Raw genomic sequence first — 72,089 nt, 5'->3', positions numbered from 1 at the left:
GGATGTATGTTCATAGAGATTAAATCCATTAACAAAAAGTGCCTGATACGTGTCCTCTCCAAACCTTCTAAAGCAGGTGGGTTTGCCTGCTTCGAAACGGCTCTGGAACCGAAATATGAACTTACTCTGAGGTAACAGAAGTCGTGAGTTACCTCCAAATTTCGTGTCGGACCTTACTTTGCTCGGCATAGTGTAGAAGTATATCACATCTAGAAACGGCTGTTTCTACAGCCGTCCATAACTGACAAGGTGTTGGTGGTGCAGGAGTTTGTGCAAGAAACGAGCTCTCGATTATGTCACATGTTGGGCGATCTGAGTGGCCAAATAATTCGCACGAACTGGCCAGAATGTTCGTCAAACCTTTCGCTAACAGTTGTGGCACTGTTATACATAAAAATTTAATTGCTTTTTGGGAACATGAAGTTAATGAAAGGCTGCAGCTGGTCTCCAAGTAGCCAGGCATAACGATTTACAGTCAACGATCCCTTCAATTTGACCAGAGGGTCCAGTACATTCCTTGCAGAGCGCAACATTAGGGAGACACTACCAGGTTGCACAGTGCCTTGTTGACAACCTGGATATGTGACTTTTTGGGGTCCTGCACCACGCTCGAACTTTACCATTAGCTCTTAACGATATAAATCGGGACTGATCCGATCAGCCCACATTTTTCCTCTCGTGAAGGGCCCAACCAGTATTGTCACGATAGTAGGAGACGCGCTGCAGGCGATACTGTGCTGGCAGCAAGGGCAGTAACTTCGGTCGTCTGGTGCCATAGCCCTTTAACGCCAAATTTCGCCACTCTGTCCTATCAGATAAAATTCGTCGTACATCTCACATTAATGTCTGCGATTATTTCACGATGTGTAGCTTGTCTGCTAGAACTGACGACTCTACCCGAACGACACTGCCCTCAGTCCTTAGATGAAAGCCATCGGCCTCTCCGTTGCACTCGATCAGAGGAATGGTTGAAATCTGGTATTGTCAGCACATTCTTGACACTGTGGATCTTGGAATATTGAATCCCTGACCGATTTTTGAAATGGAATGTCCCACGCGTCAAGATTTATCTACCAATCCGCCTTTAAAGCCTGTTAATTTTTGCCGTGCGGCCATAATAACATCGGAAACGTGTTCACCTGAGTATTAATGTCAACTCCCCAATGCACTGACCTTTTAAACCTTATGTACGCGATAACACCGCACCAGTATATGAGCATATTGATATCCCAAGACTTTTGTCACCTGACTCTATAACTACAGCTGTCGCCAAAAATATAAATTTTCTATACCATAGCCCAACCGGCTACTATTATTAACGACCTTAAATGATGAATACGCTAGCAGAAGTACCTTCAAGAATGGCGGTTATTACTGCAAAACACTTATTGGTGTCGGTGGTCCAGCATTTAAATAAAATATAAGTTGAATAACAGGGAAACAATAGATTCCTACTTCACGTAATTAGTTATGAACAACAACATAGCTCGTGAGATATGCGCTTCTAAATGCATACTACATTTTCATAGCAGAAGCCACGGAAATCTCACAAGTGCACAAATCGGCACTATGAAATATTTTTATTTCCCACGACCACGCGCAAACTGCTCAACACTTGAGAGGTGGCATGAGCCCCCTCTCATATTTCTGTCTTACGATTCTCCTCTCTAATTGCATGCGGTGGGAAGTTGCTATTCCTTCACACGCGGACTTCCCACGCAGCGTCTCTCGTCACCCAGGTGGTCCAGTGACAGGCGGGCTCTGTTTGACTTTGAAAGGGTAAGCCGACAGGTGTGAGGGAGTCGAGTGAATGCTTTCCAGACGCCGACATTGTCAAGAGGCATGCCCACAGGGCCTGAAGTAGCGGCTGGGCTAGAGGTTCCATTACTTCGCAGAAACTTAGCGAAAACACTTTCTGGCGGGCTACCAGCGAGGCGTGGGAATGACTTGTGTACCCAGGCAGCTGTGGCGGGAAAATTCCCGCGCTTTCTGCAAAATAGTAACTGTGATTGGCTTGCTCAGGGCATAGCTCCGTGACGTAGCAAGATCGGCGCAGAAAGTGGCGCCAAGAATCTCCATTGGTGGAATGGTAGCGTTCCGGCAATGGAGTGGAATTTTCCGCCGGTTTTCGAGTTGCTGATTGGAACGTTTAACCACGGCCACTGTCGTGGGGGCGGGATTGTTCTGTGTTCGGTTTTGTGTGGGTGCTCAAGTAGGTAGTCGGCTCTCGCCTTTCGGTCGAGGACGTCGAAGCATCCAGCCAACGGCTCCGGTACGCCAGATCATGTCCTGGCAGTCAAGAAGACAGTTTGGTAATCTATGTCCGCAGCACCGGCAGATAGGGATTTTCCTAGGTGATAATCAGAGCTCAGCAGAGCGCACCTGTTCGTCTTTTCTCTAACTTTGTTCTGTCTTGGGTAGCAGCAATTAATGTTGGGTTGGCTATGTGTTTTCTCTAAGATTTTAGTTGCAAGGAATTGGCTGCACATACCACTTCGTCATAATCCTCACAATCTAGTTTAGGGACAACTTCACATTCACAGCGTTTGTTTGAGTATCCAATTTGAGCCAGTTTGATGTATTGTAAATATTTCATGTGTTTTTGTTTATTATTTTGTGTTTAGTCTTAATAAATCATATTGTTATTTTGGACAGAACTTTCATTCTGTTAATCGGTAGAGCAACCCTATCATTCCTCACTATGTTAATGAGACCTTCATTTATTTAACTTATTTATCAAATTAAATTATTGCAGGTGCCAAACTCTCTTCTACTCCACTGGCAGGATTGATTAGAGTCAGTTCGCATATTTTTTTAATCCTTGTGCAACAGCAAAAGTCGGAGTTAGAATAGGGGGGCTTAGCGCATCATGTACATATGTAGCTTCTAGAAGAATTTAGTGTTAAATACACTGCTTGCCCCGGCACCTCGCACACTCTCCAAGTATTTCCTGCGACCGTCCATCACACCCTCCTGTCTAATATTGCCACGTGTCCTCTGCCACCAAATGCTCCTCCTCCACCTCCATACAGTCTCACCATTTACTTCGGTAGTCGCCTACCGTAGTAACAAGGGCTGTGATTGGCTAAAGCACTCCCGCCATGTCTCCAAACAAACACACATACTAACAAACATATTGAAACACATACGAAATACTTGATTTACATTTAAATAACTAGAAACTAAACAAATATTCCAACAGCTGGATCTTAAACACGCTCTAACACACATTATTAAATACATAAACAAATTAAATAAACATATATCAATAGAATGGAAACGAAAGTAGGCCAGTAGCCTAAGGTCTCTGTGCTTTCTAAAACACTGTAAATATTTGACCAATCTCTTCATGAATAGTATATATCGGTTATAAACAAAGACACAGACGCATAAAAATATTTATAAACATGCTGTTACAGTTTTTCGTGTAACTGTGGAGTACTTATGGCCTGATGCTATCAATAGTAATCTGCCACTTTGACCCCCAGTAACTCATGTACTATTCAAGTTACATGCCTGTAATTCATACCAATTTAGGATTACAGTAATAGCTTTATAAAGACACATTGATCTACGAAATCGGATGAACCGTTTAGATTTTGGAAACTCATTGCTAGGTGTTACTTGTATAATTTACGGTCAGAGACTAAACCTTACACTAATAAAGATATTGAAAAGGTGATTACACCATCAGAATCTTCGTGCAAATAATGGTAATGTACATGTTTCTTTTTAAGGTATCATGATCCACTGGCTGTTATTATTTTCTGCATGAACTGTGAAATGTCTGCCATTGTGGTTTCACAAAGTCCGCCATCTTTGGCACTCCCGGCATACAAATCTCCTTCATCGACACAAAGCACTGTCCTTCACACAGCGTCAACATGGAATTCCCAGCCACGCGGTCGGCCTGCACCACACGCTGGGGCTACCCCTCTTGCTCCGGCTAATGTTCGGCATCACGCACTTACTGACGAGCCCCGGCTTGCCGAGCAGCCTTTGCGGCCACGCCAACTCCGCACGTAGAATATTTTCACGGCGCCAGAACTCTCCCGTTATCTCACAAACTCATGCACAACTAATAGCTTGGGGGACGTCCTTATTCGTTTCTCGGACATAAACGAAAATCTCCAAATTTACTCTACTATAAGACAAATATGCCCCCTTAGAGACCATAAAAATAAGAAGGAAACCTGCATGTTGCCTAACTGAAGAACTGAAACAGCTGATGAACCTCAGAGACATCACGGACCGGGCGTACAAACTGCACCGTGTAACTGAAAATCATGTTGCTTACAAGCGGAAGAAAAACAGAGTAAATCAAGCAGTGAGAAATTCAAAACTCCGCACTCCCATACATTAACCGACTACAGAAATGGACAGGATGTCTTATGTAAACACCAGTGTGGTCTATATCCCATTGTCCAAACAGATAAACCGAACCGGTGCTTTACCAGAACTAAACCGCAAACAACCCAGAGACTCATCGATTACTTCATTGGTGTGAACTACAGTAACATATAAAAATTCTATATGAATTGCAACACCGTTAAAATAGCCACCATGCGCATGGTATCAGCATCTACTAAACACGATGGCGTCATAGTCGAAATGATATCGTCAACCACTCCTTAACTACAAGTGTATTCTCTGAGACCTGGAAACAGGGAATAGTTAAGCCATTAACTAAAATGCTTGCTGCCACAGTGCCCTTTGATTACTGATCTGTCCAGGGCCTTAGACTATACAGTCCACGACCAGCTGATAAACAACCTGACTACAAACAACTTTCTAGACGAATACCGATCAGACTTCGTAAACATCGCCGGCACAATATCTGATTTAATAAAGGTAACAGATGACCTGAAGCTTGCCACGGATGTACAAGTGGCAGCTATCACGTGTTTGTTAGACATCCGCAAAGCTTTTGAAACCGTCACCTACGACATTTTACTTTCCAAACTTTCACTCTCTCTCTTTCTTTTGAGTCATCTATCTTATCACTGACTTGATGAGGCCTGCTACGAGTTCCTCTCCTCCGCCAACCTCTTTATCTCACAGAAGCACTTTCCACCTTCGTCCTCAGTTATGTGCTGGATGTATTCCAGTCTTTGTCTTCCTCTACAGTTTTACGCTCTACAGGACCTTCTAGCACCACGGACGTTCACTCTTTCTTCTACTTCCTCTTCTACAACGGCATTCCAGTTCCCCATGACGTTTATAGCTTTGATTGGCTTTGTTTACTGACTTCCCCATTCAGTATCGTCAGTAATGCTTCTATCTCTTCATCTTCTTCGTTCGACGTGGCACGTATACCTTAACTATCGCTGTCGTGGTTCGTTTGCTGTCTAAACTGATGGCAACAACCGCATCACTGAACTGCTCACAGTGTCTAATTTTGTGACCTACTTGTATTCAAACGAATCCTACACCCGTTATATTATTTCCTACTGCTGTAGGTATTACGCTATATTCCTCTGGCCATAGATGAATATATTATTTTCATTTAAATGACCCACATTATATCCAGACTGAGCCTTAGCATTTGCCTATTCGGATTTCTTAGTTTCCTTTTTTTTGGGGGGGGGGGGGCATCAATATTCTGACTGGTTTGATGTGACCCGCCAGCTGTACCAATCTCTTCATCTAGAGTAGTACTTGCTACCTAGGTCTTCAGTTATTTTCTCGATGTATTCCAATCTCTGTCTTTCTCTACAGATTTTTCCCTCTACAGTTCCGTCTGGTACCGTGAAAGTTATTCCCAGATGTCTTAACAGGTGTCCTAGCACCCTTTCTCCTTGTCAGTGTTTTCATATATTCCTTTCTTTCCCAATTCTGCGCAGAACCTCCTCATTCCTTGTGTTAGCAGTCCACCTAACTTTCAACGTTCATCTGTAGCACCACACCTCAAATGCTTCGAGTCTCTTCTGTTCCGGTTTTCTCACAGCCCATATACACTACCATACAATGCTGTGCTCCAAACGTACATTCTCAGAAGTTTCTCTCTCAAGTTAAGGCCCGTGTTTGGTAGTAGCAGACTTCTCTTCGGCAGGATTTCCCTTTTTGCCAATGTTAGTCAGCTTTTGATGTCCTCCTTGCTCTGTCAGACGGGGTTATTTTGCTGCCTAGGTATCAGAATTTCTTCAACCGCTTTGTGACCATCAATCCTGATGTTAAGTTTCTCGCTGGTATCATTACCGTTACTCTCATTACTTTCTTCGATTTGCTCTCAATCCATATTTTGCACTCATTAGACTATTCATTCCATTCAGTAGATCCTGTAATTCTTCTTTACTTTCACCGGGACACCAATGTCATGAATTATTATGATCATTAATATCCTTTCACTTTCAATTTTAATTCTATCCTTGAACTTTCTTTTATTACTATCATTTTTCTTCGATATGTAGACTGAACAGTAGGAGCGAAAGTCTATATCTCTTTCTCAATTCGAGTACTTCGTTCTTGGTGTTGCACTCTTATTATTCCCTGTTCTTGCCTCTGGTACATGCTGCATATTATACATCTCTCCCTAGACGGTACCCCTAGATGCCTTAGAATTTCGAACATCTTGTGCCGTTTGACATTGTTGAACGCATTTTACGGTCAACAAATCCTATGAACGTCTCTCGATTTTTTTAGCGTTGCTTCCATTATCAATAGCAGCGTCAGAACGGCCTCTCTCCTGCCTTTACCTGGGCTAAAGCCAAACTGATCGTGAAGTAACACAACATTAATTTATTTTTCCATTCTTCTGTTTATTATTCTTGTCAGCATCTTGGATGCGTGAGTTGTTAATCTGAATCTGCGATAATTCTGACACTTACCAGCTCTTGCCGTCTTCGAAATTGTATGGCTGATATTTTTCTGAAAGTTACATGGTGTATCGCCAGAGTCATATATTCTTCACACCAGTGTGAGTAGTGGTTTGCTGCCACTTCCCACAATGATTTCAGAAATTCTGAAGGAATTTTGTCAATTCCTCCTGACTTATTTTGTCCTACGTCTTCCAAAGCTCTTTTAAAGTCTCATGGAGTGATCATCGCGACACAATTTTTCTATTGCAGGTCACATGCCCTGTGGATACGTACTATGTGTCTTTAATGCTGTGATTTCTACTGCCTTCTGGATTCTCATGCCCTAAATCATTGCCGGTTTTTCCACCTTTAGGGGAAGTTTCTCACCACAAGGACAAGAGAGTGCGGGGAACGTCTGTCCGCTCCTTCGCCCTTTTGACAAAGCCTTTGGCAGAATGAGGGTGACTTCTTATGCCGAAAGTCTTCCTCCACCAATGCTGATGATTTTTATTCAAAATTTAAGTGCTGTCGAGGTTCGAATTCGGGACCGAGGACGTTTTGATTAGTAATATGAGACGTTACCCCAACTTAGAACACTGTATTTCTCGCCAAATGCACTGCAACGGTTTCACTCATACCTGCCGTATCATCACCAATGCGTCGTGTCCAAAATAATGCAGTCAAATTTGAGACAGCTGTTTATCAATGCACGGTTTTAGGTCCTATGCTCTTCTTAATGAACATAAATGGTGGTTGTTAGTCTCGTCCTATTGGAAAGACCACATGTATGCTGATGACCTCCAGTTGTATCTAAGTGAAAAACCTGCTTCAGACAGCTATCGAGGATTTCAGCCTTTGTACATTATAAAAATTTGTGCAGGATATAAGGTTAAAGCTCAACCTATCCTGAACCCAAGCGGTACTGTGTGGCGTTCGCTGTGTTATTCAGTGGTTTGGTATTTAACTAATTTGTAAAGTAAAAGATAATCTTATTTTATTACATTGAGTAATTACTAAATAATTTTTCTCCCGGCTAAAGATTTGGTCAAGTTGCTAAAGAACTCCAAGTTAACGTCGTGTTAAAGTGTTGTCTGTAAGTTGTGTAAGTGTCACTAAATCACAGTTCATACAACAGATACTATACAACTATTGATTATGTTGGAAGCAGTTATCTTCAGCAAAATGATCATTAAAACCACCGAATATCAGCCGCGCACAACACTGACGTATGTTACCTGGAACAATATTCTTCGCAACTCGTGCTTAATTAATTTTGTTTCCATACATCACCTAGAAAAGTTTGTTATAAGGATCGTGCTATGCCTGTTTTAAAGGACCAATGTGATTCGAATTATTTTCATTAAAATGAGTTCAGGACCACCGGTGCACATTTATTTTTGCACATTTGTATTACGTTCGGCATTTATGTCTGCAGAGTTGCGTAATACATATCGATATGTCGAATTGCATCATAAAATATTATATAAATAATTAATATATATCATCGTTTTCACTGTTTTTTTCATATGTCGGATAGATAACGTTTATAACTATTAGAAGCATAATTTCCTCTCGTAACACTGTAGCTAAAATTTATCTCGTGGATGTTACAACTGGTTGGTCGTTCTATGCTCGAAATATCGGAATCCCAACCATCTTTAATTCTCCGTGGGACAAATATCAAGTTCCCTCCTTCAGCAAAGAGCCTAGGTGTCATAATAGATGAAAATCTAAATTAGACAAAGCGCGTCACTGTAATGCGCTAGAAGTCATCAGCATCTCTCAATGCCCTACAAAAGAAATATGAAAAGCTCTCCTCTCTTGAGCTGAAGAAGGAAATTATCCTGCAAGGCCTTTCTAAGGAAAGCTCATGGCCCCTGGAACTGAGTATGAATGCCTGTGTTCGTTATATCTCTGATGTCGGACGTCTTGGTCACATTTCACCGTCACGTACACAGCTACCTTGGCTGCGTGCAAACAAGTGCAGAGATTTCCGCAACCTCTGTTCTCTCTCCTGCCTTATTAATGAACACTACCCCTCATACTTCTCCTTAACCTTATCGCTCTTGTCTGAACAAAAAGGCCAGAAACGTCCGTTCGTAACAGAGCAAAATCCTTTCTGTTCGACTCCATCGTTCAGCAACCTTCTCGAAGTCCTTCTCAGTAGCATGAACCCGACTGTGGAACGACCTCCCGCGTCATGTTAGAGAACTAAATAACGTCTCCAGCGTCAGAAGACAGGTAGCGACATATCTCATTTAATAAAATATTCCGGGCTATTATGCCATGGTCGAAAGGATTTCTCATTAAGACCCGGCGTTTCGTCCCCATGTGTGTAGAACATTTATAAAGGGGATCGAAGCTTTGATGGATGTCCGATTCAGCAGTTGGCAGTTGTCGACCGTTGGCGTCCGCTGTTACTATCATCCCATGGTGGAAGACTGGTACACACCTTCTTCCAAATTTTATTTAATTTCACGCCCTCCCTCTCCATATTGAAATTTCTAGGGTGTTTCACAGTATCTATGGCTTCTCTGTATAGCGTATCGTCGTATCCCCTTGTGGCTGCCACTACTTGAATCCCATCAAAATAAATGCGATGGTCTCCTGGCTGTAAAGTATGTTCCGCAACAGCTGATATGTCAATCCCTCCTCTTCTGCTATTGCCCCTGTGCTCTTCGAGCGGTTTTTTGATAGTTATCTTTTTTGTAGTACCCACGTACACTTCCCCACCACAACTGCACGGAATCCTATACATTCCAGCTTATTCCAGATGTTGGCGAACATCCTTAGCCGATTTTAGGTGGTCTGTGTGGGAGTGCAAATTACCACGATGTTCCGCTTTTTCAATATTTTTCCTATGCGGTCATTCATCCTTATTGAATGGCAGGAAGATTTCCGATTTTATCGGCGTTTGAGCATCACTATGATTCCCAAGCGGTGGTCTTATCGCTCACTTCACCTCAGCGGACGAATAACCATTTTCGAGCAGTGCATTGGTGAAATTGTTTAATTCCGCATCAAGCAGACCTGATTCGCAGATTTTCCTTGTTCTGTCCTCGAACGTTTTTATGAAGCATCGATTTTGTTGTGGGTGGTGGTTCCAATTCCGGTGTAGGTAAAAGTCTGTGTGCGTGGATTTTCGGTAAACTGTGTGGCCCAGTCTACCACCTTCTTTCTTGAAAACTAACACATCAAAAGAAAATTTAATCTTTTGCCTGCCTTCTCCTTGGCAAACATAATCTTCGGGCTGATCCCATTCAGATGTTTGTGAAAAGGATCCAGTTCCTCCCTGTCATGCTGCCACAAAACAAACGTATCACCCACGTAATGGAACCAAATATTCTGTTTCTTGTTCGCAGTTTCAAATTCCTGTTACACGAATTTTTCCATTAAGAAGTTCGCTGTTGCCTGACTTAAGGGCCTCCCCATAGCGACATTATCCGCCTGTTTGTAGAACTATTCGTTCCATTTGAAATACGTGGTTGTGAGGCAATATTTAAAGTTCTACAACATGGGGAAGAAAAATCTGATTAAGCTTTTGCAATACTGACATGTTTACTAACGCAACAATTAGGCTTACCATTGCCGTTGTACGCACTCGTTACCCTTCTACAGCCTTCTTCCCTAGTATATTTTCTTTCTTTCCCCTTAATATTAGATGGTCCTGACTGCCTAAATTTCCTCTCCCGAGAACACACTGTATCAGAAAACATGTATCTTAAACACCTACAAATTCTTTTTATACCTCCCACTATCGTTATCGTTATTAATGTCACGACTGTTATCATTATTATTATTATGCTGTAGTAGTACAAAAGTAGTGTCAGTGTTAACTTTGTTAGTTTATTGTCAGTATAATTTACTCATATTGCCACTTCAGACACTCAAATCATTTTAATACTTAGGAACATTTTGGTAAGGTGGCTATTAACGGCCATCAAGCAATGTACAAAATTCGCGTTTGAGCAGCAGGTGCTTTCATCTATTTAAAACCCAAATATCGACCGGTTTCAGGCACAGATCATCTTCAAGGATTAGGGTTAAAACAGTTTGAGCCACAACGTCACATCTTTGACTATATAAACAATCGCCACATCTTATATGTGAATCATGCAATGAATTCAAGTATAGCACACAGGACTTTGGAAGGCATGCATACTAATGACATGCGTATGCACAGAAATACTGAAGAGAAGATGGTTGTCTTCCAAAGTCTTTGGAAGGCAAGTTTGCTAATGACACGCATAAACTGAGCAATACTGAAAAGAAGATGGTTGCCCCCCGAAGTCTTGTGTGTTCTACTTGATTTCATGAAATGCTCTACATACGAGACAGATATGATGTAACTTAAACTGTTTCAATCCTAATCCATGAAGATGATCTGTGACTAACGATACTTGGGTTTTAAATGAAAAAGTAGCTGATGGTCAAACATGCATTTTATACATTTCAATGATAATTTTTATATTAAAAATGTAATTTTTTATGTAACTGTGATATAGATACTGTGTGTGTGAGACCCTAATGGCTCTGAGCACTATGGGACTCAACTGCTGAGGTCATTAGTCCCCTAGAACTTAGAACTAGTTAAACCTAACTAACCTAAGGACAACACGAGCATCCATGCCCGAGGCAGGATTCGAACCTGCGACCGTAGCGGTCTTGCGGTTCCAGACTGCAGCGCCTTTAACCGCACGGCCACTTCGGCCGGCGATGTGTGAGACCCTGGCCCCATGGAAGAGAGTACCTGATAGCCGTGAAGAGATCAGGTAAAATAAATAAATATTGTGAGGTTATTCAATCACTGTAGTGTTATCTATATGTAGCATAAACATCATGCAACAATATGAAGCAACAACAATAATTTTCCAAGTATACAATTTTATCTAGTGGTATTCAGAGATATTAATGGAAAATGGCGCCTGCCTCGGTGTTGGCAGTTAACCATAGCAGGGAACCGTTTGGAGGCAGTGGAGTCGGACAGAGACAGCGAGCACAGTGGCGAATCGGGCCAAGTTTCTTTCTGTCTCCGTCTGTGCTGCACGCATCACGCCGCCGCCTTCTTGCTAGCACGTAGTGGACAGCTGATGATAAAAATTCTAAGAATTTCCTTCGCAGGATAAGCAAAGCACCACCAGTTTACAGTAGGACCATGCAGAAATTACGTTAAATGGACCACGTGTGTTTGGCAACAACGCACTCGCGTGTCTAAAATGTTGAACGATTCCCAACAGCAAATCGAGTACGGAAGAAATGCATTCGCATAGCGAATAAGGACTTCAGCTGCACAATTTATTGACGACATACAAAATTTCGTGCTGGACTTGAACCAATTTTCCCACATTACGTGAGCGGTCGCCTTAACAATTTTGGCTATCCGAGCAAGCTTTCTAGACCACCCCAAAACCGGTATGTTGTCGCGTGTATATATCCAGCACTAGCACAGGGAGAGATATTTTACTGTCGCGGCCCGTCTAGACACGTAATACAGAGCAATACTGAAGACAAAATGGTTGTCTTCCGAAGTCTTGTGTGTTATACTTGATTCCATGGTATGCTCTATATACGAGACAAATGTGATGTTGTAACTTAAACTCTTTTAATCCTAACCCGTGAAGATGGTCTGTGACTAACGATACTTGGGTTTTAAATAAAACAGTAGCTGATGGTCAAACATGCATTTTATACGTTTTAATGCTAATTGTTATATTAAAAATGCAATTTCCTTATGTAACTGTGATGTCGTAGATAATGTATGTGTGAGACCCTGGTCCGATGGAAAAGAGCACCTTATAGCCTTGAAGAGGTCAGCTGAAATAAATAAATAAATAAATATTGTGAGGTTACTCAATCACTGTAGTGTTTTCTATATAAAATGGTTCAAATGGCTCTGAGCACTGTAGGACTTAACTTCTGAGGTCACCTGTACCCTAGGACTTAGAACAACCTAAACCTAACTAACCTAGGGACATCACACACATCCATGCCCGAAGCAGGATTCGAACCTGGGACCGCAGCGGTTGCGCGCTTCCAAAATTGTAGCGCCTACAACCGCTCGGCCACCCTGCCGGCTTCTACAGGGTGTTTCAAAATTGACCGGTATATTTGAAACGGCAATATAAACTAAACGAGCAGCGATAGAAATACACCGTTTGTTGCAATATGCTTGGGACAACAGTACATTTTCAGGCGGACAAACTTTCGAAATTACAGTAGTTACAATTTTCAACAACAGATGGCGCTGCAAGTGATGTGAAAGATATAGAAGACAACGCAGTCTGTGGGTGCGCCATTCTGTACGTCGTCTTTCTGCTGTAAGCGTGTGCTGTTCACAACGTGCAAGTGTGCTGTAGACAACATGGTTTATTCCTTAGAACAGAGGATTTTTCTGGTGCTGGAATTCCACCACCTAGAACACAGTGTTGTTGCAACAAGACGAAGTTTTCAACGGAGGTTTAATGTAGCCAAAGGACCGAAAAGCGATACAATAAAGGATCTGTTTGAAAAATTTCAACCGACTGGGAACGTGACGGATGAACGTGCTGGATAGGTAGGGCGACTGCGTACGGCAACCACAGAGGGCAACGCGCAGCTAGTGCAGCAGGTGATCCAACAGCGGCCTCAGGTTTCCGTTCGCCGTGTTGCAGCTGCGGTCGAAATGACGCCAACGTCCACGTATCGTCTCATGCGCCAGAGTTTACACCTCTAACCATACAAAATTCAAATGCGGCAACCCCTCAGTGCCGCTACCATTGCTGCACGAAAGACATTCGCTAACGATATAGTGCACAGGATTGATGACGGCGATATGCATGTGGGCAGCATTTGGTTTACTGACGAAGCTTATTTTTACCTGGACGGCTTCGTCAATAAACAGAACTGGCGCATATGGTTAACCGAAAAGCCCCATGTTGCAGTCCCATCGTCCCTGCATCCTCTAAAAGTACTGGTCTAGGGCGCCATTTCTTCCAAAGGAATCATTGGCCCATTTTTCAGATCCGAAACGATTACTGCATCACGCTATCTGGACATTCTTCGTGAATTTGTGGCGGTACAAACTGCCTTAGACGACACTGCGAACATCTCGTGGTTTATGCAAGATGGTGCCCGGCCATATCGCACGGCCGACGTCTTTAATTTCCTGAATGAATAATTCGATGATCGTGTGATTGCTTTGGGCTATCCGAAACATACAGGAGGCGGCGTGGATTGGCCTCCCTATTCGCCAGACATGAACCCCTGTGACTTCTTTCTGTGGGGACACTTGAAAGACCAGGTGTACCGCCAGAATCCAGAAACAATTGAACAGCTGCAGCAGTACATCTCATCTGCATGTGAAGCCATTCCGCCAGACACGTTGTCAAAGGTTTCGGGTAATTTCATTCAGAGACTACGCCATATTATTGCTACGCATGGTGGATATGTGGAAAATATCGTACTATAGAGTTTCCCAGACCGTAGCGCCATCTGTTGTTGAAAATTGTAACTACTGTAATTTCGAAAGTTTGTCTGCCCGAAAATGTACTGTTGTCCCAAGCATATTGCAACAAACGGTGTATTTCTATCACTGCTCGTTTAGTTTTTATTGCCTTTTCAAATATACCGGTCATTTTTGAAACACCCTGTATATGTAACATAAACATCATGCTGCAGTAAGAAGCGAGAGTAATAATTTTCCGAGCATACTATTTTATCAGGGATATTAATGTAAAATGGCGCCTGCCTCAGTGTTGGCAGTTAACTATAGCAGGGAACGGTTTGGAGGCAGTGGAGTCGGGCAGTGGTGGTGCGGCAAGGTTTCTTTCTGCCGCTGTCTGTGCTGCACGCATCACGCCGCCGCTTCTTGCTAGCACATAGCAGACAGATGACCATCAAAATTCTGTGAATTATTTCGCAAGATAAGCAAAGCACCACCAGTGTACAGTTGGACCATGCAGATATTAGGTTAAATGGACTAAGTGTCTTTATCAACAACGTACTCGCTTGTCTAAAATTTTGAACGATTCCCATACAGCAAATCGAGTACGGAAGAAATTCATTCGTGTAGCGAATAAGATTAGCCTTCAGCTGCACAATTTATTGATGACATTGGCTATCCGAGGACGCCTTCTAGACCACCCCAAAAACCGGTATGTTGTCGTGTGCATACGTCCAGCACTAACACAGGGATATTTTACTGTTTATATAAGAATATACAGCCTATAGGTGCAGGTTAACTTTATCGTTTACCTAGGTTTCAACGTTAGTAATAACGTCTTCTTCAGAACCTGCAAAAAGTTAATGTTATAATGTGCTAGTAAATTATATTAGATATGGTCATCCTACAGGATGTAACGTGTAGTACTTACAAAAATACACTCCTGGAAATTGAAATAAGAACACCGTGAATTCATTGTCCCAGGAAGGGGAAACTTTATTGACGCATTCCTGGGGTCAGATACATCACATGATCACACTGACAGAACCACAGGCACATAGACACAGGCAACAGAGCATGCACAATGTCGGCACTAGTACAGTGTATATCCACCTTTCGCAACAATGCAGGCTGCTATTCTCCCATGGAGACGATCGTAGAGATGCTGGATGTAGTCCTGTGGAACGGCTTGCCATGCCATTTCCACCTGGCGCCTCAGTTGGACCAGCGTTCGTGCTGGACGTGCAGACCGCGTGAGACGACGCTTCATCCAGTCCCAAACATGCTCAATGGGGGACAGATCCGGAGATCTTGCTGGCCAGGGTAGTTGACTTACACCTTATAGAGCACGTTGGGTGGCACGGGATACATGCGGACATGCATTGTCCTGTTGGAACAGCAAGTTCCCTTGCCGGTCTAGGAATGGTAGAACGATGGGTTTGATGACGGTTTGGATGTACCGTGCACTATTCAGTGTCCCCTCGACGATCACCAGTGGTGTACGGCCAGTGTAGGAGATCGCTCCCCACACCATGATGCCGGGTGTTGGCCCTGTGTGCCTCGGTCGTATGCAGTCCGTATTGTGGCGCTCACCTGCACGGCGCCAAACACGCATACGACCATCATTGGCACCAAGGCAGAAGCGACTCTCATCGCTGAAGACGACACGTCTCCATTCGTCCCTCCATTCACGCCTGTCGCGACACCACTGGAGGCGGGCTGCACGATGTTGGGGCGTGAGCGGAAGACGGCCTGACGGTGTGCGGGACCGTAGCCCAGCTTCATGGAGACGGTTGCGAATGGTCCTCGCCGATACCCCAGGAGCAACCGTGTCCCTAATTTGCTGGGAAGTGGCGGTGCGGTCCCCTACGGCACTGCGTAGGATCCTACGGTCTTGGCGTGCATCCGTGCGTCGCTGCGGTCCGGTCCCAGGTCGACGGGCACGTGCACCTTCCGCCGACCACTGGCGACAACATCGATGTACTGTGGAGACCTCACGCCCCCACGTGTTGAGCAATTCGGTGGTACGTCCACCCGGCCTCCCGCATGCCCACTATACGCCCTCGCTCGAAGTCCGTCAACTGCACATACGGTTCACGTCCACGCTGTCGCGGCATGCTACCAGTGTTAAAGACTGCGATAGAGCTCCGTATGCCACGGCAAACTGGCTGACACTGACGGCGGCGGTGCACAAATGCTGCGCAGCTAGCGCCATTCGACGGCCAACGCCGCGGTTCCTGGTGTGTCCGCTGTGCCGTGCGTGTGATCATTGCTTTTACAGTCCTCTCGCAGTGTCCGGAGCAAGTATGGTGGGTCTGATACACCGGTGTCAATGTGTTCTTTTTTCCATTTCCAGGAGTGTATTATTTAAATGTTTGCCTAAAACAAGCCATGTCCTAAGTCAACTTTATAAAACTTGATGCATAACCATAAGGTTTTGTCACTTGTATTAAACAAGCTGTAGCAAATTCACATTAAGCCCGTCGTATGGGCCTCGTCGTGTGACTGGAGACTGCGGACCGCGAGAGCTTCACGGTCTGCCTCACAGTGGGCATATAGAATCAAACTCCCACTACGCAAGCGTCAGATAACATTTTTGCTATGAATTAATTTTATATTTTACTATTGTATGTTAATTACAGTATCCAGTATGACTACGTTTTACATTCTAATACAGAGCCTTATAAACTGACCAACAAATCTCGTCTGAAGATCAGTAGGAAAGGTTCTATTATTACAGAAACTGTATTGGTCACATGCATTATGAATTATTGTAAACCTAATATAGGCTAGAAGCCTTCGAAGTATGCCCTATTCTTTAGATACAGTTGATCGTTCAGTAAATTGCCTCTGTCTGTAATTAGGTGTGAATAAATTTTTAGTTCCTCAAGCCTGTTGAGTCTATAGCCCTTAACTTCATGACGTAGTAGCTCTGTGTCACGTAAAGATTTAGGTGTATGAGCCATTTGCACCAGATGTTCCGCAAAGGCTGACCCCCGTGTTCCTACGCTCTTTATTGGAATATGTTCTTTAAACCTTACTGCTATAATGAGATTTTCACTCTGCATCGGATTGTGCGCTGATATGAAACTTCCTGGCAGATTAAAACTGTGTGCCCGACCGAGACTCGAACTCGGGACCTTTGCCTTTCGCGGGCAAGTGCTTTACCATCTGAGCTACCGAAGCACGACTCACGCACGCTACTCACAGCTTTAATTCTGCTAGTATCTCATCTCCTACCTTCCAAACTTTACAGAAGCTCTCCTGCGAACCTTGCAGAACTAGCACTCCTGAAAGAAAGGATACCCCTCATGGTAATGTACATGTGCGTCAGTGAAAAAGACCAATAAAAGGCGTTGGCATGTGGACGTAATGTGCTGTTCCAGTCTCTTCTGTACCTAAGGTCCATCACCGTTCCCTTTGGATCCCTACGTAATTCGGTGCTCTCCTATACACACGATCGAACAGCGGAGGAGTGGTACTCAAGCGTCAACTTTAGGTTACAATATCTCCGGATGTAATTAACATTTTACAATGCAACAAACGGCACTGATTACGTATTTGTTTATATGTTCAGATGTCCTAACAAAACTAACGGGGTTCCATTTAAAAAACGTAGGTTTGTGTTAAAAAACATACTTCCATGCATTTTTTTATGGTTTGTATTAACCAATTACACTAGCCCCTCTCCTCACGTTCGGTCTGTGGAATCGATTCGTCAGTATTTGATGTGGTATACGAAATATATCCAGCGCTAATGTTAGGTGACTCACCCTGTATAAGGAACCGACCAACATATCTTGGTCTGATCTTGGGTTTGAGTATTTGTGTTAAAAATTATGCTTTACTGTCGTGGCCCGTCTAGACGTGTAATACCATCTTTCAGTGCTTGTGTTCTACAGTTCTTCAGAAATACATGCAAGCACGTTGCATAGTCCGCAGTAAAACAGAGTCATTGCCAAATTTTAAATCTTCTACAGTTACCAGAGGATCAGTGTTTTCATACACTGCATTTGCTGTGTTCTACCAACGCCTCCTGTGGATACTGTGCTTTCGCGCTTGATGTTAGGAGGTGTAATATGTTTCATTTCCCGCTTGTCTGGTACAGACACGACTGCTTTTCGCTGGCCGTGTTACAGCAGCGACAGGTGCCTCGCGGGACGGGAGGTGGCGGCTCTCGGCTAGCGACATCGGTACACGCGACAGGCTGCACGGTGTTGGCTACACGGCGCACGGCAGAGGGGTGAGCGCGGCAGTCGCAGCGGCGGCGCTGTTACAGAGGGCGCCACAACTGTCGCTAATTGCAGGCGTGGGCGGCGGGTCGGCGCGCTTTCAAGTCGGCCGCAGCGCCGCCTTAATTACCTCGCGACCCGGCTGGCGAAATTAAATGAGAAATTCTGGCGCTGCAGCGGACACGCCGCCCTCCGGCAGAGGAAGGCACCCAAGCGAGCGTCACATTGGAGTCTCCTACATAGCGGCACGGCACCCCGCGCTGCAGGAATGTGCTGCCTGGTTCAGATGCTACGAAATGCTGTCGCCTGTCTCTCAATAATTCGGAGTTCAAAGGGTCTGGGAAGTAGTTCTAATAGCTGAGAAGTCGGTGTAATATTTGACGGAGCAAGGTGGAATCAAGAGAGAGTCGAAATGAAACTCACTCCTACAATAGATGAACTTCAATTACAGCACAGCTGTTTTAGTAAATAATACAATGACTGGAGGAAAACCTCAACACCAAAAAAAATGTTTAATGTCGAACAATGAAATTTCATCAACACATTTCTCTACCTAACATATGTAAGTGATTTACACTGAAAGATGACAGCCGGTCGCGTTGGTCTAGCGGTTCTAGGCGCGCAGTCTGGAACCGCGCGACTGCTACGGTCGCAGGTTCGAATCCTGCCTCGGGCATGGATGTGTGTGATGTCCTTAGGTTAGTTAGGTTTAAGTAGTTCTAAGTTCTAGGGGACTGCTGACCACAGATGTTAAGTCCCATTGTGCTCAGAGCCATTTGAACCATTTGAAAGATTGCAGGTTAATATTAGGGCGAGATAAGCTAGGATAAATGTGAAACGCTGGGACATTAGTAACCGCCTCAATGTTGTCTGTAAGCATGCCAACGAGCATGTATTCTATGTTACAGACGCCGGACGTAAGAATGTGCGCTGGAGTTCCCCGCCTGTTGAACTTGGTCTGTCAGTACAAGTGTAAGACGTGTGTATTTCTATTGTCTATTGTCAAACCAGAATTTGTGAAAGATGTTTATATTTTATTAATAGGATTAAGTAGGAATAGTTAATATTTGTCATGTTGGAAATAATTGTGGTAGCAGGGAATGTCTGCACCAAAGTATTGTTGGCAGGAGAGACCACACCTTGATATAATTTGAAAGAGGGCGGGAGAGACCGCCTATGGATACATTTTAAGAAAAGAGCGGAAAAGACCGCTCATTCACACATTTTGTAAGGGTAGCAGGGATTGTCTGCACCAGAAAGCATTGTTGGCGGGAGAGACCGCACTTTAGCGTTCGTAGGAAGTCAGTAGCAAGTGAGATGTGAAGCGAGTCGGTAGCAGGTCTGAAGCGAGAGGTTGAGATGAGCGGTGTGCCTCCAGCCACCAGCTATGATTTACAAAAGATTATAAACGGATGTACAGAGACATCAGCTAACTATTATCATGAGAGGAATTAATATTATTGAATTATTTTTTTGAGAGACTCAAGACTACTGAAGGTATGTTTGCGCAATGTTAGTTGTAAGATTACTGTAAAAAGTAAGTCCCACTTGAACGTTTGTAAAATCATTCCATTCATAATATAATTAATTTTTGCCAACAATACATATGTTACATATGTTAGGTAGAGAAATGTGTTGATGAAATTTCATTGTTCGACATTAATTGTTTTACTGATTATAATCCATCCCAAAAACTATCAATGTTAAACTTTGCAAAATTTTATTGTTGTCAAGAAAAAATTTAACTATGAATTACGCAACGTTAGTCAAATTAATTAAAGAATAACGCCAGCTTTGCTATTAAAGAATAACGTCAGCTTTGGTAATAAATACAGCCACTTATTATGACAGCCCACCAGCAGCTAATAAAGTACAGTAGAACAGAGTAAGTATCTTCATGTCACACTTCGATGTAGCAGTCAGATGGCGATCCAGTAACAGTAAAAAAAAGGTAAGGAACAGTTTTGGGTTATTGCAAGTAACGACTGAGGGCCACGACGACGACACATCCTATGTTTCGTCGAAATAATCAGAAAATAACTTTTAATAAGCAGCATTTAAATTTGTATGCGAAGATTGAGAAAGAGAATTAATTTCAAAGGGAAGATTTCATTCGTTATAATTAAGCAACAGGTAGAAATCCTAAGGGAAGGTTTCATAGGATATTGTAGAAGGGAAGGTTGTGTAACAAAAGAGATATAGAGGGGACGGGAAGGTTTCATAGGTAACATATGTAAGTCCTTTACATTGAAAGATGAGAGTTTAACATAAGGGTGAGATAAGCTACGATGAATTTGAAACGCTGGGACATTAATAACCGGTGTAAACCACCTGAATGTTGACTGTAAGCATGCAAACGTGCATGTATTGTATCTTAGGGATGCCCGACATAAGTATGTGTGATGGAGTTCCCTGCCTGTTGCACTTGGTCTGTCAATACAAGGACGGTTAATGCTGTTTGCAGATGACACTGCAGTTGTCTGATGATGTTCTACGTATGCTCGATTGGAGGCAGATCTGGCGATCGAGCAAGCCAAGGCAACATGTTGACACACTGTTGAGCATTCTATGTTCCAACGGCGGAATCTGGGCGAGCGTTATCCTCTTGGAAAATACCCCCTGGAATGTTCTTCATGACTGGCAGCACAAGACAAATCACCAGACTGATGTAAAATTTTACATTCAGCGTGCTTAGGGTAACCACGAGAGAGGTGATGTCTTACGAAATGGCATCCAAGACCGCAACTCCACCTGTAGGTCTAGTGTACCTAGCACGCAGATGGCCTTATTCTAATCAACGCTGGTCCATCACTGGCACCGAGGCAGGATCAGCTTTCATCAGAAAAGGCAACAGACCTCCACCCTGCCCGCCAATGAGTTCTCGCTTGAAACCACTATAGTCGCAAATGGCTCTGTTTCTGGGACAGTGGAATGCTCGCTACAGGGCTGCTGACCGTAAGCTCTCCGTGAAGTAATCGATTAGTAACAGTTCGTAGCGTCATTGTGGTGCCAGCTCCTGCTGTTGCGGATACAGTACGATGCGTCAGCGCCTTACGACGAAAACGATTGTCTTTCCTCTTGGTAGTGCCACGTGGCCATCCGGAGACCGCTCTTCTTGCGGCCGCACATTCCCGTGACCGCCGCTACCAGCAATCATGAACAGCGGTTATATTCCTGCCAAGTCTTTCTACACTACTGCAGAAGTAACATGCCGCTTCTCCTAGCCCTATTAACGACTTCGTTCAAACTCAGTGAGGTTTTGGTAACGACATTTTTGTCTCCTTAAAGGCACTCTTGACTAACTCACGACGTTCAGTCAGAAAGGTAACTAACGCTCACGACCGTTAAAGAGGGTATTTGAAGCAAACCTGATTTCCAACCTCATACTGGGACTACTAGCGCCTTTCTTATGCGACTGGCATGAAACTGAATAGCCATCATCTTTCAGGTGTAGAAAGACGCCTACCAACTTCCGTGTATGTCGCCCAACTCTGTCTTGGTGTTGTGACTTTTTTCTGTCAGTATAGTAATTCTTTACCAAGGGAAGGAAAACGCTAGTTACATCTCTCAAATTAAAACAAAGTAGAATCTTTAGCTTCCTTTCCGTAATTTTGGTTTATTTTAAAATTTCGAACATAGGTCACTTAATAGTTTCCCAAAAAAAACGTAGGAAAATTTAATTTTCTTTTACAAAGGAATCACGATATTCTGTGGACTCAATCGTCCTTTGTCGAGAACCTGTTATATTGTGACAAATACCTAAAATATAGCGTACTTCAGTTCCGAGTCTGTACCCAAATGCCACTTTGCCTCTTTTGGACTCGCAGATGGAATCGGCTATGCATTTATTGTCTTCCGATTCGTCATTGTCTTCGTTCTTGTCATCCGGAACACCAACAATGTAAACTCCGGTTGCTTCTGAGGCTTCTTGATGAATCCTCAGCACGCGAAACAGATCGTTATCATTATTCCATGATTTACCAGCCATGGTCGTCACTATCAAAACTTATGTTGAGGCTCTGACCATCTTCAGTGATATGACGTCCATTTTTTGCCGTCGCAGATCATTTGGCGTACATTGTGTTAAATTAAGTGTATAACAGTCGACAGCCATTTCTTCCGCTACGCTGATTAAGTTATTTCAACAAATGAGACTATCATTCCCCTATTTCTTCGACGTCATTTTTGTCACTGATTTAAGTTCTGTATTATACAACTCATCGGTCAGTAAGAGTGCAGCAAATAACCAAAGACCTAAAACGTAAACGAAACAGTTAACAAAACAGTTCAAATTATCGGGTCTTAGCTAGCCGCTGACTTATAAGTGTAGTGTTTGCGGAAAGTCTCCATGACAACGACTCATCTTGTAATGAAATTTGATTACTTCTGGTTTCAATTAGCAAGAGTCGACAGTAATTCATAGTTAAGAAAGAGTATGTGACACACACACACACACACACACACACACACATACACACACACACACACACACGCACACGCACACGCACACACACACGCATGCACAAACACATTCACACACACAAATCTTTAGATATTGCAGTATAGAAACACAATGAATCGTATAGTACACTGGTAATACTGCAACCCTGAGGCTCATCTGAGATGAATAATCCACATGTAGATGCGTCTCCACTTTCCAGTTTAGTCCATAAAGAAGAGTCTACTTAAACGAAAATCATGTTTCCAATCAGATTTTCAAATTACGATATCAAAGATAGTAGCGAAGGAATTACTGCTTAATTCCGGAATTAAACAGTCAATAAAATTAGTCACTTTATGCACTAACTTCAATTTTACTCCACCGTCGGAACCCACTGGTGGTTTACCTAGGTTGAGGGCCATTTAATGTGGGGTATGGATCATTATCATATTCATCGATCAATTAATCTAGAAAAAAACACAAGAGGCAGAAAGCCATTAGAAGTTCGAGACTATTACATTCAGATTCACGCTGAAGCTACGCCATTGCATAGAAAGACTAGTTTCGTCTAAGCTCTGTAGGCACCCCGGTGGTCCTGGTCGCCTACGGTGGACTGGAGGCTGAGGGGTGACCTCTCCAGTTGTCAGGATGCTAGGAAATGGCTGTAGAAGCGTCAGAAACGCCAAAGAAACATTATTAATTCATAACACCTTTATTCCTGCCGAGTACAATGTGGCTTGGTGATATCAACGACCTTCCCCGAGTCCTCGCTGACTCGTAGCGATGACACCAGCTCCGGGCCGCACGTCTTGCTAGCGCAGCGCCGCGTGCTGTGACTTAGCGGAGGAATGTCCTTACTTCGGCTGCGCGTGGCTGGCAGTGTCCGGCCGGCTTGGCTGCGGACAGCAAGCAGCTGCGCTTGGAGGGTCTGGGTTGGAGTCCCGACGCTGTCAGCACGAGAGGCTTTCTCGTAGTGCGGACTGTACTCTATCCCACCCTGTCTTCTTCCCTGCTCCTCCTGGTGGCTCGTGCGCGGTGGACGGGCGGAATGGGCTGCAGTCCCCCATAGTCGTTGGCTCACCCGGTTGTGACGGCGGATGCACAGGGCCTAGGCACCGCACGATCTCGACGTTGGCTCACTGATGTGGTCAGCATTGGCGGCGAGCGAGTCTGCCGCGATCTCTGCTAATCCTGGGATGGTGATTGACAGTGGCAGTAGAGAGGACCAGAGCTGGTACTGTTCCCTCACGTCTGTTGCTGGACGGGCTGTCCTTACTGCAACATCTCCTTAATAAAGATTAACATGTCGATCACCGAGCTGAGCGCTACGCAGCGACCCAGTACACATCTAACTACAAGTCTAACTGCGAGTCGAGTGTCTTGTTGCTATCAAAGCTGGCGTATTTAAAGGAAGCACGAGCGATGTCCTGACGTCATGCCCGTTTGTAATGACCGCATTCGTTCCACTTATACTGCTGATTAATCTGTCGTACTCGCCCCTTAGGTGTTCTTGCGACAAAGTTATGTGTTGTTGCGGCAGACTTACGCGAAGTTGTGAAATGCAGTTCAGCTGACGCTATACCTCTGTCTCGCACTCTGCGAAAGTCCCCGTCTAACACAAACCCATGCCTGTTGTGTGTAACCAGGCTATTGCCCCTGCGTGACGACACAATCCGATACATGTGCAATCCTCTCACATCTTGGCTAACCTACTGCCTCTGGCTCTCGGTATGTGCAACGAAACTTTGACAATATTCCACGTTTCCAACTCTACTATTCTGCGATACTACAGATCTTTGAAGTGGCTCCACAACGGGTTAGCGAACTTCAATTCTTGGGGAGTGAGCCAACCCTCTGGTTGGAAGCAGCATGAACCATCGTCATTGCCACCACCAATAAAGTTGATTACAGGAACCATTTTCACTCGGAGGAGGTACACGACTGAGCTGTGAACAAGTTTACAAACTCATACACAGACACACACCGACCCCCCATTCGAATGCAGTTCTAATCACTGTTACATCATTATTGGTAGTATAGTACATGAGTCAGTCCGTTTTACTTACTTGTTGATACGCTTTACGATAGAATGCGAGTGGCTGCTTTGGTCGATTCTTTTACGTGACTTGCAGAGTTCCTTGCATTGCTCGGGTATGTTATAATGACTATTGTGTTAGTCTCCTTCTTCCTCCCAAATCTCTAACTCCTTCTCTCCCCCCCCCCCTCTCCTCTGCAGTCTGTCCATATCTTCCAGCCTTCTCACTGTCTATATGCTACTTCCCACCACCTCTCTGCTCTTCCCCCACTCTTGGGCCCTCTGCTCCTCCCCCCCCCCCCAACACTCTGACCTTCTGCCGATTCCTCTCCTGGACAAGTCCTCCTCTCTATATTTTCTTATCACGTCCCCTCTACCTTCTCCTCAACATCTCACAGCCAAACTATTCTTCCGCCTTCTTTCTGTCCACCTCGTCTCCCTCCCTATCTGACCATCATCACCTCCACCTCTTGTTGTCCACCTGCTCAGATATCTATTTTTGCACCTTCTTTCTGTCCATGTCGTCTCCCTTCCTATCTGGCCATCGTCACGTCCCCCTCCTCAGCCTATCTCTTTCTACACCTTATTTCTGTTTCCCTAGCCTCCCTCCTTCGGGACCATTGTCAGCTCCTCCTCTCATTACCCCCCTCCTCCTCTTCCCTTTCTCCTTCCATATCCCCACCCCCTCTACATCAGTGTCCTCCTCCCCCATACCTGCATCCTACTCTTCATTCCCCCTATTCATCTCTTCCTCCTACTTCTCTCTCTATTGTCACCCTCACCCCAACATGAGTTTTCTGGTTCTTAGCTCCACAGTACTCCTTAAGGAATTTGGTTGAAATCGATCCAAGGATTTAGAAAGGCATTTCATCCATGGGTTTACATGCAAACGCACATGTCACATATATTTCAAATATGTTTAACAAATTTTACAAATATTTGTACACGCATTTCATCTGTATCTCTAACAAATTTCGTCCTGCAATTTTGGTTTTAGTTGGATCAATGTTCATGATATCATATGTCCTGAACTATGAATTGTACAATGATATAATTTTGTAGGTACATCCAGTGGCACTGTCTGCAGAAGGTGTTGCAAAGAGAGTTACTAATAAAGAAGTAATAAGTCAAAACGCCATCGACCATGCGGCAGTTTTTCACGCATATCAAAGTTTATGATTTTGTATCACCTGAACTATGTTGTACAATGATATAATTTTACAGGTGCATTCACTGGTACATCTGAATACGGTCTGCAAACTGTGCTACGAATAAAGTGTTATAAAAGAAGCAATAAATTAAAAGGTCGTGCCTAATGTGGCAGTTCATTGCATGACTAGCGAATATGTAGTAAGCAATAACTTTTTTCTCCGTCATCAATTTTCGTAGTCAGTGAGCGAGAAAAAGAATCTTAAAAATTTCTGATTACATGTATAGTTGTCTGAAAGACAGTAAGTGCTCTCATTCTTAAATACTGGATGAATATAGTGTGGTAACGTGCGTGTTGTTAGCTATGCTGCTTTGCCACCCCCACGCCACCCTTTTAAGAGGTTTGTTGTCCTTAACCTCAGACTGGTTCTTTCCAAACTATGAGTAAAATGTGTAACAAGTTCGATTGTAATCAATCTAGTGGTTCAGGAGGCGATGTGGAATATAAATACGCACATACATCCACTTCTATAACATGTATGGATTACATCGTGTGCCCCGTCAAGAGCCAGCACCGCGATTTCATTTATGCTGTCGCGGTGAACTTGATCGCCCCACCACTGTCTTTGCGATCGTATCCGTAACTCCAAGACATGCACCTCCTTGTCTCAGCCATGATAAGTCAGGTTCGACTGCTCTGGTGCCCAACGCTCCCTGCAGGAAATCTTAACACAATTCCCTGTTCCAGAATCGCAACCCATCATCAGCCCTCCTACAGTTATCACCCACCCACCGCCTCTTCTGGCTAATGCACATCGGCATGTCGTTGGGTGTCAGGCGTCACATAACGACATTCCCATGGAAGTAGCTATGTAAGGCTCCACCCGCTGCCCTCTGGGACTCTGATATCCGCCTGCGAAGGAATGGCGTGGTACGATAAACATTAGGCGCCAGCTGCACCACGCATACTGTTTCAGTAGTTTCGGTTGCCGCGAGTTTAGCTCCTAAAAGCGGAAGTTGCGAAAAATATGAGATTCTGAATTCTGCAGCCAGACCAGCTCATGGTGAAAACAGCAGTTCATCAGGACCATCAGCAGTGTGTACAGCGACAGTAGAGGTCACTGACCCACTGCACTTCTTCCTGCGTCTGTAATGTCACGTGCCGAAAGCAGAACGACATCTTACCGCAGGCATCTACACTCCTGGAAATTGAAATAAGAACACCGTGAATTCATTGTCCCAGGAAGGGGAAACTTTATTGACACATTCCTGGGGTCAGATACATCACATGATCACACTGACAGAACCACAGGCACATAGACACAGGCAACAGAGCATGCACAATGTCGGCACTAGTACATTGTATATCCACCTTTCGCAGCAATGCAGGCTGCTATTCTCCCAGGGAGACGATCGTAGAGATGCTGGATGTAGTCCTGTGGAACGGCTTGCCATGCCATTTCCACCTGGCGCCTCAGTTGGACCAGCGTTCGTGCTGGACGTGCAGACCGCGTGAGACGACGCTTCATCCAGTCTCAAACATGCTCAATGGGGGACAGATCCGGAGATCTTGCTGGCCAGGGTAGTTGACTTACACCTTCTAGAGCACGTTGGGTGGCACGGGATACATGCGGACGTGCATTGTCCTGTTGGAACAGCAAGTTCCCTTGCCGGTCTAGGAATGGTAGAACGATGGGTTCGATGACGGTTTGGATGTACCGTGCACTATTCAGTGTCCCCTCGACGATCACCAGTGGTGTACGGCCAGTGTAGAAGATAGCTCCCCACACCATGATGCCGGGTGTTGGCCCTGTGTGCCTCGGTCGTATACAGTCCTGATTGTGGCGCTCACCTGCACGGCGCCAAACACGCATACGACCATCATTGGCACCAAGGCAGAAGCGACTCTCATCGCTGAAGACGACACGTCTCCATTCGTCCCTCCATTCACGCCTGTCGCGACACCACTGGAGGCGGGCTGCACGATGTTGGGGCGTGAGCGGAAGACGGCCTAACGGTGTGCGGGACCGTAGCCCAGCTTCATGGAGACGGTTGCGAATGGTCCTCGCCGATACCCCAGGAGCAACAGTGTCCCTAATTTGCTGGGAAGTGGCGGTGCGGTCCCCTACGGCACTGCGTAGGATCCTACGGTCTTGGCGTGCATCCGTGCGTCGCTGCGGTCCGGTCCCAGGTCGACGGGCACGTGCACCTTCCGCCGACCACTGGCGACAACATCGATGTACTGTGGAGACCTCACGCTCCACGTGTTGAGCAATTCGGCGGTGCGTCCACCCGGCCTCCCGCATGCCCACTATACGCCCTCGCTCAAAGTCCGTCAACTGCACATACGGTTCACGTCCACGCTGTCGCGGCATGCTACCAGTGTTAAAGACTGCGATGGAGCTCCGTATGCCACGGCAAACTGGCTGACACTGACGGCGGCGGTGCACAAATGCTGCGCAGCTAGCGCCATTCGACGGCCAACACCGCGGTTCCTGGTGTGTCCGCTGTGCCGTGCGTGTGATCATTGCTTGTACAGCCCTCTCGCAGTGTCCGGAGCAAGTATGGTGGGTCTGACACACCGGTGTCAATGTGTTCTTTTTTCCATTTCCAGGAGTGTATTTGGACTGGCGGGCAAACTTAGCAAACTGGTTCCATCGCAGTGAGCAACTGATAATATTTCAGCTACGCCTCACTTAGGGACTCCGACACAATCTTCCAGGACAGCATGCCACTTCCTCCATCTGGACTCTTCAGTGTGACTGGCGACTTGCCAGCTGGAACTTGGTACAATCTGTACTGATTTTACTTCACCAACAAGAAAATACCATTACTTTATTTTATGCTTCTATCCTAAGTCAGTTTTTATACTGTCTGATCGTCTGGACATCCCCTGTCCAGTCCAACTGCAAGATGTTTTGAACGTGTTTGCTTCTGAGACTTGTAAAGTGTGGAATTTCAAACCCAAGGACTAAGTAACTTGTTTTATGTTGAATTTGATTCAGGCTCCATGAATTTGCTCACCATTAAGGAGTGTTGTGTTCCCCCTCATCAAGTGATTTTTAGGTATTGCGAAACGTAGTTTTCCTTTATTAAGGACTTTAATTTTGCTTACGATTGGAGAGCAGCTTTTTCTCATTGGTGTAATAACTTTGTTTAATTTCGGACTTGAAGGAAATTTACTTCCATGATACATTGAAGACTTTGTTACAGTTGTGTTCGAGAAATAAATTTGTCATCTATTATCTCTCTCGGTAGTGCATATTTCCGTGGAACCAGACATATCAAAATGGAGCTAAGAAATCATAAAGAAGACTATTGGACTGAGGGAGATCAATGAACAGCGTATCAAAAAAGCTGCACATGTCAAGAATAACTATTATTGATCAGTTAACTCCAAATTAAGGGAAACTAAGAGGAATGCTCCGAGAAAGTCCCTAGTACACACTCTTCACTTTTTTTGAGGTTAGCTCAAAGAGAAAGCCTACCCGGCGAAGTTACGCCATAAGGCAGGGGCGGGCAGAATCCTGCACATGTGCGGTGCACTTGCACGCGTGCAGTTAACAGGTGTTCCGCGTGCACACAGGGGCAAGCTGGCCACCCGCTTATCTCACACCCCCACCATACCTTCTGTCCGCTCCTTCCTCTGTAATGCGTTTTGTTTCCTAGCTTGCTTTATTGAGTGAATGAAAAAGGTTAGTAGGAGTGCTTGAAAGAAATCATGGTTTGAAAGAGTACCTATTACCTACGATACGTTTTATTTAATTATCACAGGTGGAGTTTACAATACGTTTAATATCTGGAACAAATTTTCTACATACAGACAAACACAAACAGTTACGTAAATTTTCATCACTGATGTTTGCTCTTAACCGAGACTTATTAATTCAGCAAATGGTTTCCAGCTCTCGCTATATTAAGCGCAGTCTTATAACTTGCACATACCGCTGGGCTATTATTGTTGTCGTCCTGAAAACTTGAAAACAGTGCTCCATAAAATGTTAAATCAGTTAGATGAGAGACATGACGAGAGAAAGTCGCAGATCTCTCGTGAAAACAGCAACTACGACAAATTAAAATGGCTCTGAGCACTATGGGACTCAATTGCTGTGGTTATCAGTCCCCTAGAACTTAGAACTACTTAAACCTAACTAACCTAAGGACATCACACACATCCATGCCCGAGGCAGGATTCCAACCTGCGACCATAGCGGTCGCGCGGTTCCAGACTGTAGTGCCTAGAACCGCTCGGCCACTAAGGCCTGCCAACTACGACAGATTCATCTGGTGTCGTCAGATCGCTCTACTTAAGCTCAGTCAGTTCCCCATCCGCTCAGAATCCGACAATAAATTGTACTCGTCCTTGTGAAATTTATTATAATGGCCTTCAATACTAAACTTCCGTTGACCAGTGAGAATACTGCCACATATTAAACATTTCGAATTTTCACGTTTTTGGACAAAGAAAAAATGATTCTCCCATTACTTTTTAAAAGATAGCAAATCTCCACTTCTCCGTTTCTTGAAATACAACGTTCACTACATAGTGCTCGCTTCGCATCAACGTCCGCAGCTTAGCCTGGCACTACACTGCCGCAACCTGTCAGCTGTCGCCACAGCCCCGGTCGACGCCTGCACGAGAGCAGCACACGTGCAGCGCTGTGCGCTCGTGAGCCGCGTGCAACGTTTGCCCGCCCCTGCCATACGGACTGGTTCCACGCGGTCGTATGTGCTTAGATGTGGAGCGCAGCGCACTTATATTTCTGATTCCAAATGATTTCTCTCTTTTCAGGGTCCCGTACCTCAGTCGGTAGAAATGGGTCCCTTATAAGATCTGTTTGTTGTCCGCATGTCTGTCTGCATATCTGTTTGCATGTCAGACTATTAAGAACCCTTTCTCTTAGGAACAGTGAGACGTATCACATTGGTATGTATGTCACATACTAAGGTCTACGACTCGTACATCAATGCAGTCAAAAGATACGGTCATTAACGTCACGTGCTTTGAGATGCGCAAACTCACCCATTAAAATCCATAGCGTACTCCCTGTTGACCTGCAATCAAGAAATTTGGTGAGAAGCGCGCTTTCACAGTACAAGTAAAGAAAACAATCCTAAAATTTATTCAGTCTGCAATTAAATCACACAAAATATTACATTTTGTCATTTTTATCCTTCTGTCTGCCCATTTGTAAAGTTCAGATTCATGTCACTTATTAAGGCGTACAGCCCCTTGGTGGTGTATCACGTTTAAGCTACTAAGTCAATTCAGTTAAGAGATACAGCCATTAACGTCACTTAATTGGATTCTGGCAAACTCACTCACTCGTACCTACGGGTTACTCACTGTTGGCGGCCGCGGTGGCCGTGCGGTTCTGGCGCTGCAGTCCAGAACGCGGAACTGCTACGGTCGCAGGTTCGAATCCTGCCTCGGGCATGGGTGTGTGTGATGTCCTTAGGTTAGTTAGGTTTAAGTAGTTCTAAGTTCTAGGGGACTTATGACCTAAGATGTTGAGTCCCATAGTGCTCAGAGCCATTTGAACCATTTTGAACTTATTGTTGACATAAAATCACAAAATTTGGTAAGAAGTCAGGTAAAGGAAAAATGTCTGAAAATTGTTGTCGGAAATTGTAATTATATGACTTAAAATATCTTTTTTCCATTACAACTTATACTGCGATCCTTATCCGTCAAAAGCATAGTAGAAAAATTAATTTTGGATGGATATACCATATGCATGTTGTAGTCATGTTTTGCTAACTAAACAAAAATATTTGATTAAATCTTCTCTTTCGGCATATATAAACTGAATTCCCGTGCTTGCTTCTTATTTGTTTGTCTTGACTAGTCTCCGGAAATACTGCAGAGATTTCGATATTGTCTTGGAATTCCCAGAACTGATATCTTGCCAGTATGTATAACAATAACCCCCTCCCCCACCCCCCTGCCCCCCCTCCGCATTGTTAACCTCTTCTTCCATGCACTCTCTGTCCATGGGCCTTGCTTATTGTTAATGCAAAGAAACCTTGATAGGGACCTGAGTTCGCTTAAAATGAATGAGAAAATGGTTGGTATAATTGGTATGTAGGATACGAGACAGTCCTTTCCAGCGGTGGATCTGTGAGATAGTAACTTCAATCAAAGTATTTTGCATAGTGTTAATCTAGGAACGGGTAGTATTTCAACGTTTTAAGGACTGACTGAGACTGCGTTGAAGCATTGTGATCGGAAGCCAGTAAGCCAATGAAACAGCTTTCCTGTTTTCTGTTCAACTACGGGGAAGAAAATACTTCAGCACACTGTTGGGCACACAATTTTTGTGGAAAATTAAATATGAGGAGAAAGATTATGTTTGAGAGAAAACATTTGTCTAAGGGTTTAAACGCTCCGCTACCGTAGTTGATTTTCTAAGTTATTTATTAGAGAAGCACGTAAAAATTCAAAGTACAGAGGCCAAGTATTGTTCAAGAATTTGATAGTATTTTCACTTCATATATTACACGTATTTATATCTTATATATACCCTCATTTTCTTGCCAATGTCCGTCCGCATGTTTATTAGAGTATCAAGCAAAAATTCGAAGTAAGTCGGTCAGGACTGTGACGTGACCTTCTGCGACGCTCCTTCTTTCGCCGAGTTTTCTCCGTATAAACGATAAGCTCTGCGGCGCGCTGGTTGGTGTGCGCCTCCTTGCAAAGTGGGGCCCGGCGCTCGGCACAAGTTAGCAGCACGGAGCGACCCTGCACGGGCAATCACAGGTGATCAGCTGGCGCTTAGTGTACCGCTGTGCCGCACTGGTCTTGCCACAACGGCGCCGGTGGCTGTTGGGGAGCGGATCCGGAGTGCGGCTGCAGTGACCAGCAAACACAGGCTCTCTTCAAGAGTCGCTCCGACTCTGCGCTGTGACGGGACTCGCTCCGCCTTTTCGCTGTGAAGAGACTTCCGGAATTTGACCTAGCTCGTACATCTACGGCAGCTCCCAGGATTAATTTTCAATTGGCGACCTATTTGGCAGGTAGATCGTTTCAGAACCGTCGTTGCTCCATTTGGCCATTCTGGTTCCAGATCACTTTTCTATTGAGTTTGCATCACTGTTAATCGTGAGTGGTATTAACTGACTGGTGCCCTCGTTGATTTTGCCATCAGTTTTTGATTGCCGTCAGTTGTGCCCGATATTTGGTCATTTTAAATCTTCAGAATGAGATTTTCACTCTGCAGCGGAGTGTGCGCTGATATGAAACTTCCTGGCAGATTAAAAATGTGTGCCGGACCGAGACTCGAACTCGGTACCTTTGCCTTTCGCGGACTAGTGCTCTACCAACTGAGCTACCCAAGCACGACTCACGATTGTCCCCACAGCTTCAATCCTGCCAGTACCTCGTCTCCTATCTTCCAAACTTCACAGCTCTTCTGCAAACCTAGCAGAACCAGCATTCCTGGAAGAAAGGCAAAGGTCCCGAGTTCGAGTCTCGGTCCGACACACAGTGTTAATCTGCCAGTAAGTTTCATATCAGCGCACACTCCGCTGCAGAGTGAAAATCTCATTCTGGAAACATCCCCCAGGCTGTGGCTAAGCCTTGTCTTCGCAATATCCTTTCTTCCAGGAGTGCTAGTTCTGCTAGGTTCGCAGAAGAGCTTCTGTGAGGTTTGAAAGGTAGGAGACGAGCTACTGGCAGAATTGAAGCTGTGGGGACGGGTCGTGAGTCGTGCTTGGGTAACTCAGTTGGTAGAGCACTTGCCCGCGAAAGGCAAAGGTCCTGAGTTCGAGTGTCGGTCCGGCATACAGTTTTAATCTGCCAGGAAGTTTCAATTTAAATCTATCTGAGTGAATGTTACTTTCACGATTTATCAATGAATTCTTTTCCTGCGTACTGAGGGTTAACTTTCAACTTAAGCTGGTTATTGTTGTGCAACTTTCCGCCTGTGGGCGGTTGCAGCTTGTTGAAAACGTTGTGTCGTCAAAGGGTTAAAGCTGTGTGCCCGTTTTCCTTCTTTACAAAATCAAAGTCTTGCATCGCTCTGCAATTAGCTTCTACGGGTGTTAATTGGATTGAAGCTGTACAAACGGCAGAATTAACACCAACTATAACTGCACTTTATGAAGCAATATCGAATTTAGGAAATCTTACCTCCATTTTTTTCTACTTTGATGATTATATATTTTTACGAAAAATAGTTCAAATGACTCTAAGCACTATGGGACTTAACATCTGAGGTCATCAGTCCCCTAGACTTAGAACTACTTAAACCTAACTAACCTAAGGACATCACACACATCCATGTCCGCGACAGGATTCGAGCCTGCGACCGCAGCAGCCGCACGGTTCCGGACTGAAGCGCCTAGAACCGCTCGTCCACAGCGGCTGGCTGTATTTGACCGTTGTGGTGGTTTGCTTACGTGAACTGTACATCAACGTTTGTTTTGTGTGACCTATAGAAGCTGTTGCAAGTGTACAGCCCGAGGGGAGCGATGACCTCAGCAATTTGGTCCCATAAGACCTTACCACCAAATTTTACAGTCCGTGCTGGTTGTGGTTTCCGGTCTGGTCTCGCGCACGAAATTCAGACGCGCTGTCGATGTTTAACGCCAGCCGTCAACAGTGTGCTAATTTGAGTTTACTCTTTTCAGGCTACTGCATTATGTAATAATCATCCGATATTTGTTGTTATACTTTTCTCCGTAAGTTGCAAATTCTTTGCTTATTAATCAAGTTGCTCAACTGCGACAGACTTTTGCCGTTACGACAATTTTCATTTGAGTAGTTTGACACCTTGCTTGCCTCAAACTGTCTTCCCGTACTGACATTCCTAAGGGACTGTCATCTGTCTGCATCGAAATTCTTTCATGCAACTTGCAGCAGTAGTCAAGTTTTATTTTAATTTTAATTGTGAAGTTAGTTCTGTGTAACAGTGATACTGCTTTTATTAGAGTTTTGAGTCGTGAGGCTGTTTATCTTGCACCTCTTCAAGAATTGTTTTCGTAAATGGGCGGTAATTTTTTTAAATTTTGTTTTGATTAATTACATAGTAATGAATATACCACCGACTCCTTATGATAGTAGACTTCTGTAACTGCGTTGTTACCACTGTTTGCATCTCGGCTTTGTGAAATAAATATCTTTTTATACTAAATCCTCAAATTGCGGCTTAGCATTACACTCCAGCAGCCTTGTGCCCTGATCCCTACCTTGACAAGGGACTCTACGAGATTTTTGGTAACAATGTTAAACAACTACTTGTCTTTATACAGTTATATAGATAACGTTTGCATGGGACCCTCAATGCAGGAGGCCTAGTCAAGATTGGCCATTTCTTCTTCTTCTCTCTATCTGTTAAAGAAAAGCTACTCATAAGGGTATTAGAGGATAAATTAATGATTTCTCAACCATACTGTTGTTCACACCGGTTAGTTGAGAATTTGTGCCACCGGAGATTCGAGTCGTCACGTTTGAGCACCGTAGTTCCAGGGCCGCCGTTACTTAAAGACGGGTACACGTGTAATACCGAAATTTATAGCAGTCGTGTAAGACAGCGCGGATTACAGGGCATACGGTCGGAGTCTACTAGGCGATCCCCACTCCCTGGCTAGGAGAGAGGGAGGGGTGCATCGGCCACTGCTGCTCTGCCTGCGCGGCCCACAGTGGCGGAGTCACGTGATTAATGCGCGGCGCGGCGGCCCGGGCCCCGGGCTGCAATCTCTGGCGCGCATCGGCACAGCACATGATGTATTCCGCTGCCCGCTTACGGGCACACACGCGTCCTCACGCACACCGCCGCGCACGAACGTCAGTGCAGAGGGCGCAGGATCCGGCCGTGCAACGTTCACTCGCCCCCGTCCCTTCCAGTTCCCGACCCCCCACCGGATAACTCCTAACACCAGTGTGCAGTTTAATTTCCTGTTCGGAAAAAAGGAGGAATCGCTCCCGCGTCCGCACCGCCTCGAAATGAAAGTTCTTATTTAACTCCAGCGACGATGCGCAGTGTTATGGCTGGAGGCTGCAGCGCTTGCTATCAGTAGCGGACAGGGCTGCTTAAACCGCGTTTCCTCGCAAAGACGCTATACTCCTAGCGAATATTTCGCATTATTTATTACCGTGACGACAACGCGAGAGAAATCTCATTTCCTCTTGTAGTGGCAATGGAGAGGCATCAGTTTAATAAATTCACCGTGGGATGAAACTGCATAGTAGTGAACGAAATAGCTCTACGTTATAATGCACAGCATCAGCATGAACGCACAAATGTGACATCATTTAAAGAAGCACACGGCGAACTAGTGTGGGATTTTCAGGTTGAGGGAGAGCACTCATATCGCCACAGAGATTGAAATATTTATTTATTTACCTCAGTAAACTGTACAGTAAACCTGTTTAACGATCATCTAAGCAGTGACAATGATACCTCACTAAACTGTAAGAGTACAGAGAATGCTTTGATACTCAAAAAGTGTCGGATTATTTATCAATTGGCATAATACGAGGGTTATTTCGAAAGTAAGGAAATATCGGACGTGAAATGGAAACCACAGTGAAAATCCGATGAAGTTTTGCACAGGTGTGTAGGGCAGTGTCTCTAGTACCGTAGATCGCATTACGTCGTTCGTTTTAGTTCTGAGCACACAGGGAACCCACAAATATACCTAGAACAATAGTGTCTCGTGCCAAGCACGAGGGCCTGGTGAGAAATTTCGACTGAAGCTATGCAGCCAACATTACATAACTGTTGTGCGTTTTCTTCTTCAAGACAATTCTCAGCCGTATTTTTCAGGGGCAATGAAGATACTCATGCATTGTTTTCATTTGGAAATGTTTGATTATCCACAATACAGCCCGTTATTGTCTCCCTCTGAGTTTCATCTCTGCTTACATAAACCGCTGGCTATGAAGCCAACATTTTGGCACAGACAAGGAGCTGTAGGCCAGCTTAGAGGATTGACGGAAAGCACTGGCGGCTGCCTTCTATAACGAGGGTAATGGAAAGTTGGTACAACGTTACGACAAACTTCTAAGTCGCATCGGCGACTATGGAGATAAGTAGTTGGACGTTGTGGCTCACTGTTGTAAATAAAACAATTTTGATTTTGACTGTGGTTTCTATTTCGCGACCTAACGCTCCTTACCCCCCGAATAGTCATCGTATTTTTTGTACAGCAATGTTACCGAAGCCTGATGCACAATATTTGGGCGTTGGTGCTGCATTCGTCACTAATTTCCTCGTAATTTTTCAGTGCAGGTATCACAGCTTTCCGAATCATCATCCATTCTGCCCACTAACCGTGTTTCCTTAGTCATTCATTCGGTGCGTTGTGTATGAAAGCTGTTGGGGAATTTGTTTCAGCTTTTATAAGGATGTGGGTAAGATCCTACAGCTTCTGTATAGAGTCTACCACTTCGTTCTAATTATATAATTTAAAATTTTTAATGTAAATTGTGTATCTAGTACTGTAATGTTAATGAGCCACGTGTTGCTGTTAGCGGTTCTAGGCGCGCGACTGCTACGGTCGCAGGTTCGAATCCTGCCTCGGGCATGGATGTGTGTGATGTCCTTAGGTTAGTTAGGTTTAAGTAGTTCTAAGTGCTAGGGGACTCATGACCACAGCTGTTAAGTCCCATAGTGCTCAGAGCCATTTGAACCATTGTTGCTGTTAGTTTGCTCAACTGTATTTCTCTATTGACAGTACTGACCCGCTCGTTCACTAGCTGGGGTGCTCAAATTTTCGTGGCTGCTGGGTTCCTCACCGACTAACAGCAGACCAGAAAGACCGACGAAGGACCATCTGTCCAGAATTGCTAGCTGATCATATAATTATTTTTTTTTTTTTTTACGCGATGAAACATGGGTTCAGCGCTTCGGACCGGAAACAAAACGGCAGTCCATGGAGTGACACCACACCGCTTCCCTTCCGAAGAAAATGTTCAAAGGCGCACCCTCTGTCGGTGTTGTCATGGCGACGGTCCACTGGTCTACTGGGACTCATTCTGCAACGATCAACTGTGAAGTGTACTGTGCTACCCTCAGAAAATTGTAGAAACGAGTTCAGCGTATTAGTCGCCACAAAAATGCAGAAGAACTTCTCTGTTACAATGCAAGGCCTCGCATAAATCTTTGAGAGGAGGACGTTGCGTGAAGCAGTACGTGGATGATGCGGACGTTATTGACGCAGCAAGAGACTGGCTCCGACGTCGACCACAAGAGTGGTACCATGCCGGCAGACAGGCCATCCCAGTACGATGGCGGAAGGCAGTCGTATTGAACGGAAATTATGTTCTGAACAGCATTTTATAGCCAAAAGAGTGGGATCTAATATGGTGTATTGTAATCATGAGACCAAAGTGCTTTCAGAAAAAAAAAGGTTTCATTAATTTCCGAATGCCCCTCGTAGAGGTATTATCAACTGTTTTAAATCAGTAATTCTTAATATTATGTGATGTGTACATCTGTATATTTCACTTTCTATGTCTGCTTCGCAATTTGTTTTTGTGTCTCCGTCTATGTCTGTGTCGATCCACATGTTCTGTTGTCGTGCTCCTCGTGCGTCCTTTCTGATTCATTTTTATGGGTGTTACTGTCGGTATGCCTGTTATAAGATTCGTGAAACTTCGTAAGATATCCTGTAGTCGCGTTATTTGTCCAATATCGTCATACAGTGTCCTTGGTCGCGAACAGAACACCCACTTATCCCAATCTGTCATCTTTATGCTCAATTCCTTTAAAGTCAATGGTAGAGATAGACGCCACTGCTTGTACTCAGCGTTTACCGCAGCTGCTCGAAGTTGTCTCTCCTTACGCTTGTTTAGAATCGAACCTGTCGTACTGTAGTTTCCGTTCCCACACAAGCATTTGATACCATTGAAAAAAAAAAAAAGCCTCACTCTAGTATCTGGGTACGCTTACTGGCCTCCACATGATGCAGCCTCCCGACATTTTGTGCTCTTGAGACCCATTGCGCTGTGATATAAGGCTTAATATTAGGTACGACTGCAGACATCAGTATGACGTTCTTCAGGTTATTCTACCAGAAACTAGACGAGATTTTTCCAACAGGTTCCCTTTGTGCATATTCCTGTAAATAGTGCAGGAATAGTACAAACTACTTTTTCTTTTTTTTTCCCCTTTTTCTACCATTACTACGAATACTGCTACTACTACTACTACTACTAATAATAATAATAATAGTAATAATAATAATAATAACCATAATAACACACTAAGAGAAAAATACTCACCAAGAAGAAATTTTCCAAATGGGACGGAAATCAGAAGACGTGACTTACATGTAGAGACAAACAAATTATCACCACTTCAAAGAAATGGATGATTTATTGAAGAGAAAGAGCATCAATAACTGAGCAAGTCAATAACACCTTGTACTTCTCTGGCCCTTACACAAGCAGCTATTCGGCTTGGCACTGATTGATAGAGTTAGTGTCTGCCCCCGGTAGCTGAGAGTTCACCGCGACAGAATGTCAATCCTAAGGGCCCGGGTTCGATTCCCAAATGCGTGGGAGATTTTCTCCGCTCAGGTACTGGGTGTTGTGTTGTCCTAATCATCGTCATTTCATCCCCATCGACGGGCAAGTCACCGAAGTGGCGTCAAATGGAAAGACTAGAACCTAGCGAATGGTCTACTCGACGGGAGGCCCTAATCACACGACATTTGCATTTACGTAGAGTCAGTGAATGTTCTCCTGAGGGATATCATGCCAGATTCTTTACAGTCGGCCGGTTGGAGGACTCTGCCCACAATGCTTCAAAGTTCTGAAATGAGGAGAGATCCGGCGATCTCCCTGCCAGAGTAGGGTTTGGCCAACACGTAGACCGGCAGTAGAAACCATCGCAGTGTGTGGAAGTTGTTATCTTGGTCAAATATAAGCCCAGTACGACTTGCTATGATGGGCAAAAAAGCAATGTGTAGAATATCATCGACGTATCGCTATGCTGTAAGAGTGGCAAAGAGGTCCTACCACGGAATGAAATGGCATTCCATACCTACACTCCCGGTTGTTGGGCCGAATGGCGGGTGACAGTCACAGAGGCACTGCTGTCTGGGTGTCTCCAGACACGTCTTCGCTGGTCACTGGGACCTGGAATCTAATTGTCTGGAGTAGGATTGTCTCCAGTGATTAGTCCCGCAACGAACTGAGCCTCGATGACAAATGAAGACGTAACTGCGGACGTCGCGGACAGTATTGGGTTACCAACCAGAATGTCACCCGCCATACCGCCAGAAAACCAGGAGTGATGATCTGGGGTGCCATTTTCTTTCATATCAGTACGTCTTTGGTAGTCATTTGCGGCGCCCTCACAACACAGCGGTACGTCGACGATATTCTAGCCCCGTTTTGTTGCCTTTGAGCTTACACTGCAACGAGGAAATGTCCTGTCGTACACAGCGAGAATTTCTACTGCTTTTCTTCGTGCTTGCCAAACTTCCTTGGCCAGCAACTTCACCAGATCTCATCCTCACTGAGAAATTTTGGAGCACTATGGGCAGTGGTCTTGAACCTGCTCGGGAATTGGACGATCTAACGGGCCAGTTGGATAGAGTTAATAGAAGAATGCATTGTCCTTTGTAGGCTATGTTGTGCTTTATTAAAATCGTACTATTAGCTAATTTCGGAGGTGAACCGTTATCAAGGACATTTTAATAAAGCGCAGTACAGCCTACAAAGGACAACGTATTCTCTTATTAAACACTTAGAGGCTGCGGATCCACATGGAAGCAAAATCTTTCTGGACAGATGTGGCACGATACTCCTCAGGAGGACGTCCAAAATCCCTAGCAATCAATGCCAAGCCGAATAATTGCATGCATAACGGCCACATGTGAACTAACGCCTTATTTACGTGCTCAACTTGTGAAACTATTTCTCTTCAATAAATCATCCGCCTTTTTTCGAAGCTGTAATCATTTGTTCGTATAGGCACGTCAGATCTACAGACTTTCGTCCAAATCAGATAATTCCTTCGTGGTGGTAATTTTTTTCTGAGTGTATACAGATATAGCAATGAATATTGCACCAGAGTAATGTCAGTCTTATTAACACTGCGTTAAGCAGTTTTTTCATTATCTCAGGTGAATAATGTCCTCTAACAGGTATGTAAGGCTTCAGTACAAAAGAAGGAAGTAAGAACAAGTTGCTGACTAATCAGGGAAGAGAGAGAAATAGTAGTGTAAGGTTAGCAGATGAGATGCAAGGAGGAGGTAAACAGGAATGAGGAAAAGATGGTTAGCCTAGACAGGACGACAAATTTCCTGAGTTGTGTTGGATTGGAAGATGACAATTTGTATGTGATGAAAGAGAAACTACGATAGTAGCAGGCAGGGCTCTAATCTCTTGAATACATAGTCGTTTCGGACAACACGCAAGTTATTGTGTAATTTGTTCCCACGACGTATGGCTGAAATCGAGTAGGAGTCGAAGGACGATTTACTATTATGCAAACTTAACTGTCACTTAGGTTAGGTGCTTACTGTCTTCCCTTTGTGCCGGCGAATGGTAACTGAGTTATATGCTCGGTAACAAAAATGAGGCTTTCTCGTGCTATTGCTTGTAGTGATTAGTTGGAGCAGATCCGTGAAGTTCTGTAGCATAAAAGTTGCCATTTGTATGTCGTTATGCTTGCCTGCTGTTCTCAGTATCAGCCATGGACCTTACAAATCAGGTTAATTGACTTTCACAGTAATGGTAATGCAACGGTGATTATTTCGGTCATGGACCACCACAAATAGGACGGTTTTTATATCGATTGGTAGGCGTGACAAAGCTAACCATTCTTGCTCGATAGTATTATGCACTGCTTCTGCCTGGGCTTCAGTTTATTCTCTGTCCTAGATAATAATAATCATTCAAATATATCTCTCAGTCTACACTATTACCGGTCAAGGGCTGGGCGGGTTAATAGGAGGTTCGTTTACGCTATAAATTGTTCCCTTCGTCTTGTCTTGCACCAAAACGTTCACGGTGTCATGCTTATGCTATTCCTTTACGCGTAGTATCCAATATCTTAACTGCAACAGGCTGCTTCGCATTTCCGTACGTGTGTTTATGGAAATATATGCAAGATTTTAACAGGAATGTCCGACTTGTGGTCAGTAGAATTCCCTTGTTGCTTCCTACACGTCTTTTATTAATAACCAGATGTCCATGCTATAAGGAATGAGGTACAAAGCTGGCCACGGTCAAGACAGAGATTAGCAGCTAAGGTCAAATGTAGCTGGTAATTTGGGAATGAAATTCAGGCAGCCACTTTTAATGCATACCAACTCTATCGCCACGTTCGGTCTTTTAGGGAGCCATCGGAAGCAGCAGCATCTACAATCTGTCCATTCAAAGTTCGTTGATACAGCCGTGATGTATTTGTAACAAGAAATCTCCAAATCTTAAAACATTTTCCAGTTCATAACGGGGGTGGTTCATGTAATTTTTTTTTGTATTATTTCCCAATGACGCGCTTCGCCTTTATTTAAGCATCTTCGGATTGGCTGATGTTTAGTAGCTTTGGGTAGATGAGATGCCGCACATAAAATATCCCAGCAGGTAAATGCACCTAGTCAAAGACTTTAAAAACACTGCGCGGTGTCCTTGTTATGGCATGTGGCGCAGTCCAATGGAAACCAAAGGCGATCAGGTCTACAGTAAAGCTTTACATCACAAACATGCCGTGGGCGTATTGAATATTATGGTTGTACGCATGATGTGCGTGAAACGCGTCACTGGGAGATAATTTAAAAGATTTAATACTGCAACCAAGATTGCTTTTTTTCTTCATACATGGTTTAGATACAACGTAATGGCAAAATCGCCGTAACATGAAGGATGAGCGTAACATGGCTTGCTCCCTGTCAACAGTTGTTATCAGTTGCTGCGGTGCAGTGAGCGGTGACACCTATGTTCAAGACGGTTGCTGTGTGTACTTAGTAAAGTTAGGGAGGTCAGTTCAATCACCTTACAACACGTTTAGGAAATTCATCTTATTCACCAGAAACGAGTCCATGCGACTACGACCCGTTCGTCAAAATGAGGGAACATCTTCGAAGCACATGCTAGAATGTAGGGGAAGCCATCATCTGTGCCACAGGGCGGTTCTTGGGAGACATCGACGGAGATGGATACGCTGACGGTGCCTCTTCCATCTCAGTGGGTTAAGTTGATGGAGATGAGGGGCGATTATATTGAGGGAATGTAACACGATGAACGTCTGTTAATAAGGTCTGGTATGAATTTTAAGCGTGTTGTCAATACTTTTTATTCAACCTACGTCTCTTCAAATTTTGTCGCTAACGATAGCGGAAGAAAATAGTTCTGCAGGGAAGTAAGGTGTTCGATACACTCTACCGTTAAGTGCCCAGCCCAAGCCATTACGGACACAGAAATGCGACCTCCCTGAGGTCCCGCGGGACTTGGCGGAGCCGGCGAAGGGCGTGCGGCAAGGGCTAAGCGGCCGGCGCCCTATTATAACGTAACGCAACGCAACGCAGCGCCGCCCGGGCGCAGATGGCCACGCCTATCGAGAGACAGCCATTAGCAGCTCGCTACGCCACACTTCGCGATACATAAAACAGCTACGCAAGAAGTTTGCATAACGCTCCGGCCTTTAATATAACGACCAGAATTTAATAACTGGAGGAGCAGCAGGCAAACTTCTTAATACCCGCTCCCGCCCCCCTCCCTCTCCCACCCCTCCACGTTCAGCCAGCCCGTAGCTCGCTTCTCTCCATCGTCGTCAGCCCCTCCCAAAATAGTCGAGTCGTAATCTCTGCCAGAATATTGTGTGAGGGTTTCGTAATTAAGGCGTCATTTTAATTAAGTTATGGAACCCTGGTGAAGGAACCGAGGGGGCAACGAATGTTTCATGAATGTAAGTTACGTTATTAAAAATAAACAAGCTCAATGTGTACAATGATTTCTTTAAAGTTGCTATCCTGCTTTAATGGGTTTTCGAGTGAAAACATTGCTTCCCCATAATAATTATGCTTTTCGGAAAGCTGGCGAGTGTCGGGTGCGATATACATTTTACCCTGCGCAGCCGGTCAGAAAAGTAATAGCCCTTACATTGCACAATTCCGAAACTATTTTGCAAATGTAAACCATTAACTACAGGTGACCTTCACATTTGAACTGTTTAAATCAGTATGTTATGCATCGTGTGTATGACGGTACTGATTACTTCTGAAGTGACGTGTCGTCAAGAAGAAGTTAATGGAAACGAAACTGGATCAGCGCAACGGCGGCGCCGAATGTCGGTACGCTGCCCTCTTGTCAACACGGAAACTGTGGGCCAGGTGAGTGGCGCCTGCGCTTGTTGTAACAGTCTCCTAGAATCTGTGCAAGCTAGTGTAAAGTTATTGCAGGGTAGTGTTCTAGCCGCGTGCAAGTTTTCCTAATACAGGCGCAAACTCATCATCTGCTCAATCGTATTCACGATCTCTAAAACTTGATGGCTGATTCCATGCAGGAAGCGCTTATTCAGGATTTACGTAGTATTGTAGTTCAAGTAGTCTGCTAACCTGGCAAAGAAACTAGAGGAAGGAAGGCATGCACGTTTCTGGTCACGCGAGTGAAATGGTTTGTGATTGTGTAAGTGCGAGAGTGGGCATTGGTACATGGGGTTGTGAAATACATAATAAACTACCAGATCAGTTTTTCGATGTCTTGCTACTGCGTCAGAGTTTCCAGTATACACTAATGAACAAATTGTCCAAACTACAATGGTTCACAGTGCGGCTACAAAATTTGAGTGAAGCTTTGCTAGCGCCTGACACACCAGCGTTATAGATGTTTCCTCGTGCTGTAGGGAAACTTAAGAGTCATCCATGAAGCTATAAATGAAAATCTATCATTAAGTAATTTCAGAAGAACAGTTTTTCAAAATCAGCTCTCAGAACGACGACGACATGAACTCATAAAAACTCATGTATATCGTGTACGAATGAATTCGGAAAATATGGCTTAATATATTGAGTATAATTGAGGGCCTTGAGGTAGAAGAAAGATAAAGGGCGATATTTTGCACTAAGCCACAAACATTTGGTGAGTTAGATCAGTTAGTATTGCGCACTGAGCAGCTTAGGTTTAGTGATATGAAACGCACGAACGGGGAAATAAATCTCTGAAACAACCAAGTACAAGCTCCCGCAAGTGGACAAGCTCAGCCTTGCGCTGAATTTAGAAATGATATGGTGTGTTTCCGATGTACTAGAAGGGGAAATTAAGCACATGGCGCTAAGGGTCAAACGAAGAAACAAGCCTTTTCGATAAACAGTTTCAGGTGTTTCTGTTGTAATGTACTAGGTCATTTTGCGCTTTACTGTAATAAAAATCGGGAAAGAGGGAAAACTAATAGACGCCACAAGAAGGGGCGGTGTAATAGTATGAATGTATTGATTAGGAAGACGTGTAGAGTGAAAGTATTTACTTGTTGGAACCTCTCCTTTATATGCGCAACTGTTCATGGAGAATCTATTTGTCCGCTGCTAGATTCGGGCAGTAATTTTTCTCTCTTACACGATCGGTGGTATCGGCATATTGGGCTCCTTTCTAAGGCTCCGCAGGTATAAAAGTCGGTTTTACGTTGACGAAGTGTCAATAGAGAGTCTCTTCAGGTAATAGGCACTGTTTTCTTGTATGTTAAAATTCAGGAGTGAGTTGGACAATTCAGTTTATTATTGTTAAGCAATTGATATTATAATGGAATGTGATTTTCTTAAGCAAATCGGTTATGTTTTATATTACGCGGATTCCGCCATTCAGTTTGAATTTAGGCCGGGTCTAAGATACCGTTGGCGTCAGCATCAGTATCGACCTAATGTACGTACCCTCCAGTCCAGGGTTTCCAAATTTGATACATCACATTAGTACTGAACAGAGGGAGGCCTTGTTAGAGGTGTTAAGCGGAGTCCGTGAAGCGCTGACGGACAGCTTGGACGTCACAAATGAAACTGATTACATCATTAAGTAATTGATGAGCTATCTGTTCGTCAGTACCCCTGTACTGATGAAGGAGATGCGGCATTTGGTGGATAAAGTGATGGCGGAGGGAGTAATTAGATCATCTGTGTCTCCCTACACCCTGCACATGTTCTTACTGGTTAAACCTCAAGGGCAAGGTAACCGACCGGTAGTGGATTATAGAATGCTCAATAAAGTGGTTCTGGTATCTGTCCCGTTGCCCGATTTTCATAATTGATTTGCTTGGTTTTCTGGGGCTAAGCATTTCCCATTTTGGAAAACAAATACAATTTACTTATAATCTCTCTTGATCGCAAAGAATGTATATTTACATGACCGATTTCGGTTCCTCTAGAACCTTCTTCAGATCTGCAATTTCGGATACAGGAGTCACCCGTCCACACACAGCAACCTTGACATGCTCCTGTAACCGAAATTGCAGATCTGAAGTTAGTTCTAGAGGAACCGAAACCGGTCATGTGGATAAACATTTTTGCAATCAAGACGGGTTATAAGTAACATTGTATAAGCAGTGATTGCGGTATCCCATCGGACATTATGTCTGTTTTTGCAAAGCTCTCAACAAATTCTTTTGGCTGAAGAATCTAAAGCGGTGAGTGCGTTTACCATCAATTGGAATTTGGGCGGCTATGTTGTCTCGTTTATTACATTCAGTTTTGGGAGACCTTAAGTATAAATCTCTTTATAGCTATTTTGATGACTTCGCGATCTGTAGTCGTAGTTTTGATAACCATGAGATTTAAGCCAGTGGAACGGGCAGGCTACTTCATTCTCCGAGTATCGTTCCTAGAGCCCCTCCACCTGTGCATTTCGATGCGATCACCCATTGTCATTCATAAAAATGAAGTCAGGTTTCGAATGAAACCTTGGAAATACATATACGGAAAGAGCTACAGTGTCACAATAACGTAGAGGCTAAAATACCGTGCTCAAACATTTGGAGGTCAGCACGCCCATGCAGCGTTATGCCTTCCCACACCATAATACATGAACCACCAAAATGTTCATGTAAGACAACGCTGGACTTACTTTCACATGTGGAGAAGTGGGAATACGTAATGCGCTCAGAAACATTCTTGAACATGAACTATTCGCTGGTCCTGGTGTTACGATGTGGAAAAGCATAATGTAGCATCAAGTCTGAGCACGGTACACTCACCGGTCAACATTATTTTGATGTGTACACCTTCCACAAATGCGCCTTTTGAGGGGTGCATGCAACGCTTACTGACTTCACTGTTATGGCTGGCAATGCGCGACCGCACTAAACTGCATTGGGGGCGTTTGGAACGAGAGATTATTCGGCGAATGGACTGCCCTGCCAGTTCCCCGAGTCAAATACCATCGTTCACGATTGGGGTGCGTTTCTCGTGGGACGTATTGCAGCACGTGCACATGCGCCAAAAACCATCCAGGAGTCGTCAATTGCGCAGGTGGAGTAAAGGCACCTTACCACAACAGCTCCTTACCAACCTTCTGCCCACGATGCGAACACATTGAAGAGCATGCACTGTCGTCTGTTATCATAACACACCCTATTAAGAAACATACCCAGCCTTCTATAATGTCCAGGGGCCCAACATGAGCCACGGTGAGCTATGTGAAATTATAGCCTTACAATAAAGCTATCATTTCTGTTTTGATTTCCTCATTTTATCTTGATAATACTGGAGCAGTTCTTTTAGGTATGATCAGATGGTGCTAATGTTACTTCCGTCCTACTGCGGCGTGTCGGGGTTTAATTTCTCGTAGCTATTTCTCGTTGTCACTGTGCAGGCTGCAATTTAAAATTCACCTACCTCAGGATGGCGTCTTCTCAATGTCCCTTCACTCGCCAACGTCGATACTTACAAGATGATGTAAAAGAAGCGTTGATAAAAAACACCACCTAATATCTACAATTACTGAGGCCGCGCAACTCTAGTTACGAAAGAAAGTTGTTTAGAAATACTGTCATCCAATTTTATCGGGCATTAAGAAAACGGATTGGCTTCTGAAAAACAATGTCCCAAATTTCCACACAATAATGCTTATTTTGTCCTTGAAAGAAAAGGTACTATTCAGTCCACATTTAAACTATGGGCTATTTCCTTCCATTTCACGATTAATACACACATTTCAGACGCACACTAATATGAGTCATTATATTCGGTCCTTCTTGTGGATTACTGAAAAAGAAATTACTCGCCAAAATTACGCTGTAGCTGAATACATGCCACACGGATTCTATGAAGGCCAATATTTCACATGTGAATATCTGTCCAACAGTTTTAGTAGAAACTTCTGAAATTTCGCCAAGCATTCCTAAACAACAGATGTTATCGACTTAGCCCACCAATAACTCAAACACTAAGTAATTCTTCATCTTACACAGTACTTTTACTGGCACTAGTAACATGACCGTCCGCATTCAAAGCTAGCGAGCGACTTCCTTCTTCCAGCCTCACTCCCAGCATATCTATCAGGTAACGAGCGGGAACTGTCTCAATTCTGATTGGCTGACCATACTTTCTCGTGGTCATACTCGCGCCAGAACTGTTCTGCACCAATCCTTATACACACACAAATTTGCGTCAATCTGACATATAACTATTATAGTAATGTTTAACAAACGAAAGGACAATAATTCTGGAAATATTCTTCAGATACAGATTTTACTCCAGCTGACTTTCTGGCTGACACCTAGACATACGTCATCAGCAAAGTGGGTAAATCACCTAGGATCATTTTCCCATGACAGTCTTGTGTAACTCCTGCACGTTACTTAAGACGGTATATAATACAATATTAAAATTGGACGAATTTCCCACATACACACTCTCATTTGCTCACATAGCACATAACAAAATAAATATTGATTTTAATAGTTCTTTCTGAAGTTATTCTAGATTTCATACTACAAAAATTGTAAGGTATTTGAAAGTTTTAAATTAAATTTCAATTGAATAGTTCTATACCCTGATACATCAGGTGGGTATTTCAATTGACAACCAAAAACAAGTCATAAATGTTCCCAGGTGAATTTCCTTTCTTAAGTGTAGTTTTTGTAGTAAATTTTTGTACTTCCGAAAATATGCCCGCTAGAAAGCTGAGATTTTCACACCACCTTTCCATTAATAACAAAGTGCAGCAGACATATTTGGAAAGCGATTAAACAAAAACTACTATCCTTTATTTAGATTCTTATAGGTGGTGAATGTACGCATTCAGTAAGAGACCTTGACTAACTTTCCCACGGCTGGCAGTGACAGATGCACGTGTGTCTCCCGGGTAGACGGCTAGGTGTCAGCCACCGAAGTTACATACAGCAAGCTAACCTAAAACAAACGGTCGGTCGGAACAAATTGCGACGCTACATTACGAGATGTGATCAAAAATTTATGGGAATTTTTGTTGCCTTTTTGGTGTAGATGCTCCTGATGTATGCCTGCATTTTCAGCTGTTTTGGATATTTAGTTTATTGTTGGCAGTCGAAGAGGTTATTCGTGTTTTCGAGTCTTCGATAGATTTTAAACTTTGAAAAAGATGTGTCCAAGAACCCGCATTAAACTTTGCTTAAAAAACGGAACAAAGTGCAGCACCGCATTCGAAACGTGGACTGTGGCTTCTTGCGGATCTGCTGTGAGAAAGACAACAAGTTTCAAAGAGGGTCGAGAAGAAATTGAAGACAACGACCGCCAATTACTGACAATTGCTGAAATACCAGTTACTGACAATGTGGAAAGAAAAAAGAGAATCGTTCTGTAAAAACGCCAAAACACAATCAGAGAGGTTGTTGATGATGTCGGCATATGCTTTTGCTCATGCGAAGCAATTGTTTCGGTAGTTTCTTCCGAAACTGTTGAGTTTCGACTGAAAACGACATAACTTAGACATCGGTCAGGAATTGCTGAATGAAGTCGACATAGTTCCAGAACTTCTAAAGAAGGTTATAACAGGTAACGAAACATACGGCTATGGCGTCGAAACCGAGGTCCAATCGTCTCAACGGAAACTGCTTGAAGAGGAAGACCTAAAAAAAATTCAAAAATTTCGATCACATGTAAAGGTTCTTCTCACTTCTTTCTTCTATTACAATGGGACAGTTCATCGTAAGTTCCGGCCTTATGGTCATACAGTGAATGAGGAATACTACCTGGAAGTTACGTGCCGTTTGCGTGAAACATCCGAAGAAAACGACCAAAATTTTGGCAAAACCACTCGTGCCTGTCTTTCATGGTTTAGAATAGCATCTTATATCAGCCTTGGTGCAAAATAAATATTAAATTCTGGTAATGGTCATGAAGGTTCCTAGCGATTATGCCCACTTCTTTCCAAACTAGACCACAAAAGTTCAGTATTATTGAAATGTGGTTGTGGTTGCCAGGGAAGATACCACAGTTATTCCGCGTGCTCACGAAACCAGCTCTTGACGACGTGACCCGTATGGACAGGGACTCTGTTGTTTTGGAACACAGCATCATCATTGACAAACACTGTACCCTGGGACGGTCCTGACCAGTCAAAATGGTGACACGATTCTTGGCAGTAGTGCGACATGCAGAGTAACAATGGGGCCCACTGAATACAACGATATGTCTGCCCGAATCATCACCGAATCCCTGCCATGTTTCACTCTTGGGATGTACACTCCTGGAAATTGAAATAAGAACACCGTGAATTCATTGTCCCAAGAAGGGGAAACTTTATTGACACATTCCTGGGGTCAGATACATTACATGATCACACTGACAGAACCACAGGCACATAGACACAGGCAACAGAGCATGCACAATGTCGGCACTAGTACAGTGTATATCCACCTTTCGCAGCAATGCAGGCTGCTATTCTCCCATGGAGACGATCGTAGAGATGCTGGATGTAGTCCTGTGGAACGGCTTGCCATGCCATTTCCACCTGGCGCCTCAGTTGGACCAGCGTTCGTGCTGGACGTGCAGACCGCGTGAGACGACGCTTCATCCAGTCCCAAACATGCTCAATGGGGGACAGATCCGGAGATCTTGCTGGCCAGGGTAGTTGACTTACACCTTCTAGAGCACGTTGGGTGGCACGGGATACATGCGGACGTGCATTGTCCTGTTGGAACAGCAAGATCCCTTGCCGGTCTAGGAATGGTAGAACGATGGGTTCGATGACGGTTTGGATGTACCGTGCACTATTCAGTGTCCCCTCGACGATCACCAGTGGTGTACGGCCAGTGTAGGAGATCGCTCCCCACACCATGATGCCGGGTGTTGGCCCTGTGTGCCTCGGTCGTATGCAGTCCTAATTGTGGCGCTCACCTGCACGGCGCCAAACACGCATACGACCATCATTGGCACCAAGGCAGAAGCGACTCTCATCGCTGAAGACGACACGTCTCCATTCGTCCCTCCATTCACGCCTGTCGCGACACCACTGGAGGCGGGCTGCACGATGTTGGGGCGTGAGCGGAAGACGGCCTAACGGTGTGCGGGACCGTAGCCCAGCTTCATGGAGACGGTTGCGAATGGTCCTCGCCGATACCCCAGGAGCAACAGTGTCCCTAATTTGCTGGGAAGTGGCGGTGCGGTCCCCTACGGCACTGCGTAGGATCCTACGGTCTTGGCGTGCATCCGTGCGTCGCTGCGGTCCGGTCCCAGGTCGACAGGCACGTGCACCTTCCGCCGACCACTGGCGACAACATCGATGTACTGTGGAGACCTCACGCCCCACGTGTTGAGCAATTCGGCGGTACGTCCACCCGGCCTCCCGCATGCCTACTATACGCCCTCGCTCAAAGTCCGTCAACTGCACATACGGTTCACGTCCACGCTGTCGCGGCATGCTACCAGTGTTAAAGACTGCGATGGAGCTCCGTATGCCACGGCAAACTGGCTGACACTGACGGCGGCGGTGCACAAATGCTGCGCAGCTAGCGCCATTCGACGGCCAACACCGCGGTTCCTGGTGTGTCCGCTGTGCTGTGCGTGTGATCATTGCTTGTAGAGCCCTCTCGCACCGGATCAAGTGTGGTGGGTCTGACACACCGGTGTGAATGTGTTCTTTTTTCCATTTCCAGGAGTGTATATTCGGCCAGTACTGAGAAACCGTGGGAAACAGAACTCATCCGATCAAATGACTTTCTTATATTGCCCCTTAGTTGAGGGTTTATGGTTTTGGCACCACTTTTGTCTGTTGTCAGCATTTGTATCACTACTGAGTGGCAGTGGAATTTCAACTCGCCCTCCTATTCCCTGCTCATGGAGCTCCCTTCGTGTTGTTTTGGTGTTCAGGCGCCTCACGAGTACGGTATTCAGTAATGCAGTGACTTTTTCAGTTGTCGTTCTCATATTTTGCGTCTCAGTCCTCTTCAATAAACGTCCATCACGATCAGTTAACACAACATTCGTCTGCGCTATGACTTAGCGACTGCTGCTTGTCCGCTTTCACGGTATGCGGCACACATCTTCGAACTATCTGGCTACGTTAGAATTCATTTATCTCCTACATAATGCACTCGCAACTACACAGAACACTGTTTCGGATGTGACTGACAATGGCAACGCACTGGAGGCACTGCGCAGTTGCCTTTAGTGGTCAAATACAGCAGCGTAACTTGCAGGCTTGGCTACCATCCGGATTTATTTTCAAGCATGCATTTCTCTCGGTGTTTCCGTAATTTTGTCCAATACCTGTATATCAGCGCAGACAGTTCAGGTATATTAAGCCTCCCGTAAATAAAATTTTTGACAGGTCGCAGGCTTGGCTTATTGTAGAGGTCCGCACTGATACCACGTCATGTCATTTCACGTTATTGCGCCGACGTCAGTTCACGAGTAGTAATATTTTCACATACTCCACACCCCGAGAGAGAACCGCTGGTAGAAGTTTTTAGTGACAGTGACTGGGACAGGCCACGAGCCTTCTTCACATAGCCTGATGGCTGAGGTAACTGATGATAATTAGAGAGATCTGTGTTCGATTACTGTTTGGTACAGATTTCTACTTTTTGCCATATAATCACCAAATAGGGCAGTTTCTGGGGGATATCAGTGTAGCGCGGCCCAGTCTCGGCAATCAAACCGGCGAAGTGAACCGATAAACTCCTGATGCTCGATGCTGTATTTATGTTGCTTTCTTCCCTATCAGAACTAAGAAAGAATATAGAAAAATGTAATTTCCCGGATGAACTTTCACGCTGGATTGATGTGTGGGCTGGTATGAACTTTTTGGCAGATTGGACTAATGCCTGGGACTTCTGACACTCACGGGCACCTGAGTTACCCTAGCGCCTCTCACCAGCCTCCCACGCGGCTTTCACTCTCTCTTCTCCTACCTTCCATATTTAACAGAAATTCTCTTGCACGCCTTTTGGGACAATCACTCCTGTAAGAAAGGCGGAGAAGTGAAGTAAACAACCTCTAGGGACTTTTCCGGAATGGGTCTTTCTTTCTGCAACACAGTTTGGGCTGATCTGAAACTTCCTAGCACAACAAAATTGTTAGCTTGGCCGGGACTCAAACGTGGCATCTTTGCGTTTTTCAAGGTAGGTGGAGGTATGCTGGCAGACGTAAAGCTGTGACGACCAGTGCTGTCTCGCTTTAGGACAACTCAGTAGCTGGAGATCTTAGGAATTAAAAGCAAATGTCCAGCGGATACGTTATGATCTTCTTTTTTAAGAAACCATATGGGCAATCCCCTCGAATGATTTACAGAAAACTAAAGGAGACCTAAACCAAAGTGGTCGTAAATGGATTCGAACTGCGCTGCCCCTGACCGGGGTGCCACTTTTTCAGGTGACTGACAAAATTTCACGTCAGTAATCAAAAAAAGACCCAACGTTTCTCTTAGCGTATGTACATGAAACAATCCATTTAGACTGTCTCTACAAATTCGGCAAACGCAGAACAATAAAAAATTGTATTTCATTTTTACTGTTAAAAGGATTAAGTTTCTGCGTATTGTTGAAACGCTTTCCGACAAAATACGAAGAATCGCTGTTGTTAAAAATAGATTGCACTTGTAGATTTCACTGCTGATAAATTTAATATTGTAGGCAAGCACTGAACAGTCGGCATGCATGGTGGATCGACCTACTGTGGCGTTCGCCTCTGTTAAGATGTCCAGTCGTTAAGTGGTTGCACAAAGCTACGTGCACATCAAAGCCGCTGGTTTTACTTGCGGACGTTCGGAGAAAATCCGGCAGCAGCGCCACTTCTGAGGCGGAGACCTCAGTAGCCGGCTCTCGAGTTTTACATTACTGGCTGTATTTATTGCGCGCCGGTCGCAAGCAGAGGTTTATGACTTGCTGCTGGACAATAGTTCTGTTCAACGATAGCTCTGTGTGATCGGCCACTGGAAGGGGAAGAGGGGCAGGGCCTATCCGTTACTGGCGGGATCACCTGAGTCACATACCACGGGACTTAATCTGCACTGCACTCTAGGAAGCGACCAGGACAGCAGTATTGAATCGACGATTTTCTTCGGAATAATAATGGAGGGTATCTGAATAAAAACACAGACTGTCGTATCCCCCGGTTAAGGGTCACTCATCAGTTATTCTCGTTTGGTGAAAAATAAAATAGGTTAACGAGTTTAGGGGTGGGGCCAGTACCCGTAACAAGTATTTGAATCGTTCGTTAATCACACGCATTTTCTGTTTTAATTTCCAGATGGGTTTTGCTTTTTAGATCAAAGACATCGCAGGTTGAATTTTGCAGAATAATATGTTATCTTTACGTACAGTACGTTACTTATAGATATCTAACACTTCATACTTCTTACATAACTGAAACGTTGCGTACAATTACTTTAGCCTTCAAATGATTACTTCTTAGTTTCTTCCCACATGCCATTTCCCACACACCCTCTTAGAGCACCCTATAAGCCCAAAGTAACAAAATACTGTTTAACTAGAGTCACTTGTAGTTCTACAGACGCCTGTAGTTTTATACCGGAACAGATTTGCACTTTCAGTATAAAGTTGTTGCATTTTGTACAAATAATCTAGCAGCCGCCACTTCGTCGCAAAACAAGTTAATAAAAGTCAAGTAGCCGCCGTCTTACCTTATCTGACCTGAAAATAATTCACTAATCAACAAAGCTGTTCTTCATGTGAGCACTTACTACGAGCAGAAACGGTTGACTTGTATTAGGTACGAGAACAGTTATTTTTGGTACTTCTACGCTTTCTCTCTTCTACTATCTGATGTTTCGGTTAGTTAAGTTTACGAATTGTGCGATTTGAAATAAAGATATGAGACTTGCACTAACTTTATGGTTATTATTGTACTTCGGAATTACAAACGCCTTACACAGTTCAACTGATTAATCTAAAACACGCCTGATGCTCTCAGCGTAATGATATAAATATGAAATCCATAATACACGATTGGAAATGGCATAAGAAAGGCAATATCTGTATGGTGAATTAAATACCGACTTACTACAAGCGATCAAGAGTTGAATTCAAATAATAAACTGGGCAAGTTCCAGCACACATTTGTCTTAGCCGATGGTGCCAGTCTGCTACACATTCTACAAGAAGAACTAAGCTGCCACACTACCCCAATGCAGCACGTCGAAATGTAAAGAAAAAGAACACACTACCTTGTGTTGCTGAGCAAACGTAGAGAGGAGCGGTATATGCCTGATATTCTCGCGTTCTCAATACAAACTCATTACGGAACTCATGCATAGCTCTCTCTCTATCTCTCTCTCTCTCTGTCTCTCTCTCTCTCTATCCCGTTCACTGCTTATTACCAGCTCATATCAATGTCACTGCTTCTACTCAGCAGTGCCATGACACAACACATCAGACAACTCTCTGACTAGCACATACAGCTTCCAACGGCCACTTTTAACCAGCATTGTCTGCCTGCTCGCAACGACAACCACAGACACATTGCAGCTGACTGCCACTCTCTCATTTCGAAAACTAGCCTGCACAACCAAAGTAACCACGCCATCGTTATTCATTGCTGAGTCAACCTCACTTGAAAGACTACATGCAAAGGTCTATGTGTAGCCGATGTAGCAGAGGAAATACGAAAATCGCTCATTGTGTTACCGACACAAGAGCAGTGGTGTTTGTCAGTAATCCACACGTAACTGAATGGAAAGAAATGTGGCTGTTTGAGCAGACATTTCACCCTTAAGAAAATTACACTCATGTTGTTGTTGTGGTCTTCAGTCCTGAGACTGGTTTGATCCAGCTCTCCATGCTACTCTATCCTGTGCAAGCTTCTTCATCTCCCAGTACCTACTGCAACCTACATCCTTCTGAATCTGCTTAGTGTATTCATCTCTTGGTCTCCCCCTACGATTTTTACCCTCCACGCTACCCTCCAATACTAAATTGGTGATCCCTTGATGTCTCAGAACATGTCCTACCAACCGATCCCTTCTTCTGGTCAAGTTGTGGCACAAACTTCTCTTCTCCCCAATCCTATTCAATACCTCCTCATTAGTTATGTGATCTACCCGTCTAATCTTCAGCATTCTTCTGTAGCACCACATTTCGAAAGCTTCTATTCTCTTCTTGTCCAAACTATTTACCGTCCATGTTTCACTTCCATACATGGCTACACTCCATACAAATACTTTCAGAAATGACTTCCTGACACTTAAATCTATACTCGATGTTAACAAATTTCTCTTCTTCAAAAACACTTTCCTAGCCATTACCAGTCTACATTTTATGTCCTCTCTACTTCGACCATCATCAGTTATTTTGCCCCCCAAATAGCAAAACTCCTTTACTACTTTAAGTGTCTCATTTCCTAATCTAATACCCTCAACATCACCCGACTTAATTCGACTACATTCCATTATCCTCGTTTTGCTCTTGTTGATGTTAATCTTATATCCTCCCTTCAAGACACCATCCATTCCGTTCAACTGCTCTTCCAAGTCCTTTGCTGTCTCTGACAGAATTACAATGTCATCGGCAAACCTCAGCGTTTTTATTTCTTCTCCATGGATTTTAATACCTACTCCGAATTTTTCTTTTGTTTCCTTTACTGCTTGATCAATATACAGATTGAATAGCATCGGGGAGAGGCTACAACCCTGTCTTACTCCCTTCCCAACCACTGCTTCCCTTTCATGCCCCTCGACTCTTACAACTGCCATCTGGTTTCTATACAAATTGTAAATAGCCTTTCGCTCCCTGTATTTTACCACTGCCACCTTTAGAATTTGAAAGAGAGTATTCCAGTCAACATTGTCAAAAGCTTTCGCTAAGTCTACAAATGCTATAAACGTAGGTTTACCTTTCCTTAATCTTTCTTCTAAGATAAGTCGTAAGGTCAGTATTGCCTCACGTGTTCCAGTATTTCTTCGGAATCCAAACTGATCTTCCCCGAGGTTGGCTTCTGCTAGTTTTTCCATTCGTCTGTAAAGAATTCGTGTTAGTATTTTGCAGCTGTGGCTTATTAAACTGATTGTTCGGTAATTTTCACATCTGTCCACACCTGCTTTCTTTGGGATTGGAATTATTATATTCTTCTTGAAGTCTGAGGGTATTTCGCCAGTTTCATACATCTTGCTCACCAGGTGGTAGAGTTTTGTCAGGACTGGCTCTCCAAAGGCCGTCAGTAGTTCTAATGGAATGTTGTCAACTCCGGGGGCCTTGTTTCGACTCAGGTCTTTCAGTGCTCTGTCAAACTCCTCACGCAGTATCGTATCTCCCATTTCATCTTCATCTACATCCTCTTCTATTTCCATAATATTGTCCTTAAGTGCATCGCCCTTGTATAGACCCTCTATATACTCCTTCCACCTTTCTGCTTTCCCTTCTTTGCTTAGAACTGGGTTTCCATCTGAGCTCTTGATGTTCATACAAGTGGTTCTCTTATCTCCAAAGGTCTCTTTAATTTTCCTGTAGGCAGTATCTATCTTACCCCTAGTGAGATAAGCCTCTACATCCTTACATTTGTCCTCTAGCCATCCCTGCTTAGCCATTTTGCACTTCCTGTCGATCTCATTTTTGAGACGTTTGTATTCCATTTTGCCTGCTTCACTTACTGCATTTTTATATTTTCTCCTTTCATCAATTAAAATCAATATTTCTACTGTTACCCAAGGATTTCTACTAGCCCTCTTCTTTTTACCTACTTGATCCTCTGCTGCCTTCACTACTTCATCCCTCAAAGCTACCCATTCTTCTTCTACTGTATTTCTTTCCCCATTCCTGTCAATTGTTCCCTTAAGCTCTCCCTGAAACTCTCTACAGCCTCTGGTTCTTTCAGTTTATCCAGATCCCATCTCCTTAAATTCCCACCTTTTTGCAGTTTCTTCAGTTTTAATCTACAGGTCATAACCAATAGATTGTGGTCAGAGTCCACATCTGCCCCTGGAAATGTCTTACAATTTAAAACCTGGTTCCTAAATCTCTGTCTTACCATTATATAATCTATCTGATACCTTTTAGTATCTCCAGGGTTCTTCCATGTATACAACCTTCTATCATGATTCTTAAACCAAGTGTTAGCTAGGATTAAGTTGTACTCTGTGCAAAATTCTACCAGGCGGCTTCCTCTTTCATTTCTTAGCCCCAATCCATATTCACCTACTACGTTTCCTTCTCTCTCTTTTCCTACACTCGAATTCCAGTCACCCATGACTATTAAATTTTCGTCTCCCTTCACTATCTGAATAATTTCTTTTATTTCATCATACATTTCTTCAATTTCTTCGTCATCTGCAGAGCTAGTTGGCATATAAACTTGTACTACTGTAGTAGGTGTGGGCTTCATATCTATCTTGGCCACAATAATGCGTTCACTATGCTGTTTGTAGTAGCTTACCCGCATTCCTATTTTCCTATTCATTATTAAACCTATTCCTGCATTACCCCTATTTGACTGTTTATAACCCTGTAGTCACCTGACCAGAAGTCTTGTTCCTCCTGCCACCGAGCTTCACTAATTCCCACTATATCTAACTTTAACCTATCCATTTCCCTTTTTAAATTTTCTAACCTACCTGCCCGATTAAGGGATCTGACATTCCACGCTCCGATCCGTAGAACGCCAGTTTTCTTTCTCCTGATAACGACATCCTCTTGAGTAGTCCCCGCCCGGAGATCCGAATGGGGGACTATTTTACCTCCGGAATATTTTACTCAAGAGGACGCCATCATCATTTAATCATACAGTAAAGCTGCATGCCCTCGGGAAAAATTACGGCCGTAGTTTCCCCTTGCTTTCAGCCGTTCGCAGTACCAGCACAGCAAGGCCGTTTTGGTTATTGTTACAAGGCCAGACCAGTCAATCATCCAGACTGTTGCCCTTGCAACTACTGAAAAGGCTGCCGCCCCTCTTCAGGAACCACACGTTTTTCTGGCCTCTCAACAGATACCCCTCCGTTGTGGCTGTTCCTACGGTACGGCTATCTGTATCGCTGAGGCACGCAAGCCTCCTCACCAACGGCAAGGTCCATGGTTCATGGGGAGGATTACACACATAACTGACAAAAATTTTTAAGCTTATTGCTTTCCACGCTTTGCTTTGCAACACTAGAACTGTGAAGACTTTTGCAAGAAGAACTGTTTGTTTAGTTGCTATCTGCTGCATATTTAGTGTATAGAAGTGAGACACCCACTAAACCCACTGAGCAGAATAGGTGATTAGGATTGTGGAAAAGGCAAAATAAGGTGGCGGTCAGTGTCATTTCAGAACTGTAATTTATTGTAATTTACTAACACATTTAAACAAAAACGGCACATAGCCGAACCTTTACAACTACGAGGTTCAAGATCCTATTCTTTCACAGCTGAAGGCCTCCAAACAAGAGATCTTAAAAATCAACAGGATAAATTTCAAGTGACTGAAGACACGCAGTTAAAATTGCAAATATATATAATCACAGCTAGGCTGAAAGCCTCAAGGCAAAAGTTGATAGAACATACATATACAAGGTGCATTACAAACAGCTGAAGGCCACAATTAAATTTCAAGATTTTAAAATATATTACCATAACCTTTTAAGGCAGAAGGTAGCAATCTTTTCGCTTAAGGGGAAATTTTGAGAATAAGGCTTTAAGCGGCTGAAGGCCCATAGTTGATTTTAAAAAAATCAAAAAAATACCTTAACCTTTAAGTTTTATGTGGCCGAAAGCACACTGAATGGAAAAGCAACGCAACGACAATAACTAAATCTAAGAATAAGGTTTTAAGCGGCTGAAGGCCCACAATCGATTTTCCAAAACTTCAAAATACCTTAAACATGTAGGTTTTAAGTGGCTGACAGCGTACTAAATGAAAACGTAGCTCAACAATAGTAACTTTCAGCAAAATATCCACTAGCCAGAATTCAAACTTATTTATATGGGCTGAAGGCCCCTGATTTACATAAAACTCAATAAAAAATTGTTTCTTTTAAGGCATTGGCTACATTAGATTACCAACAGACCATCAAACACCTATGGGAAGGATACTATAGAAAACGGCACACTGACGCTTCCGGGGGGGGGGGGGGTGAGGGGGGGTGGCTGCCCTCGAAACATTAACGTTCTCTTATATGAGACAGGTGGTGGGCCCAGCTACACGTGATCCGTAGGTAACCCAACCAAGAGACAGTCAGGGACCGACCAACCCAACGACTTGCTAGCCTCCAATGACTACATAAAATCTCAAAGACCAAACTGTTGCCAAGCGGTCTAAGGCGCTGCAGTCATGGACTGTGCGGCTGGTCCCGGCGGAGGTTCGAGACCTCCCTCAGTCATGGATGTCAGTATTTGTCCTTAGGGTAATTTAGGTTAAATAGTGTGTAAGCTTAGGGACTGATGACCTTAGCAGTTAAGTCCCATAAGATTTCACACACTTTTTTGAACCAAACTGTTACCGGCCTGATTATCCGCAATGAAATATGTATTAAGCTGTCGAAACTACACACCATGTTGGACAGCGACAACAGGTGAGGAAAGGACGTTCCCTAAAATTACGTTAGTGCCCAGGGCAGGTAACCAGAACACTAACGGCCACAAGGCAGAAAATTCCGCTGGTGCACTTGAACTGTAGTGAACCAATATAGTTAATTCCACCGGATTGCGGCTCGATTTCACCACTACAACCACTCGGTGTTACTCACAGGAAAAGCTCCACAACAGCGAACCACCGAAACTTACGACATAACATAAACGGACGTGGCTTGGCTTGGGTATCTAGGACACCACTCAACTTTGACGTTCTCTGTCGATGAGCCACAAAGCTCGTAGCGATCGGACAGCTCCACATACTCTCCGACACTGGACAGGAACCGCCAGCAGACCCAGCGAACTGCGCCGCACGGAGATATCCTCCCAGGTCCGCACCAACCGACCGACTACCCTCTGAATGCCGACAACATCTAAAATAGTCGTCAGTGGAAATAACGCCAAATACACACACAACCTGACAAACACTTGCACGACTACCTGAACGATACCCAACAGTACCTAATCAAGCACGAAGACAAAACGGGAGTCGACGCCTACACACACAGCTGACTCATGAAGAAACGCGTCGACCGTGGCCCGGCTCAAGTGATGCGTGGCAGCAATGGTCGGGCGACCCATGTTGAAGCAGACCACACAGCTCCAACCTGACTGCACTAGTGCCGCATTGCAACTCGCCGACTGGCAGGTCCGGACTGCACTCCAGACACGTTCCAACTGACTGACAGCCCGAACTCGCGACCCCAGAACTCGCTTACGGCAGACAACGACCGGGAAGTAATAGCAGTCGAGCAAAGATACTACGAGAGGGGATATATTGATATGCGCTGCTAGCGCCGCTCACGGTCAGGCAAAGCAACAATTCATTGACACCAGTTATTTAAATTAACTTAGTGAGGTGGTGAAACGTCCCCTTTGAACAATTATACACGACTGTGCTTAAACTGACACACAATATTATTTAGCGCAACGCAATCTGACTTTCAGAAATCCCTACGAAAGAATGGCCCTGAGTAACATTAACCTATACCTTTCACAAATCACTTACCTCACAAAAATCTTCGTTACTCGAACTACTGCAATACAGCGAGCGCCACTACTGCCAGCTAAATAAAAGATTCAAACTACGGAAGGCACTAACTACTGATAGGCATAGTTAGCAAATGAAAGATTTTAATAGAGAACAAACAATGTATTTACCTTAATAGTGTCGAAAAAGCATAATATACATAGCAGTTCATGACAAATTACAAAACTCCGCCATCTCTCTCCCCACATCCACCACTGCTGGCGGCTCACCTCCAACTGCCCAACGCTACGCGCTGTTCACATCCAGCTGCCGCTGCCCAACACTACAATGGCAGACAACAATGCAAACTAGCCACAGACTGCACACAGCACAGCCAGTGATTTTCGTGAAGAGCGCTACGTAACGTTGCCAATAAGAAAACATAAACAGCCTACTTACAGTGGAAGTATGTCAAAAATAGGGTGTAAAATACATGATGGCGGGAACAGGAGCCACGCACGGCTCAAGACGGAATACCAGCCGATCGCCTGTCCAACTCGTCGCCACTCACCCTCTCTCTCTCTCTCTCTCTCTCTCTCTCTCTCTCTCTCTGTGTGTGTGTGTGTGTGTGTGTGTGGGTGGGTGGGTGGGTGCTTGTGGCAGCGTTTCATAATGAAAGATGAAGGAGAGAAGAAAGGACAGCACATTTATGAGAGGGCTATTAACACTACGATACGACCCTGGGAGAGTGTCTTGTTCTGATGCCAAAAGATACAGCTAGACATCATACATGTTCTGTTATTCCAACTCTGGTAACACAGAAAAAGGCAGAACGTGCAACAGGTCTACTAAAGTGACTGCTTACACCACGCTTGTCCGCCCTATTCTGGAGTATTGCTGTTCTGTGTTGGATCCGCATCAGATGGGACTGTCAGATGACATCGAAAAAGTATAAAGAAGGGCGGCTCGTTTTGTATTATCGCGAAATAGGGGAGATAGTGTCACAGATACGATACATAAATTGTAGTAGCAGTAATTAAAAAAAACTCGTTTTTCGTTGCGACGGGATCTTCTCATGAAATTGTGAATCACAAGTTTTCTCCTTAGATTGCGGAAACATTCTATTGGCACCAAACTACATAGGGAGAAATGATCATCACAATAAAATAAGAGAAATCAGGGATCGCACAGAAAAATCTAAGTTCTCGTTTTTCCCGCGTGCCGTTCGAGGGTGGAACGGTAGAGACAGCTTGAAGGTGGTTCATTAAACACTCTGCCTGGCTCCTTATTGTGAATAGCCGAATTATCACGTAGATGTAGATGTTGTCACATTTCCCAATGATTTGAGGAATTCTGAGGGAATATTATCTACCTATTCTGTGTCAACAGATTTTATATCTTATAGAGCTCTTCTAAATTGTGATTCTAGTAGTGTAGCCCCTATCTCTTCCCTATCGACTCCTGTTTCTGGTTCTACCACATCAGACAAATTGCCCCCTCATAGAGATTCTCAGTATACTGTTTTCATTTATTCACACTCTCCTCTGCGTTTAACAGTGGAACTGCACCCTTAATGGTACCTCCCTTGGTTTTACTGTCACTTGTATCGACTTTTCTATTTGCTGAGTCGGTACTACCTGAAATCATTTGTTTATCGATTTCTTCAGATTTTTCATGTACCCATTTTGCCTTAGTTTCGCTGCACATTCTTCTTTCGTCGAACAATTGAAGTATATCATCTGTTGTCCATTATTTCTTCTGAGTCACATTTATTTCTACCTGTATCTTCCTCTCCAACTTATGTGATTAACCATTTTAAAGATGCTCGATCCCCTTCAACTGAAATGCCTCCTGAGCTACTCCTTATCGCAGTATTCATAGCCTTACAGAACTTCAAGCTTATGTCCTCATTCTTTACAAGGTAAGTTCCTCATCGCATTCACCTCAGATTCAGTGGTGGTGAGATCCAGTGGATAGCCCGTCAAAAGCTGAACACAAACTGGAAACAGGAAGAAGGTCTGTGGAACTGAGCAAAATAGAACAAGTGAACAGTCCATGTTCATGATGCCCAACATCGAGTTGGAAGACCCGAGGTGTTGTGGTTACGTGGTCACCGTGTTGCACTGAAAAGCGCGAAATCCGTCTTCAAACTTCCCACGTGACTCATTTTTCTTTTTTTTTTTTTTGAAAAAATTATGTACTTCCCGTCCGTTCATTCACGTTACTGTTCGATACATTCAAATCTGAGTGTGTGCCGTGGTGCAACGTCCGGTTCCAACAGCTAGGTGTGAGCAAGAGACGTATAATGAAAGTTGTTTCCGCACAACTATTCCATTACAAGCCGAAAGCAAGTGGCTCTCTAATGGGAAGACAACAAGGTGAGAAGTCAACTGAATACTACACCAGAAAAAAACGCCTGGTATGTCATACATGAGATTCGTGTGTGTCAAAAATGGATCTGACCAGTATGGGACTTAACACCTGAGGTCATAAGTCCCCTAGAACCTAGAACTACTTAAACCTAACTAACCTAAAGACGTCACACACATCCATGCCCGAGGTAGGATTCGCACCTACGACCGTAGCGGTGGCACGGTTCCAGACTGAAGCGCCTAGAACAGCTCGGTCATACAGACCGGCTCGTGTGTGACACATAAGAGGAACCTGTTATCGACGGACCTAAGTTGCACACCTCATAAATGAGTAAGATATGCCACCTTGCCCGATTTAGATGTTCGTGAGAATGTGAATGTGATCACTCCCAATGAAATGAAAAAATGTAGTTTGTCAGATAAGCTGCAAAAATTGAAAGGAACAGGTTCACAGTTACACAACTTTCCCTGTACTCTATCAAAATACATGTTTTTAACGTTTCTGAAGCTTTCCCCACGTACACCATGAAATCTTGCATATGTCCAAGCAAATCGAACGCAATTCCGGGGAGAGAAGTTGATTATGGATGAGAGCTTGGACTCTGATAACAAACAGAAGATCAGGTAAACAACACTGCACTGTGTGTCTGTGCAGCTATGCAAAATCGTAGAATCTTTTCACAAAGTATTTCACATCTCTAAAGCCAATTACTTCTATCGGTTGCACAAGAGAGAGAGAGAGAGGTATACCACGTGAAGGAATGATATTCACGTGTACTCCCACACCAAAATTTTACAATGCCTGACCCACCGGTTCTATAGCTGTCAAGGAGGAAAGTAAAACCTTTGTTCACGTAAGGAGCAATTTCACTTTCATTAAACGCTTTCAGTGGCGTTTTTTTTCCAATTCACCTGACGCATTACAATTCACAATGAAGTTTGCGGTTTGCAGAAGCACCATATTCACCTGTTGCTGATCTTGCGGTCCCAATACACTATTTTTATCCTGCAAACACAAGTAGAATGTAGGCCAAAGATGTCTTGCTTGTGTAAGGGCATATTATATGCTGTAAATGCGCAAGTGGCATGCAAGTGGTCCACGCTATATTTAGTGCCGTCTTCTCCAACAAACGATAACCTGTGGATCGACTTCATTTCATGGTTAAAAGAGGAGTGATGTGTGTTGACGTCTTAACACTGTTGATATTTGATCCTCGTTGCTGTAACAAACTTCTTGGAGCAGTCTGAAAGTTCCTCCACTTTATTGGCATAGATTTTGCTAATACGTTTAGTAAACTTTCTGATCGTAATTTTGTGTTTCCTTTTGAATGTTAATAGCCAGATTTTTTAGCTTCCCTGCCAAGTTCAAATTTCTGGTATTCCACGCTCCGACTTGTAGAACGTTATCCTTTCGTTGGTTATTCAATATTTTTCTCTTTCTTACCTCCCCCTTGGTGTGCCCTCACGGAGATTCGAATGGGGATACTAGTCGAAATTTTTTGCAAGTGGAGAGATCATCAGAACACTGTTTCAGTTATAGGCTGAACGAGGTTGACTTCTTACAACGGAAGCCATCGGCCGTCACAGGCGATGGTTTTTACTCTAATTTAGACAGTCTCCTGTTGTTTCTTGACACAGGATACAGGGAAGACAGGGGGTTTAAGGTCGGTCTGTAATTTACAAGTGGTGAGGAGCAACTGCAGAAAGGCAAATTCCCAGTGAAGGCAGGTTGATTACTTGGATCAGCGCCAAGCACTGTCGCTCGGCATCTACGAGAGATGCGGATTTTGGGACTGGACAGGATGCTTGCAGTAGGAGATTCAAGAAATTCAGGGATCTGTTAAACACTATTTATATGTGATCAGAGTAACTACTACACTGAAAGCTAATTCTAAATATTAGAAAAAGCAAGGGATGCAACTGGTTGCACAATGGCAGTTAGTGTGAAAAGCTACGGGGCATGTGCTAACACAAATAGCGTACACCACCAGCTAATTAAATTCAAAATTGAGATCAGCTCTCCAAGTGAAATAAACAGGCATGTTAGAGCTTACCGAGGATGACCACGAGCGACAAGGAGTCGGCGCCCCAGCGATCTGACTGAGAACTCTTTCCGGAAACAAAAACATGGGTTTTGAAGGAATCGTGGCGGCGCACCATTTCTTCCTTCCTGCAGTGGAACCACCAAGCCACCGGCGCTTAACGATCTTCGTTTAATGTGGAAAGTCGTTTTCCACCACCATGGCGTCTCTGCCCAACCGCATATGCAGGGGGTAAGAAAAATAATGTGAACACCTGACATATACACAATAATTACTTTTTAATAAGGAATTGAGTCACGATTGGCTTTGATAACAGCTGCGACTCTTCCCAGAATAGTTTCTTTCATTATTGTACCAAAATATGCCTCAACTGTTTCAACGACGTAGGGGCTGCAAATCTGTGCCTCAGTGTGTACTCTAAAACTCCTCGGAACTTTTCAGTGATGTTGAGGTCTGGCAACTGTACTGGCCAGGGAAGATGTTTGATGATATTGTAATCCTCCACAAATGATTAATCAAGCTTTTTTGGCTTTTTGTATGTGCGCATTATCATCTTGGAATATGGCAATGTTCGGCAGGAATATGCAAGTCATACTAAGCACATTGGTGTCGAGAGTGTCGAGATATTCATTCGCACTTATCCGGACACTGAGGGTATTGATAGTACAAGCTGAATATGGCAATGTTCGGCAGGAATATGCTAGTCATACTAAGCACATTGGTGTCGAGAGTGTCGAGATATTCATTCGCACTTATCCGGACACTGAGGGTATTGATAGTACAAGCTGAATACCACGACAGAGGCGGGCAAATCGTAACAGAATCTCGCCTATGCTTGACTGTAGGAAGCAGGCAGGTCGGATCATAGACTTCTTTTCGTGGTATCCATAAGTAAACCAAGCCGTCTTGGAAAACTATGTAAACGATGATTCAGCGGACCATACCACATTCTTAAAAAAATGTTCAAATGTGTGTGAGATCTTATGGGACTTAACTGCTATGGTCATCAGTCGCTAAGCTTACACATTACTTAACCTAAATTATCCTAAGGACAAACACACACACCGGTGCCTGAGGGAGGACTCTAACCACTGTCGGGACCAGCCGCACAGTCCATGACTGCAGTTCCCCTGACCGCTCGGCTAATCCCGCGCGACCACATTCTTCCAGTCTTCAGGTGTCCAGGTTTCATGGTCGCAGCACTGCGTTGGCTTCCAACAGTAAGAGTTTCGCAATTGCAGACCTTCCTTGAATTTTAGTCTTGTGAAGCTCCCATCGTGCTGCTTTTGTCGAGACAGTGTCACTCAAATGAGTGTTCACTTCTGCAGTCACTTCAGCCGCAGAAGTTTTGTGTTGTTTGGCCACAATCCTTTTGAATGCTAGTCGTTCTCAGGCTGTTAACTTCGACTTTCGTCCACTATTTCTCTTCGCCAACGATGTTTTACCATGTTTCGTGTATCCTGTCGATACCGTGGATACTGTCGCTAGTGAAACCTTAAACAGTTCAGCCGTTTTCTTCTCGGATGCTCCCGCTAACCGTACACCAACGGGTTGCCCTATTTGGAAGTGTGAGAGATCACACACTTCACTGATCACTTGTGATCACTGTCGCAGAACAAAGCGTATAATACACTGGAAGATAACATTCAAGACTTGTGCACTGCAGCCGCGTCACAGTAATTACACGTATGCAGCGGTGCTAGCTTGCAGCAAGGTGTTCTATGTAGAGTAGTGTCACATTATTTTGTCCACCCCCTGTAGATTCCTCCCCTACCACTACTCGATGCCTCTGGGTTTTACATGAACAAACTCCAAGTTTGGTATCAACAGCCTTCAGCTGAAGGTTAAACGTCGTTACCACTCCTATTTTCTTCTGTAGCATCATATCTCAGTTGTTTCGGTTCTCTCCTGTTTTGTGTTCCCCACAATACATGATTCACTACCATACAAATCTGTGCTCCATAGGTTCATTCACCTAGATTCCTTCCTTAATTTAAGGTCTATGCTTGATACTTGTAGACTTCTCCTGATCTGGAATGTCCTCTTTGCCTGTGCATGTCCTTCTTCCCTCGTCCGTCTTGGATTATTTTGCTACCAAGGTAGCAGAATTCATTAACTATGCGGTCAGTTCCATTCAACACATCCTATAAAACTTTCCCACTTTCACTCAGGATAGGAATGTCACCAGTGAATCTCGTCATTGATATACTTCCGCTTTGAATGTTAATCTCACTCTTGAAGCATTCGTTTTTTCCATCATTGCTTTTCCTATGTACTGACTGAACATTAACGGCGAAACACTGAATCAAGGTAACATCATTTTGAAGCTGAAAATTTTGTTCTTGATCTTACAGCCTCACTGTTCCCTCTTGATTCTATATTGTTATTTCCAGGTCGACGAATATTATGAGCGTGTCTTGATTTCTCATCAGTCCTGCTTCCATTATCATGCGCAATGGTAGGAGTACCTACCTGGTGTCTCTATTTTTCTGAAGCCAGACTGATCGTTGTCTCACACACCCTAACTTTCCATTTCTGTGTGTATTATTCTTGCCAGAAGCTTGGATATAAGAGCTGGTAAGTTGATTGTACGATAGTTTTAACACTTACTGCCTTCAGAACCGCACGGATGATATTTTATCGGAGGTCTGATGGCAAGTCGTCTGTTTCAGTCATTCTACGCACTAACTTGAATAGTCGTTTGGTTGCCATTTCCCATTATTTTAGAGAGTCCGATGGATGTTGTCTGTCTTCTTCATTATTTTATCCTAAGCTTCCTAACGCTCTTTTCAGTTCTAGCACTGAATCCCTCACCTTTTCCGTATCTACTTCCAATCCAACGTCTGTCAAGTTATCGGACAAGTTCCTCTATCTCATAGAGGCCCTCAATATACTATTGCCAACCATCCCCTCGTTCTTCTGCGTTTGCTGGTGTAACACCCATTGCAGTCTTAACGTTGCCACCCTCTCTTTTAATTTCACCGAAGGTTGTTTTGACTTTACAGTATGCTGAGCCAGTCTTTCTGGCGATCATTTCTCTATCGATTTCTTCATATTTTTTCAATAGTCACCTCGCCTTGGCAGCCCTGCACTTCTTATTTATTTCAATCCTAAGTGATTTATATTGTTGTGTTCCTCTTTTTCCCTGAACATATCTGTACTTACTTCTTCCGTTGATCACTTACCAAGGTTTCCTCGCATGACTATTCTTTCTAACTATGTTTTTCTTGCCAAAATCTGTGGTTACTGTTTTTTGGAGATTCCTATAGTTTTGAACTTATGTGCCTATTCTGGTATTTCTTATTGCAGTATCCACAACTGCAGTGAAATTGAAACTCGTCTCTTATTCCACAAGTACTTCAGTATGCCACTCCTTCTCACATCGGTTCTTCCGAATGATTCTCATCATCATTAAATTGTAATCTGAGTCTATATCTACTCCTGTGTGCGCCTTACAATCCATTGTCTGATTTCGGAAACTCTGTATTACCTTGATGCACTTAGCTGCAATCTTCATGCGTCTTTGGGCCCTTTCCCAGTATACCTCCTCCTCTTGTGGTGGTTCAACAGAGAATTTGCTATTACTAGCTTAAATATATTGAAGAACCCAATTAGTCTCTCTTCCCTCGCATTACTGTTTTCAAGCCCATATTCTCTCATAGCTCTTTCTTCTGCTCTCTCTTCTACAGCTGCATACCAGTTCCCCTTGACTATTACACCTTTCTTCCCTTTGTGCACTGAATTACCCTTTCAGTATCCACCGATGCTTCCTCTACATCTTCTTCGTGCGACGTCGGCATGTGTACTTGAACTATCGCTATCGGGGTTGGTTTGATGTCTAAAACGATGAGAACAACCACATCACTGAACTGTGAGCTACTTCCTATTTATAACGAATTCTACTCCCGTTATAGCAATTTTCTGCTGATGAAGATATTACGCCATGTTCCTCTGACCTTAAGTGAATATTTCCTTCTCATTTTACTGGATCGCACTATAACCAGGTAGAGCCTTGGCATTTCCCTTTTCAGATTTCTTAGCTTCCCTACTATGTTCAAACATTTGACATTCCACTCTCCGACTTGCAATGTGTAACTCTTTCGCTGCTTATTCCATTTTTATCTCTTCGAATCTCCCCCTTTGCAGTCCCCTCTCAATGTTCCGAGAAGGGGGAATAATCCGAAATCTATTTCCAGTACACAGATCATCAAACACTTTCAAACCCAGTCCGCATGTCCTCTGGATACACCCGAGTTAATATGACACAGTTGGTCCCATTACCTCCTGCGCTCATTCCTTTGATATCTGCTGATTCTTTCGCCTTTTAGGGCAGCCTCCCTATCACAGGGCAAGAGAAGGTGCTTCTATAGATATTCATATGTTAAAATGTTTACAATCTTCTAGTTGTTAGAAATGTTCTTGAACACTGATGCTAAAAATTTCTTGTTTCTTTCAGTAAGAAAGGATGATGGAAAAGTATGTACAATGAGATTCAAGAACTTAATACCATTGAATTAAATGTGACAGGACCTAACCTGGGAGATAAGTACTAAGCAGATGTACTACTTCGTAATGTGAGCAGAGTGGTTCCAGTGGTGTTAGTATGTCTGGGTATGCTGGCTATGACTGCGGATAGCAGAAGACATGAGGCTAGAGGTAAACTCAGCAGGATGGAAGCCAGTCCTTCTCTGTGTTGTGGGCAGGAAGGAAATGATGGTAAAAAACGAAGTAATAAGCAAGAATTGGTAGAGAGGAAGGAGTTTGACAAGACCGAAAGGATACATATAATGGCAGATATCTGCAACTAAAAGAATGGAAGTGCTGAAGTTGGAGGGACGTACGGAAGGAGCGCAGGTGGAGGCAAAGAAGTCTAGCCTATTTTGCATTCGCTCTTCTTTCAGTATGAATGCACCGTTGCACGATAGTTCCCTCCTCACTATGTGGTAAAGGTATCACTGGTCGCTCTGTACAACAACTTCTTGGATGACATAGTCCCGCTGGTAATCTATCGCATTGGCACTCCGGATGTGACTGTATGAAAGGGCCAGGTCTTCTGCTTTCCATGATGATTCTGGTGGGGAATCACATGCCACATGGAGTTGCTAGAGTAATGTGGTGCCACTTCCAAACGCTAACAGATACTGACACCAGCCATCACTCCTACAAACTATTTGGAAAGCTCTTCGCTCTTTAGTCAGGCAATCATCCATATAACCAATGGTTTCACTGTCACCGACAAGTAAGTACGGGATTAAGGATATCAACACAATTTAAATACACTGATGCTCTGAAGAAACTGGTATAGGCACGCGTATTCAAATAAAGAGGTATATAAACAGGCAGGATACGGTGCTACGGTCAGCAATGTCTATTAAACACAAGTGTCTGGCGCATTTGTTAGATCGGTTACTGCTGCTACAATGGCAGGTTATTAACATTTGAGTGAGTTTGAATGCGGTCTTATAGTCTAGTCGGCACGTGAGCGATAGGACGCAGCATCTCCGAAGCAGCGATGAAGTGGGGACTTTCCTGTACAACAATTTCACGAGTGTACCATGAGTATCAGGAATCTGGCAAACATCAAACCTCTGACATCGCTGCAGCCACAAAAAAGATCCTGCAAGAACAGGACCAACAGTAATAGGGCAACATGGACATCACTCGATTGCTAGTGTTGGTTGCCTACATCAGGGGGAAGTATCCACTCAGGGGTGTAAC

The sequence above is a fragment of the Schistocerca cancellata genome, chromosome 2, assembly GCF_023864275.1.
Source record: "Schistocerca cancellata isolate TAMUIC-IGC-003103 chromosome 2, iqSchCanc2.1, whole genome shotgun sequence".
Taxonomy (NCBI): domain Eukaryota; kingdom Metazoa; phylum Arthropoda; class Insecta; order Orthoptera; family Acrididae; genus Schistocerca; species Schistocerca cancellata.
This window is presented reverse-complemented; position numbering follows the sequence as displayed.